The following is a 72,089-nucleotide window of genomic DNA, read 5'->3' on the forward strand; positions in this document are numbered from 1 at the left end:
AGGTTTTCCATGAAAGTGATCGGGACGGTGTCAGTTGCGATGTTTCCTGGTAGATAGTTCCAGTCGCTGATTGTTCTCGGTTACATGCTGAATTCGTATTCGGAGGTGTTGCATTGTGGCTGCATGATGCTGAATGTGTGGCTATGATGTGTATTCCTATTGTCGACGAAGAAGTATTTGAGGATTTCGATGGATACTTGGTGGTACAGTTTTGTCTTAGATAATATCAGGCAATTTGCTAATTGTAAAATTTCTATTCCAAGTTGAACAACGTGCAGCGTGACCTCCATCTACTATATTATTTAGTTGTTTACACCCATTTTATTTAGTTTGTGATATAAATTTGTCCATTGGCCAGCATACCACATAATCTTTTTTTTATATAGATATTGGAAATTAACACCGTATTTTGATGGTCATGCAAAACGATCGTTATACCGCAAATCATATGCACATTGTCTTATCTCAATAGAGGGCAAAAGGGGTTCCATTAACAGTAAATCTAGAAATAAAAAAAAATCAGTTAACAAGGGTATTTTTTTCTTCACAATAACAGTTCACAACAGTGTCAATTTATAGAAAACCGATAACAGCTAAAACGTCAGTTACAGTTAACAGCTAATATACCTGAAAAACAGTTAACAAAATTTATAAACAACTAAAACACCTCACAAAAAAGATCTTGCACCCCTTTCAAAATTCGAATTAAAACAAAATAGACTCAAATTTTCTCATATACAATATCCCCTTAGTGTATGTAATGTATATTTTCTATCAATAACTCAAAATGTTCAGCATCAATGATCTTGAATATTGGCCACTTTCAACTAAAAATAAAGGCACAGAACCAGGATCGTTTTACTTAATCCTCAGTACATCGTCAGGACAATTTCGTTTGGCGAATTTGCACGACTTTACAATTAAAATTGTTTGTAATATTCTCCACATAATACTTAGGATGTATCAGAGAATAATTAAGTAACAGAATGGTTGTTTTATTGTCGTTCTGATACAATGTACACAAACCCACCTGCACAGAATCAGAACCTATCAGCGCCAGTTAGGACCGAATCACCAGTACAGAACGTTCTTTCGCAGGACAACCTTACCCATCTTGATTATTTCATGTAATAAGGTTCATCTAAACACTTTAGCGGATTTTACACAAATTGAAAACAACACAAATTGAAAACAACTTGCATATATCTATGAGTTGTCAGGATTTAATACCATCAAAATTACTGTTTTGTCTGCATTCAGAGAAAATTTCATGGTGTAAACACAGCCATTTTTTTATGAAGTGTATAGATGAACCTCGAGTCAGGTCCAGTCCTTCCTCCCTAATTTCAATTCTTTTTATACACTTCTAAAATTCTTATATGAAAAACGGATTAACTGTACAAATACATGTTCTAAATAAAGGCAACAAAGGTATACCGCTGTTCGAAATACATATTAAATCGATTCTCTTGCAAATTTGTTAATGTTTCAAATAAGATCTTTTTTTTATTCTTTAATATTCTTTTAATATTTTTAGCGTGTCTATAATCTGTTGTATAATAAAATGTTCCCCTAGTACTTCATTAATTTTTGTCTCTCGATGTACATTTCACTCCTACTGAGTAAAATTTTATGACTTTTTTTTCTGTATGGCATATACTACATTTCAGTTTTTATTTTTTATATATTTCACATTGGCATGTTTAGCGGAGGTAACTCTAAAATGGTGTATTTTCTGAAGGAATCTACAAGGAATTTTCATATATTGTATTTTAACTGGAAAAAATACACGGTGATTCTATCTTTTCTTTTGATATTCTCAAAGCATGTTCTAACAGCTATCTTTTCTTAGTACATTTTACAACTCTATGATTAAGTTTAAAATATAATCACATTATAATGGTATTTCCTGTATAAAAGATACACCACTTGTCATTTTGTCACAACCTGTAGCTTGAAAAAACGCAAGGTAGGTGACCTATCATTTCTATTATATTTTTGAACATTTATTAATATATACTACGTTTTGACAAAGTATGAGCGAGACTTATAATTTTCCGCGTTTCGAAGTATAGAGGAAAATTATTGTACTAGCGGTTCTTTCAATATATGTATGGACACGTGATATTAATTGTAGTATCACGTGAATGGTCATTTCTCGTGGGTTAATTTCCCTATCAGACCATTCTTTCGCCAACTTCGAACTGGTCAAGTTCAGATTTAATGTTGGTTCATTATTGTTGGGCTTTTTCTTGTTTTTGTACTACAGTATATTGGTATTTTTGTTTTCTATTACACATTTTGATGATATTTTGTTTATGTAAACGTAAGCTAACTTTCAGTATTGTCCAAGTACACCTCTCGAGACGATCTTCCGAGCATTAGGATTTGGACACAGGTTTCCATATCGACTAACTTAAAGGTAACTTGGTTGTTGGTTTTTCCTGGCCAGCAGGTTCGTTTATGACGGAGTCAATGTTTTCGTTTCGTATTGAAAGCATTGTTTATATGTATATATATATATATATATATATTGTAACATGAATCTTCTTTTTTCCTTTGATCTTTTTATGGAATAACACAGAGACGACAAGCATGTACCAAAATGTATGCTCTAAATTGAAGCAACCAAATAATATTGCATGAAAGGTCACATGGGCCTATATAACTCAATGGGAAAACTGCCATGAAATAACCAACAACACTTTAACCAATATTGCATGAGTAAGCTCCGCCTCCTTATGAAAAGATTACGCCTACAAAAAAAGCACACACACAAATGTCAATTTTATTTGAATTCTTATAATAAAATACAAATCTTTAAATATGTGTAGGTTTTCTCCGCCAGACAGACCACCAAAAAAATGTAACGTCTACGCATCAATTTCAAGATAGAACCGAAAAAAAATACAAATTTTCCTTGTACTTTTGAACATAAAAACCCCAAAATTGAACATAACATATTGAAATGAAATTTGTTCAAATGCAGAGCTTAAAGTAAATCTCCTAGGTCAAATGTTTCCAAGTGGTAATAATCCACAGCTTGAGAAACACTCATGTTATAAAATGATTCCATATTTGGATGAATTTGCGACAGTCTAATATTCTCCTCTATTGTTGACGACGCGTTGGCTAACGACATGTCTTCCTCGACTTCTTGAAGAACCTGCAAAACAGTAAAAAATCGTTTTAAGAGAATAAAATAAATATATTTCCAAAAATAAAGGTCCAATATAATGGGGCATATAAATGACATCACATCACAGTAAAAATTTAGATTCCCGATTAAAAGCACATGCATTTTGAACATGGACCCCCCTTTTTGAAGCCCAACTTGAGGTAAAAACAAATATTTTCGCTTGGGGATCGTGTAGATAGTAGAAAAGGTATTGTTATCGACTGGTTATGATTTTTTAAGACTTGGCATAAGTTTAATATTGTAGTAAATTGTACATATGGAAAAATTAAAACATTTCTTTTTAACATTTTGGCAAAAAAGAGGGGTCCGTGCCTCAACAATTACATGACAATAAGCGTAAATCATTCTATTTCAATTTAAAAAAAATAATACACACCTGAGAGAGAACCAAAATTGTGAAATCATCGCTATGTTCATGTTCAAGCCAATCTGGTAGAGACTCTATGGGTAGAGAGAATGCGCCTGCCATCATCGTTTCCTTCAGAATCATGCGGTTTGTCAAATTTTCTCGCCAAACGGGATTTTTTTTTCTGCACGGACTGTCATGGGCGTGTCATTCATGTCACAAATCATTTATAGCAACGCCTTCCTCGTTAGCCAAATAAACTTCTCACGCTACGCGTTCGAAAGTTTATTTGTCTAACTCGGAATACTATGCTATAAATATAACTTATTGCATAAAATATTATGTTTGTTATGATAGATTATAATAAAATCCGGTGTCCTTCTAGTCTTGTGGGCGATCGGCAATTATAAATTGTGTTTGATATATTTATTGTTATAGATAAGTATAGTGTGTACTTTAAGATTCCCATACCTACTTATTTATTTATTTTCGTTTAAGTTTGTGCAATATTGGTATTCATAAATCTACCTTTACATGACACATGTTGTTTAAACAGTATTCGTTAATATTGCGGACAACGAATACATTTTAAATCAATCTATACGATATTATCAATTCTAAATGAAGACTTTTATAGATAAAAAATTCGATATGACATTTATTTAAAAAGGACTGTGTGGATTCTGTATTGGGGCACTCACATACATGCATCATGTGGCGGGGTTAAACATTTGAGTGGGATCACAGAGCTCCACCTAGCCTGGAACAGTGGTGTAATTGTACAACAAAAGACCGAACAATAAAAAATCAGTTTAAAAATGCTTAAGTCATATGTATCAGATGGAAACAAAGAAATACATCTTACAAAAATACAGTGTGGACGTATAAATCTATCATCCCCCAACCACAAACCTCGAAGATCCAACATGACTGAAAATTCATGAAAGTTCATTGTCCCTACAAGCTTTATTTAATGAAATATATCCAATTTATCTTTCAAAAAATGCATCACAAGATACAGTTAAATGTGCTTTTCATTTTGACGTACATGTTAAAACAACGACGTCAGGCTGAAAACTACTAGTAATAAAAAATAAAAGATTTCAGTTTTATTTTTTGGATTCTTTTGAACAAAAATAATGAAAATTGATAGCAGTTCTTTTTACCGACAAACTATTAGATAGATAACAATCTTGATTAAGTCCTACGTTTTACCTGATCGTTTGAAGAAAATTCAAGTAGCATCTGTCTCAACGAGTAGTGTTGTATCATAGTTACTATCTATTTATTTACCTATATCAAATTTCATATGACTACACCTTGAAATTAGAACAGGATGTTTTAGAATGACGAATATTTAGTACGATTATATGTGCTAAATACTGCTGGAGTTGTATGATTTTTCAGCGTTCTACACGCTACAATCCAAAAAGTAAGTAAAACAAATAGAATTAATATTGCATTACAGTTTGTTCCTATTGAAATGTTATGAAATCCTCTCAACTGTATACAAAATATTTTATAAAGAAATGTAAAAATAGTTTATGTGACTATGGCTGTACAAAGCTATTACCAAAATCATAATGAAACTAGATCCTTAAAGGTAAGACATCGAACGAAACATATTAATTCGATCTATATTTAATTTGTTTGTTTTTGATATGTAAACTGTCGATTCAATTGGTAAAAAACGTGTGTTTGCCTGCCTTCTGATACAGGCGAGTCCTGGTGTTATCAGGAAATAAATAAAGCTAATTTTTTTTGTATAATCTACGTAAAAATCATCATCAAGCACGTTTGTTTTTTTATGCCGCATGCACATCTTGATGCTTATAGACCATAACATACTGAGTACAGTTAATTAACTATAATGGAGATTTTGCAGTACATATCTGTAGTTGCCGTCACCTTGAATTAGCACCATGATTTTTCATGTTTTGTAATTTTTTTTAAAATATCAGCCGCGATCACTCGAGATGATGTTTTTCAATTAGCGGAAGAAACATCCTGTCAAAATATCCATTACTGTCCTACTGTTATTGTGTTTGCACTGTATAATCCTGACCTTCACATTTTTCAAGATTATTTACATTGTAAAACCGCCATCTTGGTTTCTATGAGAGTCTCTTATTTACATAACATTTGTTACTCTCCGGTAATATACTTGTCATTAATGATAAAATTTCCCGCGATTTTTGCGTAAAGATGATGAAAAGCTCCGAGAGACACGAGAAAAAAAAGCACGTGGAACTCCACGGCAACACTTTCGGTAATAACAATGTCGGACTTCCACCATACAAAATAATCTTGGGTTATGTGAAGGTCAGGATTATACAGTGCAAACACAATAAAAGGTAGGACAGTAGTCTATTTTTGGAGTGATATTTGATTCATAATTGAAAAACATCATTTTGAATGAATGCGGTTGTTGTTTAAAAAATTTTCAACCAAAAGCATGGTACCAATTTTACGTGACGGTGACTATACCAATTTTGAAATATTTCTTGATAAATGAATAATTGCAATATTTGAGATGGAAAGAAAAGAAATAAAAAAAATCGCTTTTTTCATTTTACAACATACAAATTGAAAAAAAAGATTAAAGACAGGTCAAAAACATAGTTCAGTATTAAAAAGTAAGTCAAAAACTTTAACGGGATGGTAGGACGACTAGATCGTCACTTCTCAAGTTTTATAAAAAAAAGTTTTGTTTGTTAAACATTATTCTAATGACAAATCTTTTTACCTGAATCTAGATCTATAAGATGTGAAATGTATTTTGTATTGTACTTATGTTTGTGTGTTAACAACAAAGGAATTTGGAATGTTATCAATTTCGAATGTGAACATTGATTACAAAACTTTATAGAAATTAGATAATCGATGAAATGAATTTATAAAAATTAGGACATTAAGGATACGAGATTAAATGTCACAAAGTTAAGAGGATGTTTGCTGCATTTTTTTAAGGAATTAAGTTTTTTGTATTTTTGAAACAGATTTGTTATTTTTGTTAACTAAAAAAAATGCTTTCCTGTAGCACTTGCATATTTTGATGTGTATGCAATTAGATTGGAATTAAACTAAAACTTACAGTTGAAAGTTAATTTTCTAAATATTTTATACAAAATCAATTGTAAAGAGACTGAGTTATTATGGTTAGTCTCTGGTGGTTTTGTTCATGACCAGTAATATACTTTGCTTAATCATTCAAAGAATAATTTAAGAAATCATTGAGAAAACTCGTTTAGTCAATTGTTGAATTTTAGTAAGTTTTGTTTTCTTGCCAGATCTATCAATGTCTTACAGTTTATTTATCAGGAATAAGCATCCAAATCCAAATGTGTGGATTGTAGCGAGTAAGACTCCGAAAATGGATTAGCTATATTTTTTTAAAAAGCGTTTTGTGAATCTAAAGGTTCAAACTTCCAAACAAAAGTTCGCTAGAAGGAAAATATTTATTTTTATGTCCAATTTGGATGTAAAAAATCATTATGTATTGAGATATTATTGAGTTTTGTTTGCAATAAATTTGGTTGTAACTGGTACAGGTTAATTAAAGGAAAAACAAACACACTCAATTCATTAAAAATAATTGTCAACATAAATGTTTATTTTCTATTTTCATTTCTACTTTCTTTCATATGGTCTTTTCAAAAAGTGAATTTTCATTTTTATGCAATTATCTATTAAACATTTTTAAAATTTGGCAGAGCTTTTTTGTGTTTGTTCCAGGTAAATATTTTATTCATTGAAAGAACCGTTATGACATAACTAATTTTTACGTATAGTCTGCTTGCGCTTATTAAAACCGGTTTTCTTATTATCACCCGTTAAAAGAAACCAACAATTTGTTATCCAAATTTCTTGTTAAAAACTCCAAACAGTAACATATATTGACCGAACTGTCCAAAGACTCCATTTCAAAGCTACTACCCTATAATTATTTTTTTTATGTATATCTTAATTGTAAGACATAAGTGAACGAGATTCCGTGTCTTTTATTTGAAAAAAAAACCACCACAAATAAAGTCAAGTTCAAAGGATAATGTTATATTTGTAACCTTTACTTTATCTAATGATCACCACTCAACAGAAAATATGTATAGATTTGATAAAAATTTTTAATAAATAAATTGTTTGCTTTCAAATGTCACTAGTCAGGAGTCTCTGGCCTTTGTTAGTCTGGTTTGACTTTTAATTTTAGTTCATGTATAGATTTTTGAGTTTAATATGACGTCAATTATCACACCAATACATATTTTTGTTTAGTGGCACGCTGAAGCATGCCCCTGGGAGCGGGACTTTTTCGCTGTGTTGAATGTCCATTGATGGCTTTCGGCTGTTTGGTAGCTCCCTGGTCGGTCTATTGTCTCTTTGACATATTTCCCATATCTATTCTCATTTTTTTTTTCAAAATTAATTGGTTTTATGAAAAAGATAATTCAACGTCTAAAGGGCTTTACCCTTTCATTTTTAAAAAATGAACTTAATAGTAGAAGCCAGCAACCATCTACATATTTTCAAATCTAAATATCTTTCATTTCAGTCTAAACGTTTATTCGAACAGAAAAAAGTAAAAAAAATGGACTATTTTATCTCATCCGATTTTGAGACATGCACGAAAAACTGTAGCTGTTATACAAGACTGGATCGTTAACCGGAAACAGCCTTACATTTTGAACTACTTTCCCATAGAAAAACCTAAAACTATATATTTTTAAAATCCGTATCAAGAAACGTATCATATGTGACTAGAAATTGTATAAATTGAAAGAATCAACTAAAGTCTTTGGATGGTGTTAACTTCCCACTAACAACATAAACAATTACCTTGATTACACTATTCTCCATAAAGAATTACACTATTCTCCATACACAATAACACTATTATACATACACAATTACACAAACCCTGTGCCATTACACCATACACGTTACACCTTTGCACTATACACCTTACACATGTACATTACATCACACACCATTACCTATTATGTCTACATCATCCGCAATAACCCTTAATGCAATTAATTTCAAAGAAAGCTTGCGACTACAAAAGTATTTATTTATTTAAAAAAAAGAATTTTATCACCATATTGTAAACTTATGTATAAAGTTAAAAATCAGTTTTTATCAATATTTTGCGTAGTTTAAACTTTGATTAATTCATTCAAACCATTCCCGATCGTACGTAACACCTTCACGTTATTCCTTATACACAATTACATCATTCCCTTTACACAATACACCATAGCACCATACACCTTCTACCATTACACCTTATGCCATACACTTTTTTTGTGGGAAGTTACCACCATTTAAGGGATGAATAAATCCTCTTCTGTTTAGCCTAAGTATAAAAACATATACATATTGGAATAAGCTAAAAATTTAAATACCGAAAGTACGAAACTGCAATGGAAATTCAAGTCGGAAGGTCCATTATCAAATGGCGCAACAAATCAGCCAAACACTTCATACAATGTTAAACGAAAGGAACCCATTTGTCATATTCCTTGGTATAGGCATTTCCTTATGTAAAAAATGGTGGATTAAACCTGGTTTTGTAGCTAGCTAAACCTCTCACTCGTGTCATAGTCGCATCTAAGTCCAATATAATGACAACTATGAGTGAACAAAACAAACAGACATATCAAGTAAAAATGTCAAACACAGGGGTATTTCAGTTATGAAATCGGATTTCATAATTATGATGTGAGCCAGTCCATGCGAAAAGGTACAAAAACGAAAATTTTACGAAATTCTAAAAAGTGTGCATAATTATTGGTAGTAGACTTGTGATTTATAAAACACATTTACTTTTCCTTATATCCTTAAGCTGTGAGCTACACGCACCTGCAAGTGTTGAGACCCCCCCCCCCCCTTCCCCGCCTTTTAGTTTTATCATGATTTTTAATGAATTATTTCATATATTTCAATTATTTTCATAATACAGTTTAAATGGCTAGATTTGCCAATTGATAATGTTAACCCCGGTAGCAGTGGGGATAAGGCTCTCGCTTACGATGCGGATATCAATGCAATCAGACCAGGCAACGGTTCGAATCCCAAAAATTCAGATATTTCTACGTCTTTTGCTGTTTTAATTGACCAATTTGGGATAGAATTGACAATCTTATGAATGTTTACATTAATGTATTTTTTTTCGGATAAAATCGTTTTTCAAAAATATTATAACAAACTTTGATAGTTTGTCCTGTAAAGTTTACCAAAAGGCTTTTTGTACCTTTTCGCATGGACTGGCTCATATGTTTCATTTCATTGGATTCAGTTTACGATAATATCTTTTGACACGTACCTTTTATTTTATATCCTAGCTCATTCTTTAAGTGAATTTTATTTGAGTTTTTCTTTCCTTGTACACGTTAGTTTTTCTTTTTCAAGATGTAGAAATTCTTTATATGATGTCGAATAACAATTGCGCCTTTTATTTTACTTCATCTAACACTTTTCTTCGTAAGAGTGATCTCTCCGAGCGCTGTTTGTATGATGATAACTATTCCAACGCAATCGTACAGAAAATTCACAAATTTATTTCCCAAATTGCTAATTATATCCTCAGATTTTTCAATTCAAGTTCATCAAAGAAATTCATATGAGAGCGATTTTCATTTGTGTATATGACATAAGTCATAAATTCAACCGATTAAGACCTCTAAAGGAAATTTGAGGTCAAGGACTTATAATTTATTTTTAATTTTGATTGAATTTTGCATTCTCTTACGAATGTTTATACAAATAATAATAAAACGATATAATGCATGCATCATTGTGTTTACTGAAAAGTAATGGTTCGAAGGGTATGTTTTAATAGATATTTTTGCATTTGATGTTTTCTAAATGAGTTGTTTGGAAATATTATTACTCATTTACTAAACATGGTAGATACCTAGATATTTTGTTTACATATTATTTCGTAATGCTCTTGAAACTGATGTTAAAGTCAAATGCGAATTGACGTTCTATGTTTTGTCTTTGCTCGAATTTATTGAATTTCATTCTGATCCGTGGTAAAGACAAAGTTCATAAGTGTGCCGGAGAAGAGGCGTACGCTAGCAATAGGATATTCAAACTAGTTTGTAGAAAATAAACTGACAATGCTATGGTACACAATTGAAAAAAATTATTTCAACCTAAAACTTATTTTAACAGTTTATACCTTGTATTACATTTATGTTACATGCATTACTTATTTCTGTGAAATTGTTAACGTAATTAAAATGATTCCATATTCATGTGTTATTCACGTGAATAACTTCAGGTTAAACTAATTGAAATAACCTTAATCAAAGTTCACGTGAACAATTTAAGTTTAATTTAAACTTAGGATTTAGGAGAGAAATTTTCAATAATTGAGTTAAATTTTTAAACATGCAATACAAATACCTTGAATTTGACACATGTAAAATATATTATATTTACTTTTTAATATAAGAAATCATTTGAAAGCAATCATTTGTTGTGTCTTGAGATTTCTACTTGGGAAATATAATCATCAAATGATTAATATTAATCTTTGTGATAAACATGAATGATCACTCTTGATACACTTGTAGTGGATTAAATGAAACAACAACATAATGTTGAATTTTATATTATATATTATTTATATTCATATCTGGTAGAGTCATCAGGATGGAATTTGGATATGTATCTTTTGTTTAAAATACCTAGATTGCTAAGTAATATTGTTCGACTAAATGATTCATTAGTAATATTCCTATGATTATTATAAAATTCAAAACGGAAAATTCGGAGTTAAATTGGAAAACCAAAAGTTCAAACACAACAAACGAATTGATAACAACTGTTCTATTAATATTCGTGACTTGGAACTTTCATTTTCGTATGTAGGAAGTGCTGGATTAAACCTGGTTTCATACCTAGCTTACCCTCTCGCTGACGTGAGAGTCGCATAAAATTTCATTATATTGACAACGTTGTCTGAACAAAAAGGTATATAGACAAAGAACAGGAGAGAAAATGAAAGACAAGAATACAAAAACCCCAATACAGTACAACAACAGAATGACGGGATGTAAAAATACAAAGATTAACAAAAAGGCATATGGACAAAACGCATTGAAAAAAAATCAAAAGACCAGAATACAAAAGTTTCACCGATAACACAATAACACTATGCGGGATGTATAAGTACAGAGCCACGTCAAATAGTAGCATATTAATCTATTGTAATAAAAATTCATAATATCTAATAAAATTTGTAGATTTAGCTAACAAGGTCCTTATATTTGTATAAAGTAACATTTGTTTATAGTGGACAGTTGTTTTAACGTTAAATAAGCTACAATTAAAAATTACTTGCTAGTCCCTCTCTGTGATTACCTTTAGATAACTCTGGATCATTTCTCAATCAATCTATCATGAAGGGAAGATAAATATTACGAATTTCAATCATAGTCTTTTTCAAAAATGATGAACGGTTCTTTATATTGGTATGTAATTATTTTAAACGTTTCAAATTTACGAAATTATATTCGTACATCAATGTGTTTGATACACCAATAACAAAAACTGAAATATATTGAATTGATACATTTTGTTACTATTCAAAATTATATCAGAAACCTAAATTTAATTATAAGATAATGAACATGTTAAAGGGCGACAATACTCGCATAACTTTTTCGAATTGGCACATAATACAACGGAATGTCACTCTTGCATACAAATGTCACATCAATATAATTAATTAACTGTGAAATCGCGCTCCACCTTCAATGATGATTCTAAATTATAAATATAACCAAAAGTTGTTAATCTATAGATAGTAAAGACTAATGAAATCTAACCCACTGTTAAAATATTTCTTTGCATTTTTTTTAAAACTTCCTCAGTAAAATGCTTGAGCCACTTGACTTTCATAGCTCATAATTAACGTTTTTACACAATACTTAAATAAAATAGCTAAAGATTATTCGCTTCTTAAAGTGTAAGACGCAATAAAAATCGTATGCTTGCACCATCTTACCCAAAAACAGATTTGATTAAGTTCTGAACATTTCGACATTTCTTCGTTAAAACCGGTTTTAAACAAATCACAAGTACGTGTTAAGATCCGACTAAATACCTATATCCCGATATCGTCAGGTAAATTTGCTACAAATAGATATCACAAAAAAAACAGACTTAAAAGTAAAGGAATATTCATAATGACATATAAAATATACAATTATAACACGTACTGTAAACCAACTTATTTTCACGGATACATTATTTCGCGTTTTAACCATTCTAGTCCTTTTCGCGGCTATTTGATTTCGCGATTTTCCAATTAACTTGATTTTTTTATAAGGAAATATCCAAGTTCTACATATTCGTGACGATTTCAATTCGCGTTATTTTTCTTCTCGCGAAATTCGCGAAAATAAATCGCTCGGGAAAATAAGATGGTTTACAGTAATTAACACGATAAACAACGTCAGTGCCCTGAGTCTGTATCATCATGTAATATTATGAAGTTGATACCGAAAGTTTATCAACAAGGTCTTCGTACCTTTCGATGAACTTCTTTGAGAAACAAGACAAGACGTTCTTTGATATACTCTTGGTTCATCAACTACCTTTCAGACCCTGGTGACGCTTTACAAAGTCTGAGTAGCAAATATGATGGATATATACATATACGATATGCAGGTGTAGCAGTAAATTGCTAATAAGGAGGGGATAAGTTGATAATTTCAAAATTTAAATCGTCTCGTTTTTCATAGATTCTGGACCTAAGATGACTGTTTATTTCAAATTCGATGTATAAATTTAAAAATGAGGCGGCGGAAGCCATGTCTGTTGTTACTACAGTTTCTAGTTCTGATATATTAATGGAATCCAATCAGAAAGTTTTTAATAACAAGAACATCATCAATATATCTGAATGTGAAATTAAATGCTCTGGCTTCTTTGATCTTCTTGTTTTTGACAAGTGTCTGAAAGAACCCCGACTCATATTAAAAGAAGAAGACTTTTAACGTCTATAGGTCTAGGTGTTTTCTTCGACAAGAAAAAACTTAACATATGCATTATCTGACTTATATACTGTCAAACAATATTATTTTTTATAAAGATTTGCAAAATTTAGTATCCTCTAAAGTGGGGGTATTCCATTTTAATGCGGTCAGGTTTTTATACGCCCTATGGCTTATTTAGAATGTGAAATAAAACTCACTTATTAATCTAGATAAAAACCTTTTTAAATGTATTACCCCAACACAATAAAAATATTACTGCAACCACGTGAAGAAGCTCATCCGATAACAGTGTATGACAATTACAAGACACATTGTGAGTTAATTGTTGTACCAACTTAGTTTATGGAAAAGAGGGGTGGGGGATTTCTTTTCTATTTTTAATGACATTTCTATCGCGAAAAAGTTGTTATTTTTTCAACAATCTTAATTGAATGGAATGAAATATTCAGAACGATTCTCTTTGAATAGCATTACATTATTCTAACATATAATAAGAATATAATTATGAACCCTCCCCACCCGACCCTATTGTGAGTTACGTGAATGCTATTCAACAGAATATAAATTTATCTTATTATTTTACTCTCCTTTATTAAAAAAAGCCAGTCCGCATTGGAAAAGATGAAAAAGAGAAAAGATCTTTCCTTAATCTTTCCTTTGCCAACGAAGGTCTCGATGGCGTCAACTAAGGCAATATCCTTCATCATAAATTATTTCAATCGAAAACACCTCCTTATTTCAAAAACCAGTATGTACCAATCATTTCTTATACCTATACCAAAGCTATTACAACTAAATTTTCAATTACAAACACGTTTTGCAGGATCTCAGTATTGACAACTTCAAGTCTAAACCTCCTGATTGCACTTATGCTAGTTCCCAATTCACATATAATCCGGCTGGCCACGTTTGTACCGGTGACCTCATAATTGTTAATAACACTTCCCTACGAAATGTGTTATCGAAAGGTCCAAGATATCGTGAGCCGAAATCCATCAATTTTGATGGATTTAGTCGAGGATTATGCCAGGCAATGGACTAAACGTGAGAAGGAAGACGTAGATACCCTTTCCGAATGGACTAAGGCAGTGAGGTCGTTGATTCAAATCAGAATTAAGAAACTGAATGGGTCTATCAATGCTCATGCTACGTCAATCTTTAAAGACCCTAATGCTGCAAAACACTTATCCTACCTTCATGATTAAAATGTTGTTGTCCCCGCAGATAAAGCCCCAAACAACATCGTTTTTGTGTGTAAAACTCATTTCATTAACTGCTTGATACACGAATTAGGTATTGACAATTCACTTGGAAACCCAACATATACCCTCACGACACTTACCAAAGAAGAAATCCTGGATAATCATAGGTCTGTTCTATGTTCCTTTGTAATTTCAACCAAAGATGATGAACTGGATCTTCCATCACTGTATTGGATACTTAAACTGCATAAGTGTCCATACAAACAACGGTATATTGCTAGGTCTTCCAAGTGCTCCACGAAACCTCTATCTAAATTATTATCAACATCTATTTTATCAACAATCAAAGACGGGCTTCAAAGTTATTGTGAAACTGCCTATTCTAGAGGTGGCGTGAATCGGATGTGGTTACTTAAAAATTCCAAAGATCTTTTAGAGTGCATACAATCTAACTCTCTTTCATTTTGTAATAGTATTAAAACTTTTAACTTTCTACACTTTATACAAGTATTCCACATTCCAAACTAAAAGACTAATTGAAAGAGTTGGTGTTGCTTTGATTCATAGAAAATAATGGCCAACGAAGATACAAGTATCTTGTCCAAGGAAGGAATAAATCCTACTTTGTAAAGGATCACTCTGATTCAAACAAATTATTCTCTGAAACTGACATTATCAAGATGCTTGATTTTTTATTGACAACATATTTGTTACGTTTGGAGGACGTGTTTTTCAACAGACTATCGGCATTCCAATGGGAACGAATTGTGCCTCTCTTCTTGCCGACTTGTTTCTTTATTATTATGAGGCTGACTTCATACAGGATGAAAGATAAGAAGTTAGCAATATCTTTTAACTCTACTTTCCGCTATATAGAAAGTTATATATATATATGTAGCGATAAATTAACAAAACTTCACGTTATATTTGTTTTTAGGATTAAAATGCGGGCAATGACTATTTCTTTTACACCTATCATCGATTGAACTTTAAAAGATAAATTCCAAAATCGGCAACAAAAAACTATCAACGAATATAATTTTAAGTAAATTATAGATTGCATTTTTATCAAGGAAAATAATGACCTGACACACAGGTAATTATTTTATGCCTTGGAGCAGATTTCTTTGAAACATGGTATCGTCCGGGTTGATTCTGAGACAGAATGACCTGTAGTTCTGAAAGAAAAAAACTCCATATAGGTATATAAGAACACATGTTTACCTTCAAATTATTTTGAACTTCTTTTTAACGTAAAGATTGCCGTGACATTTTCAAAAAGGTTCTTAGATACCTTAATGACCTGTGATTAGAAATAGCCTACATGGCCATCCGTATTGTCACTATCGTATCTATTTATAGTTACACACGTTCAGGTGTATATTGACAAGTAGGCTAGCATATTTTAATGCACTCCTTTTAAATTTCTTATACAGGAATAAGAAATGTTTTTCATTCACAAAATTTGTGATAACAAGTCTCAAATACATTTTCTATTTTGATGTAAATTGTACGTAACTACTTGGCAAGAATATACTTGTACACCTTCATACATCATTACCATCAACATCAAAAAAGATATTCTTCTCATATATACTTCTTTATAGAGATTCATTCTATATATTAAAAACACGTTCTGTCCACTATTGATACCCTACAATAGAAAAGAGGACAACGATAAAATACGTAGTATTAAACCAACTTGTTTGTAAACACCTTGAACGTGAACAGGGTTATCAGTTTTACAAATTAAATCTAAACATTCTGGACAGATTTAAACGAGATAGACACCTGGCTTATAGGGAAATAATACCGGTATGATATACCTGCACAGTTGCAATGTCAACTTTAAGCAATGTCAACATATAAGTAAACATAGTATAAGTCTACACAATAAAAAACAGGCCAAGTTAAATAATTATAATAACTGCAATATCATAACAGTTGTGAATCCAGGAGTAAAAACAAACACATATATAGGATGAAAAAATTACATTATGTTCTCGTAAAACTAATATATCAATTGAAGATACAATATATATTTCCAATAAAGCAAACTTCACTGCATGTGGTAACAACAGCAGACCGAGTTGTCTGATACTTTGTGAAGGTGTATTTGATTTTTGGACAATATACATTGTCAATGCCAGAACAAAATGTATGTTAAATATCAGAATAACTACATATATATTGTGCAAAAAAGAAACGCTTTATGAATATATTTGATGAACATTGAACCTTACTGTCCCAAGTTAACGAGATAACTAGAACATTTATGAAATTCCCATTTTCGTACACTCAATGTAAGTTCAACTAATCATCTTTTGAAGGTTTGTGTCGTTTGATTGCTGTGTCGTGTATACTTGTTTTATCTATACACACTATTTGGGTTTGTGGAACATATATTTCAAATACACCTTTCTTAGAACAACTAAATAAAGGGAACAGTAGTTTACCGCTTTAAAAAGTCATAAATCGATTGAGAGAAAAAAATCCGGGTTATAAACTTAAACTGAGGTAAACAAATCAACCATAAGAGGAAAACAACGAAACAACAGAAACACTGAAATGCAGCAAAAAAGAAAAACGACAATGCAACACACACAGAAAATAAATAAATTATTATTCTGAGCATGTCATTAATGTTTTACATTCTTTATATTGCTGTATATCATATTTGTTTTTCTTTCAATGTTGTGTACATAAATCAGGCCGTTAGTTTTTTTCCATTTGAGTTGGGTTAACTTATTTTCGAAGGCCAGACCTGGGGTCAATTACATGCCAAAGTGATTAATTACAATGCAATTACATTGATTTTTAAATGTAATTAATTACATCACAACTACATCAAATTTCCACTGTAAATAATTACATTTCAATTACTTTTGTCCATAGAAATGTGTAGAGCTTCATTATTTTGTTAAAATAGCAACAGTCTAGACAGTTAAACTATTTGTGGATGATTATTTCTACTTTTAAAAAATAATTGAGCTGTTTTAAAAAGGTTGTCTTTTGTACCTTACGTGAAAATTGAATTAAATTTGAAGCTTCTATCTACAATAGAAGATGTCATGGTAGCATTTTTCCAGACTTGTCTTTTGGCAAGACAAAATAGTTGAAGTATATTGGACTCCATTAATTGTAATTTTGAAGAACGTATTCAAATAGTATCCATCTGAACATATTTTGACATAAATATTTGAACACCTAATGATAATTACATTTTTATATGTCCCTAGGTCTGTTGAAGGACATACGCTAACTTAAAGTTTTAAATGTCTGTGTCATTTGATCTGTTGTGGAGTCTTATTTTATTGCAGTCATTTCGATATTTATATAAATGTTATCTCATACGAAGAAAAAGTAGGACAAAATTTGTTTTTACAATATGTGAAAGATATGTCTTGTACAAATAATATGTTAGTACAAATATCTTTGTCTCGGAAACTTCTAAACACATAGTAGTTCATCATGCGTTCCAAATAATTAATTTGATTATTTATGACCTTTGACCAAAGCAAACACATTGCGTATTATGTAAAAATACAAGTGTATTGAAAAGAACATTTATTAAGCATACCTGGATATGGAAGTGCATCCGATCGGTGTAAGGTCATGCATGATCACTCTCAAATTTGCAGTTGATATTGTACTATATGTCCGCTTTATTGCCATTTTTTTCTCATGAAAATAAAATATGCGTTTTCAGTCACGTATCACCTTCACTGGTGATCCAATGGATGGATCTGTCTTAGAGTTGTCCATTGTTTAGACGTACTCATGTATATAATATACAAATGTATATAATGTATAATAAATTCATGGTAAGCGTTATTGTTCATTATTAATGTATTTAAAAAACAAAAGGATGTAGTACTCAGAGTACCAGAGTCAAAATGACGTGGACGGTTAGCAACTATAGATCATAGTAAAGCTTTTAAAATTAAGCAAAGCAGATACCAGCTATGAATGATCTAAAATGATACACATAAAACCTTTTAAACGAGAAAACGAAAAGCCTGATTTCTCTAAGACAATAAACAAAATCAAATATCATAACCTGCAATAAACGACAAGGAATGAATCACATATATATATTTAAAAGAACGATATATTTTAATATAATTCTTCACAGTATGAGAGTTTTCCTATGACAAAAATATATACAAGAATGAAGAACAGTTAGTATCAATTTATCTAATTTTGAAAGAAAGAAATTTATGTTATACATTATATCAATGAATGTATCCCTTTGCATGGATAATCTCCCTAATAACAGGCTATTAACCTTCCGGAGCAACTGAGATCACCCCCAGATTTTGGTGGGGTTCGTGTTGCTCAGTCTTCAGTTTTATATGTTGTTTTTTGTTTACTATTATTTGTCTCTCTGTCTTTTTAATTTTTAGCCATGACGTTGTCAGTTTATTCTAAATTTATGAGTTAAACTGTTCCTCTGCTATCTTTTGTACCTATTTGGTCATCTGATTAGTTAATATAAAAACAAGAAGGTTGTTGACATTTTTTTGTTCTCATAAACATCATAATTAATTTACATTTTAGTGACTAAACGGGATACATGTATCTATTTCTAAACAAAATATTAAATGCCTTGGTTCATTGTAAAAACGTTTTGTATTATTTCCTAATGGTATTGTCATACCATAATGACGAATTAACAGTTTATCTATTCTAAGCTAAAGTTCTAAATATTATTGAAATTAAGCTTTAAAGAATTTTATAACAAATTTTAAAGTATTCTACTTTAATGTAGTACAGAACTTAACGTAGGACTACATGTACATTTATGTATTTTCCTATTTGAATCTATTTTCTTATTGTTAGCATTATTTCAAATTATTGACAAGCATTGGACCACATTAATTTCAAAAGCTGGAAATATAGTAAAATTTGTTAGCCTAGGAGATCTGGTTTATCATAATAACAACAGATCTAAATAAGGTATTTGATATTTTATCAGTACTTGAATACATGAATACATGCAGTTGTCTTTTTTATCATTTAAACTAGGTTTTAATTCAAACTAGATTACTGAAGTAATCGAAATGTAATCGGAAAGTAATCGATGATTACATTATAATTGTTGTTGCATTCGATTGATTACATTATAATTGTTGCTGCATTCGATTGATTACATTGTAATTGTTGCTGCATTCGATTGAATAACGATTACGTGTAATCGAAAATGTTGTCGAGTTCAGATTACTGTCGATTACTTGAAAAAATGTAATCAATTGCAATCGATTAAGATGACCCCATCCCTGGTTCGGGTAAAATTGTTGTGCCTGTTTACTGTATATACTAAAAAGTTTAGTTTTATAATCAGGATATTTGATATGAGTCATTTAACATTGAGATTTTACTGATGAAGGATTTCTGTTATATAGAATAGTTATAGTTACATTTGTTCATTTTTTTTTTTTTTATGTGATGTTGAACCCCTTTAGACTTTTTATATATTATATTTTGTAGTGTACTGTATCATATTTGTATGATCCATTGCCCTGTAAGATTTATTGTTGGCTATTATTCAGTCATTGATTATTATATATATACTCATATATCATATTTATATGTATATATCAATTTGTCCATCATACAAATGAGAGATTATACAAACATGACAAAGTTATCATCAACTTCTCTAAGATATGCTCAAATACTAACTGAAAAGTTCGTTTAAATGAGACTAAATTCACAATAATGTCATGTGAATTTCATGTGAAAGCACAATTGATGATATTATCACGTGAATCAACATTTCATGTGATATTCAAGCTAATGTTCAACTAATGGACTCAATTAACGTAAAACTTACAGGATTTTTCCACGTGCAATTCTCTTGAACCAAATAAGCCATTTATAAATAACGAACAAAACACATTACATAAAATAGAAAACTATGCAGATCCTGATCCACATTTGTAACTGATGCATATAACACCCGTCATGTTGTTCGTGCTTTTGGTGCTCCTTTCATTTATGATCACGGTTACAAATGTTCTACCCTCTACACTACACTTTCACACAATCTTATGAAGTAATAGTTTTCATATTTTATTGAATGGTCTGTTGAAAAATGTTTTCGCTGTAACTCGTTTAAAGACTTATCTGTAAAAAAAAGGGAAAGTCTGCTTGAAACACTTACTGGAAATGTGAAGATATAATTGAAGCTTTAAATTTTCTCCTGGACATCATATATGTACATTCCGGCGATAAAGTGGGTCGATAAGTATTAGGTATTCCTTTGGGCACTTACTGCGCCTCATTTAGTAGCAGATTAATTCCTGTATTGCTATGAATCTCAGCTTATGACCAAACTCAGTAAAGACACGTCATTGTTACATTTGCCCGTGTGTATTGGTGTCATAGATTTTAACGAAAGTAATCAATACAAATTGAAATCAAATTGAAAATAAAGCAGCTTCTTTTGATATCGTAGGCGTCGATCCGTTTTAGAATTAAAAACTGATTTCGGACAAACGTTTAGAATAATAGCGGCACGTCATACACGAAGATTTTCTTTCCCTAACCACTTGATCTAAAACGAATAAATATATTATTCGTTAGCTAGAATTTGATTGAAGAGACAGTTTGGTTATTTGAAGAAAACTAAATCAAATAATATCCTTTGACACAATAACCAACAATTCGGCGAGTGATTGTCTCAAATATATATATATATATATGTTCTCTAACGACATTTTACTTTGTGTTGCTTTAAATCGGAAGATAACATACATGTGGCCTATACTGTAAAATAATTGTAGTGTATACTGTTGTTCTATGGTACCATTTTGGATAGGCATGGCGGGTAATACAAGCATATCGAGAGTCAATATCTCTTTAGAATGACTCTGTGCGATTCCTAACTGCTTTCGTACCTCAAACAATGGGGTACATCCTGTGAAATCTGTCAAATTTCTACCTTTTTTAGATCTTGTAATTTTAATGAGATTAACATTAAAAAATATATTTTTAGAAAGACAATTTCTACAAATTATGACAGTCGCCCAGCAGAGGTTATACATGAAGTTACAGGTCAGGAATTGTCAATAATGAAATAAAAGTTGGTGCAGGCATATTAGCTTAATAATTAGCTATGTAAGTTGGTTTGATTGATATCCTATTCTTGTTTTTCAGAGATTGCGAAATAAAATCTGCCTACTAGACGTACAAAAACAAGTCAGCCAGATGGGGAACACAGTAAGTATTTGGTGAAATAACAAGTCCACTTATAAACATTATTTTTGTCTTTTCCATTTTATTATTAAAACTCCACAAATCCTTCTATTTGCCAAAATTGGCATTGTAATGAGATGTACGTCATTTTAGGTAAGGTATTTATATACACGATATATTTGGTTTGCAGTTTGATCAGAAGAAACACCCACAAAGCTAGATAATACAATTAACTATCTAATTACTACTACAATTAAATATTGATTAGTATTATAATGTTCACTGTTATTAATATAAGTTAGATATGTCATACTAATCTTATCTTGAATTTCATCCAAATTCTTTCTAAATTTTCGGAATCCATTTTAGAAATTTAAAAGTGACGTCACTTTGGGCGTTGCATTGACTATGGCTAACAGGGCTGTGATTTTGTAATGTATTCGTTTTTATTCTATAGCTAGTCACCACTTCAGTTTAATCATGTTTATCTATTAGATAGACATTTTATAAAAATTACTGTTTGCTAAACTTTGTATCATTCTTGATGATGTTTTTGTCCCAGGCGGATAACCCAGGCCCCACAACTTTTTGAACTTTTGGTCCTCGGCGATCTTCAACTTTGTAGTTGTTATGGCTTTCAAACTTTTTACATATGTTACACTCCCAAACGTGTCTATTCTCCCGAAACGTGTCCATTATATCCAATATTCCCCAAATGTGTCTGATTTTATAACCCCTAAACGTGTCCGATAATTGTTATTCGCCAAAACGTGACCACTATTTAACGCCAGGACGTTTCACGTCTTTTAGCGCTAATACATGAATAAAATCAATAACGTTTACGGCAATTCTATAATGGGAGACACAGTTGATGAAGTGGTAACTTATTAGTATTAGTTGGTTCAATGCCGGTTGTTATTGCAAATTTAATCTGTAACATATAAATCAACTTTTGACAGAAATTGCTTATAGTCCAGTTGCAAGTATTATGCTCGTTTAAAGCGCACACATATGTACAAACAATTCTAATTCAGTTGAATTAATCGTTTACTATGTAAATATTTTGTACAAATAAACTCCGATGATGCCTTTTATATTACAGCTAATTTCCTAATGCATGTAGAACAAAACTTTAGTAAGCTTGCTTGCTTGGTTTTTATATTGTACAATCCATAGGATAACACCCAATTAAATTCAAATAAAATATATTCAGGTTTAATTATGCCTATATATATAAACAATAATAGTGCATTGACTTGACATATCAACGATATAAGGATGAGGCTTAGAAACGGGGAAATGCGGGGCTGTGCCGAGCATTTTCCCCGTTTCGGGCCGAATCCTTATATCGTTGATATGTCAAGTCAATGCACTATTATTGTCTTTATACTGCAATCTAAAAAAACATTTTCAATTGTTGTTTATTGTGTTAATGTTATTTATTTGATTTAAATATTGGAAAAAATCCCCCTTTAAAAAGGCCTCATATCACACAGACGATGAAATATAAAACACGATGAAATGTACATCATTACCGCAAATCAATGATGAACGAATTCGTTGCAGACTAAAATATCAACAATAAACATAAAACATAATGATTTATAGGTTGCAAACAAAAAAATATTAATAAGTGAAATATGTTTTCCCAAAAATTGCAAAAGAAACAAGTTTGAGTCGTGAAACGCATCGTTGTTTACATTGGAAACAAGAACAGGTTGAAGAGGTCGTATGAATGATTAAATATAATTTCGACAATTTCTATTTAAATATTCATGAGGAAAAGTGATATCAGGTCAGTGACCGTATATGGCATAGAAATATACACATTTTGACTGCTCAAATAGAACGAGTGCAGTATAAATTGTTTAAAGATGTCAATCTTATTTATAAAGCTTGTATTAACAATTACACAAACAGAGCAAGCAAGCCAAACAAAGTTTTACTTTGCAAGCATTTGGAAATCAACCGTAATCCGCGAATACTACACGGCAGGCTTTTAAAAGAATTGACTTCCTTTTTTTTCAACAGTTCTGATATTTTAAATGATATTCAAATCATAAACTGGTTATCGGGTATTTTAATAAATTTTAGGTTTCCAGCATCACTACTAAAGTGAAGACATACAAACAAGAGTCATAAGTCCAGTGCCAAATATTTCATGCATTATTTGAAAGATATCATATTAACAATAAATACTATACATAAGTTTTTTTATCATACCGGGGATTTATGATTGGGCCTAAATTTGTTTACGATTATTCGGGATTAACGTTAGTTAAACTTAAAAATCTAAAGAGCTAGTAGAGACCGATTTTTTTATAACTTCACCAAGAAACTATTTGATTCTCTCAAAAAATTGAAAAAAAACTCTTAAAATTATAAACTGGTAGTAAGGTTTTTTATTATGAACTTTTGGTTTCGAACATCACTTAAATACACGCAAACAAGAGACATTACGTCAAGTGGTAAATATTTCATGCATGGACAGGACGACCACATACTTTGGATAAGTTGTTTAATGAGATGCGGAAGATTATTTGCCAGAACTCTTGGATTGTACCTTAATGTGTACAGTTATTAGGAATTTACACTTTACGGTTATTAAGAATATACACTTATCGTAACTCGGAACTAAATGATATTTTTTTGCGCGGAAAAGGAAAGTTTTATTTTTACGGAATATCAGTGTAACAATCTTGTATTTCCCTTTATATCATAGGACAAGTTTGGAGGATGGGGCACGTTTGGGTGTTTATTAAAAAATGGACACGTTTAGGCGTTTGGATAATACAAATGACGCGCTTTGACGTCCTTTTTAGCTCACATGGCCCACAGGGCCAAGTGAGCTTTTCTCATCACTTGGCGTCCAGCGTCCGTCGTCCGTCGTCGTCCGTCGTCCGTCGTCGTTAACTTTTACAAAATTCTTTTCCTCTGACACTACTAGGCCAAATTTAACCATACTTGGCCACAATCATCATTGGGGTATCTTGTTTAAAAATTGTGTCCGGTGACCCGCCAAACCAACCAAGATGGCCGCTATGGCTAAACATAGAACATAGGTAACATGTATATTTTGGCTTGTAACTCTGAAACCAAAGTATTTAGAGCACGTCTGACGGGGTTGAATTGTTTACTATGTCAAGATCTATCTGCCCTGAAATTTTAAGATGAATCGGACAATGGGTTGTTGGGTTGCTGCCCCTGAATTGGCAATTTTAAGGAAATTTTGTCCGTTTTCGGTTATTATCTTGAAAATTATTATAGAAAGAGATAAACTGTAAACAGCAATCATGTTCAACAAAGTAAGATCTACAAATAAGACGACATGATCAAAATGGTCAGTTGACCCCTTAAGGAGTTATTGCCCTTAATAGTCATTTTTTACCAATTTTTCGTAAATTTTGGTAATCTTTTACAAAAATCTTCTCCTCTGAAACAACTGGACCAAATTTAACCAAACTTAGCCACAATCATTATTAGGGTAACTAGTTTAAAAAATGTGTGCGGTGACCAGGCCAACCAACCAAGATGGCCGCCATAGCTAGAAATAAAACATAGGGGTAAAATGTAACTTTGGCTTATAACTCTGAAACCAAAGCATTTAAAGCAAATCTTTCAGGATTAACTTGTTTATCTAGTAAATATCTATTTGCCCTGAAATTTTCAGATGAATTGGACAACTGGTTGTTGAGTTGAAGCCCCCGAATTGGTAATTTTTATAGAAATTTAGCCGTTTTTGGTTATTATCTTGAATACTATTATAGATAGAGATAAACTGTCAACAGCAATAATGTTCAGCAAATTAAGATCTACAAATAAGTCAACATGACCAAAATGGTCAGTTGATCCCTTAAGGAGTTATTGCCCTTTATAGTCAATTTTTAACTATTTCCATTAATTTGGTAAATTTTGGTAAGATTTTACAAAATATTTTCCCCTGTACCTAAAGGGCCAAGTTCATTACAGATAAAACATTTGTTAGTAGCAAGAATGATCAGTAAAGTATGATCTACAAACACATCACCATCACCAAAACACAATTTTGTCATGAATCCATCTGTTTCCTTTGTTTAATATGCACATAGACCAAGGTGACCGACACAGGCACTTAAGAGCCTCTAGTAACAACTAGACATGTTTTGCAATTCATTGACGTCGATGTGGACACGTTTGGGAGTATCGGACACGTTTGGGGGGAAGGACACGTTTCTGAGTGTTACACATATGAGCATAGTTCTGTGCGGACATAGCGTGCGTCAAGCGTATAAAAATATTTCTTAACCTGTTACCTTTGACGGCTATTATTCGTTTGTTTCTCTGTCCTATATTTTCTCCCATTTATATGTTTATTTATTGTAACCCTGTCGTGTAATGTTGTCATTTTAATATTATAATTAACACTGCCAATAAAGGGGGAGGTTTGGCGTGTGGACCCACATTTTTTTCATAAATTCCCTGTACTAAGTCAGGAAAATGGCCATTGTTACAATAAAGTTCGTTTCTGTGTGTGTTACATTTCGGTGTTGTGTCTCTGTTGTGTCGTAGTTCTCTTATATTTGATACGTTTCCCTCAATTTTAGTTTGTCACCCGGATTTGTTTTTTTTCTCTGTTGGTTTATGAATTTTGAACAGCAGTATACTACTGTTGCCTTTATTTATACATCCCAACAACAAAACATTTCTTTCCATTTGAAACTCATCAAATTTAGTTTGATTTAAGATTCCTTATTGGCGCTGAATGAACCAATTTGAAAAAAAGGGCAAAAAAAAAAAGAGAAACAAACAACCAGAAACTAAACTTTCTTGCAATCTTTGAATTTTTCTTGCTGAAACAGTATTAGACACATGTGATAAAAATTAACTAACACTTCCAAACTAAAAGACAAATGAAAGAGTTGGTGTTGCTTTTTTTCATAAAAAAGAATGGCCAACGAAGATACAAGTATCTTGTCTTAGGAAGGGAGAAATCCTACTTTGTAAAGGATCACTCTGATTCAAACAAAAAATTCTCTGAAACTGGTATTATCAAGACGCTTGATTTCTTGATTGACAACACATTTGATACGTTCGGGGGACGTATTTTTCAATCGACTATCGGCATTCCAATGGAAACGAGTTGTCCCCCTATTCTTGCCGACTTGTTTCTTTATTATTATAAGGCTGACTTCATACAGAAACTATTTAGGTAGAAAGATAAGAAGTTAGCAATATCCTTTAACTCTACTTTCCGCTATAAAGATGATGTTCTTTCACTAAATAATTCAAAATTTGGTGACTATGTCGAATGCATCTATCCCACTGAACTAGAGATTAAGGATAAAACAGATACAGTTAAGTCGGCCTCATATCTTGACTTACATATAGAAATTGACAATGAGGGTCGATTGAAAACAAAACTTTACGACAAAAAAATGATTTCAGCTTTCCAATTTTGAACTTTCCACTTCTAAGTAGCAAAATTCCAGCAGCACCTGCATTCGGTGTATATATCTCCCAATTGATACGATATTCCCGTGCTTGCATTTTCTATCATAACTTTCTTGATAGAGGATTGTTGCTCACAAGGAAGCTATCAAATCAAGAGTTCCAAATGGTGAAGTTGAAATCATCTCTTGGTAAATTTTATGGACGCCATCACGAGTTGGTTGACCGTTATGGAATAACCTTTTCCAAAATGATATCGGATATGTTTCTTACGTCGTAACTACAATATCCTTCCCTTTCATGAATGTGACCTACCGAATAAGACTATTCACCGGAGTTGTTATCTCATAAACAACACGACGGGTGTCACAATAGGACAGGATCTGCTTACCCTTCCGGAGCACCTAAGATCACCCTAGTTTTTGGTGGGTTTCGTGTTATTTATTCTTTAGTTTTCTATGTTGTGTCATTTGTACTATTGTTTGTCTGTTTGTCCTTTTTTATATTTAGCCATGGCGTTTTCAGTTTATTTTCGATGTATGAGTTTGACTGTCCTTCTTGTATCTTTCGTCCCTCTTTTTTAATATCGATCAAGTCATAATCACATTAGATATAAAAACTGATTTTGTTAAGTAAATGTTGCTTCTAACGATTCTATCTTCTTGTCCATTTATTCTCTTCGTGCAGGAGTAAAGAAACGTACAGAGCATTTTTCTATATTTAATTAGTATCTTAAATCTGTCGCAGGACACTCGTGATACAGTCGCACGATTGTTTCACGAATATCAAATTTCGTACGATGATAGCACAACTTTGATTGTCTGACGTACGACAGAGGTTCGTATTTTCGTCTTACAGGATATTTACGTTTTGTTTAGAAAAATACAATTCGTCAGGAATGAATGTTTGGAAAAACATACCGTCTACCGTTTAAAGAGGATGGCTATTCCACAAGAACGATTATGTTCGGCCCTGTTGAATAGGCGCCTTGCCAGACTCCAACAATAGCAAAATATAGTTCTGTTAGCGTTGATTCGAACCCGTGAACAGTATAGGAACGCCCGACGTTGGTTGGTTAAGCCATGGATCGAACGGCGACTGATGTTTGGGCAGTATAGTACACTGATGCAAGAGTTTGAACGAGAATTTACTGGTGATTTCGCGGGATTCATGCGGATTGAGCCTGGCATGTTTCAAGAGCTTTTGCTGATAGTTATCAAAGGTACCAGGATTATAATTCAATACGCCAGACGCGCGTTTCGTCTACATAAGACTCATCAGTGACGCTCAGATCAAAACAGTTAAAATGCCAAACAAATACAAAGTTGAAGAGCATTGAGGACCCAAATATTCCTAAAAGTTGTGCCAAATACGGCTAAGGTAATCTACTCCTGGAAGTCGCCACTCTCATCGCAGTTGCACCACAGCCGTACGGCAGTGGCACGACAGTAAAACGATAGTCAAACGCATATCCCAATACATAAAAACCTGAAAAAAGCCCCAAACAACTCACGATTGTCATACGATTGTCGCACAACCGACTTGCGACAAGCACACGACAGTACAATAACATATTTTTTTATCTGTCTTGTTCCCAGCGCGGAACCATCGTGGACATGTCGTAGCTGATGTGACCACTTGAAATATTAATTTGACATTTTGCACGACAGTGCCACGACAACTATTTTATAGATCTTCTACTACTAAAAATCGTACGATCTGTTGTGACCGGGGCTGTAAATATTTGGTTCATGATATGGAACAGTTAATGCGATTTTAAGACCTTCCCTGCTCAAACGAATAATTTTCTTTGTAAGAGTTATCTCCGCGAACACTGTTTTTCTTGTATCTGTTCCTTCTTCGCAACCGTAAAAGATTACGACAAATTTATTTTGCCAAGTTTCTCGCTATATCTTTAAGATGTTTAATTCGGTTTTCACCGAAGCGGTCTGTAGACTCCAAATGAGAGTTATTTGCCCTTATGCATTTGATATAAGTGATAAGTGATATAAGAAAATTAGGTCAAGGTCAAAGGTCAAGGTCATATACTTAAATTTGATTTTGTCTTATTTTCTCTTTCTTTTCTCAAAAATTGTATTAGAAATCGACAATTTTTTTTCTAAATAGTTAGTTACGACATGTGATGCAGTGCTTTTTGTCCGCAATTCGATTTTTGTCCGCTTTTGCTTTTTGACCGATAATTTTGCTTTTTGTCCATTGCTTTTTGTCGTTTTGCTTTTTGTCCGATTATTTTGCTTTTTGTCCAACAATTTTGCTTGTTGGCCAGTGAAACTAATGGCGAATGGTCACTATGTCTAATGGCAAATGGTCCGTAAATCTGATGGCAAATGGTCACCACGTCTAATGGCGAATTGCCAGTGAATCTAATGGCAAATAGTCACTATGTCTAATGGCAATTGGTCACCAAGTCTTGTGGCAAATGGTCAGTGGACCTAATGGCAAATAATCAGTGGATCTAATGGCGAATGGTCACTATGTCTAATGGCAAATGGTCACTATGTCTAATGGCAAATGGCCCGTGAATCTGACGGCAAATAGTCACCATGTCTAATGGCGAATTGCCAGTGACTCTTATGGCAAATTGTCACTATGTCTAATGCCAATTGGTCACAAAGTCTTGTGACAAATGGTCAGTGGACCTAATGACAAATGGTCATTGGATCTAATGGCGAATGGTCACTATGTCAAATGGCAAATGGTCACTATGTCCAATGGCAAATGTCCCGTGAATCTGATGGCAAATGGTCACCATGTCTAATGGCGAATTGCCAGTGAATCTAATGGCAAATGGTCACTATGTCTAATGGCAAATGGCCAGTGAATCTAATTGCAAATGGTCACCATGGCAAATGGTCAGTGAATCTAATGGCAAATGGTCACCATGTCTAATGGCAATTGGTCAGTTAATCTAATGGCAAATGATCACTATGTCGGATGGAAAATTGTCAGTGAATCTAATGGCAAATGGCCACTATGTCTAATGGCAAATGGTCAGTGGACCTAATGGCAAATGGTCACTATGTCTTATGGCAATTGGTCACGAAGTCTTGTGGCAAATGGTCAGTGGATCTAATGGCAAATGGTCAGTGGATCTAATGGCGAATGGTCACTATGTCTAATGGCAAATGGTCACTATGTCAAATGGCAAATGGCCGTGAATCTGATGGCAAATGGTCACCATGTCTAATGGCGAATTGCCAGTGAATCTAATGACAAATGGTTACCGTGTCTACCTAGATTTACTGGTCATTTGCAATTAGACTTTGTAACCATATGCCATTAGATCTACTGACCATTTTCCATTAGACAAAGTGGCCACTTGCCACAAGACTTCGTGACCAATTGCCATTACACTTCGTCAAGTCTGTAGGGCGGAAAAAAGTAGAAGTTATTGTTATTTGTTTTCTTCACTGAAATACAATACTTTTAATACTAATCCGTAAATGGGATAAAATGTTCGGTATATTTTTTATTAATAGAGTATGCATGTACCATCAAAGAAAGATGAATGTATCCCGGGTTACTACTCCTGAAAAAGAAAAAGGAATAAAATCAAATCTTGAACTACAGGTCTCGGTTATCCAGACAGTAGAATTTTACATATGAATATGTGATACAAGTAGAAAATATTAATGAATTAACATTTTTTATGATCATAATCAATCATAACTGTGTGAATAAATGTGTATTTACAATAAGTAATATTTTAGTAACACAATTTACCTATCTTGTTTTAAGTAAGCAAGTATGAGAAATTGTTTAAACGATCGAGTTAGTTAAGTCATTAAAACAAGTAAGCTAAGTCTTTATAACAAGTAAGCTTAAGGTCTTTATAACTCCAAAACTGCTAATATTTCTTAAAGTTACCAATTCAGGGGCAGCAACCCGAAAACACGTTGAATGTGTCTGATATTTCGGGCAGAGAGATTTTGATTACCTGATGAACATTTTAACCCTTGTTAGATTGGCTCTAAAAGCTTTAGTTTCAGAGATATAAGCCCAAATCTACATTTAACATCCATATGTTCAATTTTTAGACATGGCGGTCATCTTCATTATTGGGCGAGTCAAGGGGTACTATTTTTTTTAACACAAGGATGGTTTGGCCCATATCTGATTTAATTTTGCCAGTAGTTTAATTTTTTTCAAAGTGATGAGAAGAGTGAGCTAAAAAAGCAAAACTGACAAAAGTGTCGGACACAAAACAAAATTATCGGACAAAAAGCAAAACGGACAAAAAGCAACGGACAAAAAGCAAAAGTGTCGGACAAAAAGCAACATAATCGGACAAAAAGCAAAACGGACAAAAAGCAACAGACAAAAAGCAAAACTGTCGGACAAAAAGCAAAATTATCGGACAAAAAACAGTAGCGGACAAAAAGCGAATTGCGGACAAAAAGCACCGTATCAACATGTCATAGCACATACGTTGTGATTGAAAGGGTGCACCATCAACAAGTTGGAATTTTCTCCCCTGTCCTTACATTTAACATTATCTGTGTGGTGATATAACTCATTAATCATAATATTAAAAGACGTAGGGTCTTTTGATTTGAGTTCCTTGGTTCATAACATTGCAATAGAGCTCATGGTAGATAGTTTATTCTCATAAAACCATGCAAGTACAAAGGTTACAGAGGAGTTAAAAAAATAATATACATAATAACAAACATAAAAATGCATTGACCTTTGCTTTCTCCTCATAAATATACATGATAACGTCATTAAACTTTTTTGCATTATCATTTGACGTTGGAAATCCAATCGAAAGTGACCTTGTGTAAACTGGAAGTAGCTATTTTTCTAAATATTCAATGTTAAAGTTCATTGAACTATATATTTTTGAAATCATTGTCAAGTGAACTATCAAATTGTATCGGAAGTCTAGTTTTCAAACCGGAAGTAACAAATTATCTTCCTTATTTTTGGTTGTGTATAGAAACAATATATTTTTGGAATAAGGGTGCAATAAGCCATCATTTGATGCTTGAAATTATACTTTAAACCGAATTTTAATATTTAAATATTTTTATTTCAAAATAGATCTTAACTGTTGGAAAGACCTTTAATTGTTCTCTAAACAATTCCTTTTTAATTATTATTATTTCTGTGAAAAGACCTATTGGTTTTCTTCTGATTTTTTTAAATTTTTTCTTCTTTCGCCAAATACGGTGCTTTGTTGTTAAAAAAAGATGTCGCATAATTTTTTGCATATAATATCGAAAAGTTCATGCTCTTTTAAAACTTACCCTGTTTCACCGAACACTTTTTATTGTAAGAGTTATCTCCCTAAACACTGTTTTTTCTTATGTATACATCTCCTGTGTGACCGTTAAACATTACGACAAAATTATTTCACCAATTTGCTGATTATATTTTTAGGATCTTAAAAATGATTTTGAGCAAACCGGTCCAGAAACTCAATATTAGATTTGAGTTCCTTGGTTCATGACCTTGCAATTGAGCTCATGGTCAGTGGTAAATTTGATGTTCTAGATTTTGACCTTTGCCTTCACTTCATAGATATACATGATAACTTCATTAAACTTTTTTGCATTATCATTTGACGTTGGAAAGTTCATCGAAAGTAACCTTGTGTAAACTGGAAGTAGCTATTTTTCTAAATATTCAATGTTAAAGTTCATTGAACTATATATGTTTGCAATCAGTGTCAAGTGAACTATCAAACTGTATCGGAAGTATAGTTTTCAAACCGGAAGTATCAAATTATCTTTACCCAAGGGTATTAACAGCCCAGTAGTCACCACTTTTGTGCTGACCTGAATTATCGTTGAAATGGTTATATTCATAGATTTACTGTTCACAACATTTTGAATTTTTGAAAAACTAAGCCTTTTCTACCTCAGGCATAGATTACCTTAGCTGTATTTGGCAAAACTTTTACTAATTTTGGTCCGTAATGCTCTTGAACTTCGTACTTTATTTGGCCTTTTTAATTTTTTTGGATTCGAGCGTCACTGATGAGTCTTTTGTAGACGAAACGCGCGTCTGGCGTACATACAAAATTTAATCCTGGTATCTATGATGAGTTTATTTCCTTATTTTTGTGTGTGCATAGAAACAATATATTTTTGGAATAAGGGTACAATAAGCCATCATATGATGCTTGCAATTACATTTTAAACCGAATTTTAATATTTGAATATTTTTATTTCAAAAGTAGATCTTAACTGTTGGAAAGACCTTTAATTGTTCTCTTAACAATTGCATTTTAATTATTATTATTTCTGTGGAAAGACCTACTGGTTTTCTTCTGATTGTTTTTTTTTCTTCTTTCGCCAAATACGGTGCTTTGTTGTTAAAAAAAGATGTCGGTTAATTTTTTGTATATAATATCGAACAGTTTATGCTCTTTTCAAACTGACCCTGTTTAACCGAACACTTTTTATTGTATACATGATAAAGCCATGGGACTTTTCGAATTTTTGACCTTTTGAATTCAAGCCATTTAACCTTAGAAAAGCCAACTGGAAGTGACATTGTGTTAACCAGAAGTATAAAAAACGAGACATTTTTGGTATTAGTGTCAATTAAACGTTTGAATAATACAGGAATTTACATTATTCAAACCGGATGTAACAAAATATCTCCCTTATTAAAAAAAATATTGTATAGAAATCATATATTTTCTGGAATCAGCATACAATAAGCTATCAATTGACGCTGAAAATGACATTTTAAATCAAATTTTACCATTTTCAAATTAAATACAAGTTTTTTTCTATCTTGTGGAAACACCTTCAATTATTCTCTGAACAATTGGTTTTCAATTATTTTTTTTTCCGCCATTGCTTTTGTTACGGTGTTTTTTTGGTTTTGCAAAAAGTCCTTTTTTCATTTCTTTTTCATTTTAAGTCATGTTGTTATCAGTTTATTTTCGATTTATAATTTTACTGTCTCTCTGGTATCTTTTATCCCCGTTTAGAGTAATTGCAATTTTAAAACTGAACCTGTTTAGCCGAACCCTTTTTATTCTAAGATTATCTTCCCTAACACTGTTTTTCTTGCGTACGCATCTCCTTTGCAACCTTTAAAACAAAACTTTACGACAAAAGAGATGATTTCAGCTTTCAAATTCTGAACTTTCCATTTCTAAGTAGCAACATTCCAGCAGCACCTGCATACGGGGTATATATCTCTCAATTGATACGATATTCCCGTGCTTGCATTTCCTATCATGATTTTCTTGATAGAGCTTTGCTGCTCACAAGGAAGCTATTAAACCAAGAGTTCCAAATAGTGATGTTGAAATCATCCCTTCGTAAATTTTACGGACGCCATCACGAGTTCGTTGACCGTTATGGAATAACCGTTTCACAAATGATATCGGATATGTTCCTTACGTCGTAACTACAATCCCCTTCCCTTTCATGAATATGACCTACCGAATTAGACTATTTACTGGATTTGTAATCACATAAGCAACACGACGGGTGCCACATTTGGAGCAGGATCTACTTACCCTTCCGGAGCACCTGAGATCACCCTTAGTTTTTGGTTGGGTTCGTGTTGTTTATTCTTTAGTTTTCTATGTTGTGTCGTGTGTAATGTTGTTTTTCTGTTTGTCTTTTTCATTTTTAGCCATGGCGTTGTCAGTTTGTTTTAGATTTATGAGTTTGACTGTCCCTTTGGTATCTTTCGTCCCTCTTTTAAAGATTACGACAAAATTGTTTATCTCATTTGCTCCTTATATCCTCAGGATCTTAAACATTATTTAACCGAAGCGGTCCATAGACTCTATATTTGAGTTATTTACCCCTCTTTTTTATTTTAAGTAAAATGTAATTGTAACTTGTGAACCAAAGTGATAAAGACCGAGGGTCTTTTGAATTGAGGTCCTTAGTCCAAAAAAAAAAATAATAAGGTCAAGATCAAATGTCAAGGTCATGTTCTAAAATAAGATTTTTGTTTATTTTCAGTTCTTCAGTTCAGAAAAGATATTAGATATCAACAAATAATTTTAACTAAATTGTTAGTTGCGACATGTCGTCATACATACCTGTTGGTTGAAAGGGATCGTAAACATTAAATGTGTTTAGTTTTAGTCCCTTCAATATTGGGAATTATGCGTAAAGTAATATAACTCGTTAATAATATATAAAAACGATTTGGGGTCTTTCGATTTGATGTCCTTTGTGTATGACCTTGAAATTTAAGTCAAGGTCAAAAATTAATTTGACTTTCTAGATTTTTTACCTTTGCTTTCGTCTTTGTGCATTAATTTGCAAGCCATATGACCTAGACAATTGAACCGGAAGTGAGCCTGTGTAAACTGGAAGTTGCTTTTTTTAGTATTTTTTAATTTTTAGTATAAAGAACCATATATCTTTGGCATCAAGTAACAAATAATCTTCCTTTTTGGAAAAAGAAATGTAAAGAAAATATTTCTTTTTGGAATAAGTTCACAGTTCTATGTTATCCGACTCTTGAAATCACATTTAATACTCAATTTTAATATTTCATATAACGAAACAAGGATTTTTGGTGAAAAGACCTTCAATTGTTCAGAGAAAAATAGATTTTTAATTAGGTCTTTCCACTCCTGTGGAAAAACCTATTGGATTTCTTTTTGATATAACTTTTTGTTCCTTCCGCCACTTTTATCTGCCGAGTATAAATTTTGTTTCGCAAGATATCGCTTAGAATTTGGTGTATGATATCGAACAGTGTTTATACCTTTGAAATTAAACCTGCGTATCCAAATACTTATCTTTGTATGAGTTATCTCCCCGAACACTGTTTTCCTCCGTAACCATGAAAGAAAGCGATAAATCTATTTCACCAAATGCTTATTATATCCTCAGGATGATTTGTCCAATTTTGACCACAGCGATACGAAATTCCATACCCCTTCTGTATAGAAAATAAGGAATATATAAATGTATAGCATGAATGAAAAGTGACAGAGACTTTAGATATATTGAGTTGAGGTCTTTCATCCATTTACATAAATTGAGGCCAAGGTCAAAGGTAAAGGTCATATTCTAATTTTTGTCTTTCTTTGTTATCTGATTTCCTCTGTCACTTAAAGATATAGAAAAAAGTGCAAAATGTTTCTCTTGTTGTGATTAAGATATGATTCATTTTGTATCAAACAATCATATGACATCTTATAAGAGCTATTGTCCTTCAAATGGTTAAATTTAAGGTTAATGGATAATTACTCCTATTTGATACATGATAAAGCAACAGGGTCTTTTGCAAAATGTTGGGTGACATGCCACCTCCAAAAAAATCAACATGAAAAGACCTTAAGTGAATCGAAAGTAGTAATGTCTGCACTTATTTCATAAAAAAATACTTTTAAACCTTTCTTTTTTAAATATGCATACAAAAACCTATCATATACGATAGGAAGTGATCTTCACTAAACCGGAAGAAGCCAATATCTTTCTTATTACAGGCAAAAGTAAAAAAAACAGTTATTCAGAGAACAATTGTTTTTAAGCTCACCTAGCCCATAGGGCCGAGTGAGTTTTTCTAATCACTCGTCGTCCATCGTGCGTCGTCTGTCGTCCGTCGGTGTCAACTTTTACAAAAATCTTCTCTGAAACTGGTTGGGCAATTTCGACCAAGCTTGACCACAATTACATTGGGGTATCTAGTTTCAAAAATTTGTCCGGCGGCCCAGCCAATCAATCTAAATGACCGCCATGGCTACAAACAGAAAATAGGGTTAAAATGTAGATGTTAGCTTATATCTCTGAAACCAAAGCATTTAGAGCAAATCTGACAGTGGTAAAATTGTTTATCAAAAACGAATAAACAAGAACTGTCATATTCCTGACTTGGTACTGACATTTTCAAATGTAGAAAATGGTGGATTAAACCTGGTTTTATAGCGCTAAACCTTTCACTTTGATGACAGTCTCGTCAAATTCCGTTATATTAACAATGATGCGTGAATTGAACAGACATAATAAATAAAAAAAGTCAAAATATGGGTACAGCAGTGATCATCGTGTCACAATTTTAAAAGGAACAATTTAACAGAACACAAAAACATCTATCTACAAACATATTCATTGATATTATTTTAGATAGAAATAAACTGTAAACGGAAACAATGTTAAGCAAAGTAAGATCTACAAATACGTCAACATTACCAAAATGGTCAATTGACACCTTAAATAGTTTTTACCCTTTATAGTAATTTTTTGATAATTTTTCGTAAATTGTTGTAAGCTTTTACAAAAATCTTTTCTAAAGCTACTACGACAAATTAAACCAAACGTGTCCACAATCACTATTATGGTATTTAGTTTGAAGGTGTGTCCCCTTCAGCGAACCAAGATGGCTGACATGACTTTAAAAGAGGGACGAAAGAAACCAGAGGGAGAGTCAAACTCACAAATAAAAAAATAACTGACAACATCATGGTTTAAAATAAAAAGACAAACATACAAATAATATTATAGAAGACAAAACATAGAAAACTAAAGACTAAGCAACATGAACCGCACCAAAATCTTTGGGTGATTTCAGGTGTTCCGGATAAGTGAGCAGATCCTGCTCCACATGTGGTACCCGTTGTGTTGCTTATGTTATTACAAATCCGGTAAATAGTCTAGTTTGGTAGGTCACATTCATGAAAAGGCAAAGGGTATTGTAGTTACGACATAAGGAACCTATCCAATATCATCTGTGAAACGGTTATTCCATAACGGTCAGCCAACTCGTGATGGCGTCCTTAAAATTTACGAAAGGATGATTTCAACTTCAACATTTGGAACTCTTAGTTTAATAGCTTCATTTTGAGTAGCAATCCTCTATCAAGGAAATCATGATAGGAAATATCGTATCAATTGGGAGATACTCTGTATGCAGGCGCTGATGGAATGTTGTTACATATAGAAATTGAAAGTTCACAATTGGAAACCTGAAATTATCTCTTTTGTCAAAGAGTTTTGTTTTCAACCAACCCTATTTGTCAATTTAGTGTAAGGCAAGATATGAGGCAGACTTAGCTGTATCTGTAGTATTCTTTATCTCCAGTTCGATGGGATAGATTCGTTCAACATAGTCACCAAAATTTGTATTATTTAGTAAGAGAACATCATCTATACAGCGGAACGTAAAGTTAAAGGATATTGCTTATTCCTAAGAAGTTCCTGTATGAAGTCAGCCTCATAATAATTAAGAAACAAGTCGACAGGAAGATGAGCAAAATTGGTTCCCATTGAATTTCCGACATTCTGTTGACAAACACGTCCTGAAAACGTAACAAATATGTTGTCAAACGAATCAAGCATCTTAATAATATCAGTTTCAGAGAATTTTTAGTTTGAATCAGAGTGATTATTTACAAAGTAGGATTTATCCCTCCCCAAGACAAGATACTTGTATCTACGTTCGCCATTCTTTTTGATGAAACAAAGTAATACCAACTCTTTCAATTTGTCTTTTAGTTTGGAATAGCTTAAAATAGTACATAAGGTAAAATGCAGTTTTGGGCTCAAATCTCTGAAACCTAAGCATTTAGAGCAAATCTGACGATGATACTATTGTATCTGCCCTGAAATGTTAAGTCTATTCAGACAACCCGTTGATGGGTTGATGGGTTGCTGCCTCTGAATTGGTAATTTTTGGAAAGATTTGCAGCTTTTGGTTATGATCTTGAATATTATTATAAATAGAGATAAACTATAAACAACAATAATGTACAACAAAGTTAGACCTACAAATGAGTTAACATTGTCAACAGTCAAAACATTTTCCACTGTTACAACTAGGCCAAGTTCATTATAGCTAGGAATAATTGTAAGCAGGAAGAATGTTTAATAAAGTAAGTTCTACAAACATTTCACCATCCCCAAAACACAAAACACAATTCTGTCATGAATCCATCTGTGTCCTTTGTTTAATATGCTCATAGATCACAGGCTCTTTAAGCCTCTAGTTAATTATTATTAGGTCTTTCCACTTTTCTGTGGAAAGGCCTATCAGATTTCTTCTGAAAATTAGGTCTTTCCACTGTTCTGTGGAAAGACCTATAATTGTATTTGTTCTGATTACGATTTTTTTTCCGCCAAATTTTGTTTTTGCGTAATTTTTTTGTTTAGCAATATGTCGCTAAGATATTTCTTATATAGTATTATACATTTCATGCGCTTTTTTATTATCACCCAATCTAAGCCAAACAGCTTTCATTGTAAGAGTTATCTCCCTATTCACAGTTAGTCAAGTGTCTGCATCTCCTAATTCGTAATATATATATATGTATATATATCGACAAAATTCTTTTTCTAAATCGTTCGGTACATCTTCGTGAATTTTTGGCTACTTTGGATCGAAGCCATTCGATGAAATTTTATATGAGTTACCTACCTCCCCAGAATACATTTGTCGGTATCTTTTTTAACCCATAAACCGTTAACCGTATAGCCTTGGGATGCTTGTTTTTGAGGCCCCTAGGTCTTTACTCAGAAAATGAGGTCAAGTTCAAAGGTCAAAGTCAAGTTATCAATTGTGACTTTTCCTTGTTTTTGCATGTTCTCCATCACTTTTAAAGATATATATAAAAGAATAAGTGCAAACTATTTGTTTTATTCAAATGAAGATATGTTACATCTGTTCTGAAACAATTTAACGGTATCTTGTAGGAGTTAGTGCCCCTGAAATGTCTATAATAAGGCAAATCTGGAACTATTATACTGTTAATATAATAGTCCAGGGGGAAATTGATTATTTTAATTTAGGGTTTTCTCTCCATTTTTATTTAAAAATATGCATATAGTGATACACCTCATTGCAAAATATAATTAAGACCTGGAGCCTTCATTTAAGGTCTTTGGTGAATGACCTTGAAATTGAGCTCTAAGTCATAGATTAATGTGACGTTCTAGATTTTGACCTTTGCTTTTACCTCATATTTATAAATGATAAAGCCATGGGACTTTTTGCATTAAGTTGCAAACCATATGACCTTGAAAAAAGAACCGAAAGTGACCCTGTGTAAACCGAAAATAGCAATTTTTTTTTATACTTTTTGAATCCAAAATTATATAGAACCATATAGTTTTCGAATCAGTGTCATTCAAACCGTAAAATAATACTGGAAGTAACATTTTTTAAACCGGAAATAACAGTAATCTCCCTTATTTAAATAATATTGTATAGAAACCAGATATTATTGGAATCAACGTACTATAAGCTATCATTTGACGCTGTTAATGACATTTTACTATTTTCTTATTAAAAAACATGTTTTTTGTGTGGAAAGACCTTCAATTGGTCTCTGAACAATTGGTTTTTAATATTTGTTTTTCTTCTTCCGCCACATACGATATTTTTTTGTTTCGCAAGATATCGCTTTGATTTTTGGCATATGATATCGAACAGATATTGCAATAATGAAACTGACCCTGTTAGGCCGAATACTTTTTATTGTAAGAGTTATCTCCCCAAACACTGTTTTTCTAGTGTACGAATCTCCTTCGCAACCGTTTAAGATTACGACAAATTTATTTCACCAATTTTCTGATAACATCTTTAAGAACTAAAACATAATTTTGACCGACGCTATCCGGAAACTCGATATGAGAGTTATTTCCCCTTCTGTATGTAAAATTAGTAAAATGTAATTGTAATTGGTAAACCATAAGTGATAGAGATCTATGTTGTTTTGATTAGAGATCCTTGGTTCAAAATAAAGAAATTTTGGTCAAGGTCAAGATTTTGGTTTATTTTCAACTTTTTTCAAACACCATACAAGACATCGACATGTTTTAACTTTATTGTTAATTGATTATTAAAGACATAATTTGTTCACATGCAACACACTGCTCCTTTGAGGATTCACTGTCTTTACTAGGATTTAAATCTGTTAATTTGATACGACCGAAATCAAAGCGAACAAACAAAAGATCAGGAGGGTTATCTATTTTAGTTAAACATGAAATTAAATCAGGGGTAAAATTTCTTGAGCATTCAAATAACGATTACATATGGTTAAAGTTGAGTAGCTCTCTTTGTAATCTCACAAGATATATATTTGTGTTTCATTTATGACTCCCCTGAAAATTCATCTCACACCTATTCTTTAAATGATGATATATTTGACCTTCTAGAAAAAGATATAACAAGGAACTCAACATTAATGTTTTCGCAGGAGACTTGAATGCCAGAACTGGGACTGGGGAACTAAATCTATAGATAATGATTCTCAAGATAATCTTATCCTATTATATGATAATTCTAACCCTGATTATGATATATCAGTCCGTCATAGTAAAGATGTACATTTATCTACCCGTGGAAAATTATTAAATGATATATGTGTACAGGCGGGGCTTCTATTCTTAATGGAAGAACTAGAGGGGATTTGACAATTAACTTATCATAATCATCGAGGGAGCAGTGTAGTTGACTACTTCATAGTATCAGAGGAACTATTAGATATTTTTTAACTTTTTCAAGTTCATGACTTTTTAGCTGATCTTTCAGATCACAGTCAGGTCTCTGTTATGTTAAATATAGATATTAAAGTTCATGTACTAGATACTCAGAGTGAACATTCTCAAACCCCCCCCCCCCAAATATATTTGGAATGATTCTGCATTAAAATGTCAAACAGCTCTGACCTCTAATGATATGAACAAAAAATATCAAACTTTTTGTCTGACGACTCTGATTCTCAAAATATGACTTTAAAACTAAATGATATAATCTGTGACGCAGCTGCTAAATCTTTAAAACAAATATTACCTAAAATTCCAAACTCCTTAAATTCAAATACTAAAACTAAAAAGAAACAACCAAAGTGGTTTGATTTTTTCTTTAATTAAAATACGTAAACAATTAGATGACAAGGGAAAACTATTTAAAAAATATAATAATGACCCAATAGTTAAATGGAATTTCTTCAATTTTTTAAAACTTTATAGAAAAACTAGGGAAAATAAATATAAACAGTTCCGTAAAGATCTTATTGTACAACAATACAACATGAGAACTTAAACTTGAAATAGAAAAGGGAAGATATAAAGGAATACCCGCAGACAAAAGATTGTGTAAACTATGTAATAATGACATTGTTGAGGATGAAAATTCATTTTCTTCTTCAATGTTCATCACTTAAAACTGAAAGGTCCAGTTTCATTTAAGATTTATCCTCTGAATTAACTAATTTTAAAACTTTAAATGACCAATCAAAATTTGTATAGTTGATGTCAAATGAAGATCCATTTGTTAATAACATAACGAGTAAGTTAATAGACAATTTAATAAAGACTAGAAGAGTAAAATTAAGTAATAAAACATGAGAAGCCCCCAGCCCTTCTTTTCACTATACAATGGTACTGATTGTGTTCACTCACTCATTATCTTTGTGAAAATATACTGTATTTGTTGTCTCCCTTCTCGTATATAGTTTTAGTACTATTGTCATGTATTGTAATTTCAAATAGTTCAATGAAAAAAATCACCACAACTATTGATACACTTTAATTTAAACTGTAAACTCGGGGCGTCTTGATTGGCAAATACAAATTGTTGTTGTTGTTAGTTGCAACATGTCATAAAAAGTAAAATCATGAAAATACTTATTCAAAACGGAAAGTCCATAATCGAATGACAAAATCAAATGATAAAACACATCAAACGAATTGATCAGTACTGCCATATTCCTGACTTGGTACATGCATTTTTAAATGTAGAAAATGGTGGATTGAACCTGTTTTGTTTTTAATTTTTATGTATGTTATTTTTTAACATCTCTGTAACCTTGTTACTTGCATGATTTCATGAGAATAAACTATCAATCGCACCTAATTCCGTTATATTTAAAACGCCTAACATATACATATTGGTTTAAAAGGTTCGTTAACATTAAATTAGAGTTTTCTCCCTTCATTTAGTCCAAAAAAAATGTATGGTGATACTACTCGTTGACCAGTTAAGATCTATTTCGATATTAAAATATTAAAAATCAGTCTAAACTGTCAGTTCCTATGGCTTTATGGTGTTTAAATATGAACTTAAAGCAAAGGTCAAAATCTAGAACGTCCCATTAACCTTTGACCTTGACTTCAATTTCAAGGTCACGAACCAAGGACACCTAATAAAAAAGACCAAAGGTCTTAAATATGTTTAGTTAATGAGTTATATCACTTAACGCATAATTCTAAATATAAGATGGGCGACAACTCCCATTTATTGTCTACGCAACCTTTCAACCAAAATTTTGTAGTTATGACATGTCGCAATTAACAATTAAGTACAAATAATTTGTCAATATGTTATACGGTTTTTTAAAATAAGTAAAAATAGGCCAAAATCAAAATTTAGAATTTGACCTTGACCTTGACCTTTGACCTGAGGTAATTTTCATGTTTTTGCATGGACCAAGGACCTCAAATCCAAAGACCCTAGGCCAATATCTCTTATGGTTTAACAGTTAGAAATGCATATCACTGGAATTAAGTGAAAAAAGGGTGAATAACTCTCATATGGAGTCTCCGACAGCTTCGATCCAAATAGCCAACCTAATCCTGAAGATGTAACGAGCAATTTGCTAAAATAAATTTGTCGTAATCTTTTACGGTTTCAAAGGAGTAGTGGCCACAAGAAAAACAGTGTTTTTGGAGATACAGTTGGGTGCAGACCAAGCATTACATAAAGTAAACGCAAGTTAACGCCGCGTGCACGTATTTAGTTAGTTAACTTCAAATCTCCCGTTTACTAGTAAACGCACGTTTACTATAATTACGTTAACGTGGTCTAAATGGAAATTTCTAATGTCTACCCTAGTAAACAGGCGTTTACTATGTGTCCGTTTAGTCAGTAGTAAACGGGCGTTTACTTCAGAATTCTTCAAATTTATTTTTACGTGCACTTAAAAGTAAACGGGTGTTTACTACAGATTTTACAAGTGTATTTTTACGTGCACTTGAAAGTAAACGCACGTTTACTTTTCGCGTTAACTGATTGGGTAAATTTAGAAATAAACTTCAAGTTCATTTGCACATTTTTATTTTTTATAAAAACGACCCTTAGTCTTAATATTTTACGTATATAATAAAGTATGTGTTTCAAACCAGAACAATTCAAAAACTCTTTTAATTCAAAATATTAAATTACACAAAATCACTTTCATTAAGTCCATTAACTTTACTGATTTGCAGATTTTCTATATTTTCTTTTCAAAAGTTACAGGTGCAAATATCGATACGGAAAGAAAGGTTATCTGAGACATAGGGAGAATATTTTTACATGATGGGATGTAAACATCATGGTTTACGTTGTTTCGTTCGCCATTTATAATTTGTCTCTTCGAATTCCTAACTATAACTCGGTGCATTTAATACATTATTTTTAATCGAAATTCACCTTGTTTGCCTTGGATTAACATGATAAGATTCTGTTATGACAAATGATAAAAAAACGTAAATTGTACAGTGTATTAAAAGGGATATCAATAAAGTGTAATATAAGTATGTACATTTGTACCATCTAGTCAATTTAAATGTTCAAATATTGCTATCTTTACATGGATATATAACTAATTTACTATACAGCTATATATAGTGCTAATATGGTCTGTTTTGGTTATAATTCGATTAGTCTGAGGTTAGAAAACTACTGAAATTTGTTTCAATATTCAATATTTTGAATAAAAAAAGGACGTGCTGGCACTCTTAATTGATGCGAACAAAATTTTTTAGTCATACTATTCAAATATTGCTACCTTTTTCATTATACAATCAATCCTTACATGAAAATATAACCCATTTACTATGCGGCTGTATAGATTTACATGATAAAATGCTGATATGGTCAGTTTTTGTTGTTGCGGACAAATAATTTTATTATATGAGTCAGTCTGAGGTATGAAAACAACTGAATTTTGTTTACGATTCAATATTTTGAATAAAAAAAGTACATGCTGGCACTCTAAATTGATGCGAACAAAATTTTTTAGTCATAATATTCAAATATTGCTACCTATTTTATTATACAATCAATCCTTACATGAAAATATAACTCATCTACTATGTGGCTATATAGATTTACATAATACAATGCTTATATGGTCAGTTTTGGTTGTTGGGGACAAATTATTTTATTAAATGAGTCAGTCTGAGATATGAAAACTAATGAATTTTGTTTACGATTCAATATTTTGAATACAAAAAGGACATGCTGGCACTTTTAATTGATGCGAAAAAAAATTTTTAGTCATAATATTTAAATATTGCTACCTTTTTTATTATACAATCAATCCTTACATGAAAATATAACTAATTTACTATGCGGCTATATAGATGAACATAATGAAATGCTTATATGGTCAGTTTTGGTTGTTGAGGACAAATAATTTTATTATATCAGTCAGTCTGAGGTATGAAAACTACTGAATTTTGTTTACGATTCATTATTTTGAATAAAAAAAGGACATGCTGTCACTCTCTAAATTGATGCGAACAAAATTTTTTAGTCATAGTAATCAAATATTGCTATCTATTTTATTATACAATCAATTCTTACATGAAAATATAACTCATTTACTATGCGGCTATATAAATTTACATAATAAAATGCTTATATGGTCAGTTTTGGTTGTTGCGGACAAATAATTTTATTATATGAGTCAGTCAGAGATATGAAAACTAATGAATTTTGTTTACGATTCAATATTTTGAATAAAAAAAGGACTTGCTTGCACTAGCTCTTAATTGATGCGAACAAATTTATTTAGTCATAATATTCAAATATATGGTCAGTTTTGGTTGTTGCTGACAAATAACTTTATTATATCAGTCAGTCCGAGGTAAGAAAACTATTGAAATATGTTTGCGATTCAATATTTTGAATAAAAAAGAACATGCTGGCACTCTAAATTGATGCAAACAAAATTTTTATGTCATAATATTCAAATATTGCTTCCTTTTTTATTAAACAATCAATCTTTATATCAAAATATAGCTCATTTACTATGCGGGCTATATAGATTTACATAATAAATTGCTTATATGGTCAGTTTTGGTTTTTGCGAACAAATAATTATATATTACGAGTTAGTCTGATGTATGAAAACTACTGAATTTTGTTTACTATTCAATATTTTAAATAAAAAGAGGTCATGGCCGTCAGGCTGGTAAAAAAATTTCTGTCAATTGTATTATATGGTCAAATATGGCATAAACATATAACTGAATTACTACTATATAGAATAAGATAGTTGTTAAACAGTTAAAGGGTAAATATTGTCAGTTTTGGTTAATTTTACGAGTCAGTCTGTCAAAGATGAGAAAACTGTTTGATTTTGGTGAGGATTAAATTACATTTATTTGAATAAACATACTTAAACTACTATTTGCGAAGAACAAGAAATTTACTATAATTATTGTTCAATTAAATACAAATGTGTGATAACATTTTTAAATAACTGTAATCGTCAATATGTCAAGCGGAAATGACCAGTTGGTCAATTAATTTTGATGTTCCTTATCATTTCATATTTTATGTCAATGTATCCAGGTTACGATGATAATCTGCGTTAACGGGCGTTTACTACAAACAGTAAACGCGCGTTTACTTATTACGAAAATAGAAGACGCGCATTTTTCCACGTTAACGCGGAGGTAAACGGGAAAGCCCGTTTACTCTTTACAAAATTAGAAGACGCGCCGTTTTTGCGTTAACGCGGAGGTAAACAGGAAAGTAAACGCCCGTTTACTTTTAATGTCTACTGCAATTTCGGAGTAAACGCACAGTTAACGCGGCGTTTACGTGAAGTGCACGCGAGTAAACGCCGCGTTAACTTTTTCGGCCCGTCTGCATGTAATGCTTGGTCTGCACCCAACTGTACCTCTCACAACGTAAAGTATTTGGTTAAGCGGTTGTCAGTTTTTAAAGCGTATAAACTATACGATATCATCTTTAAAAAATCTAAGCGACAACTTATGAAACAACCATACTACGCAAGAAAAATAATTGGCGGAGGAAAAAAAAATATTTAAACAAAGTCAATAGGTCTTTCAACGGAAAGGTGGAAAGACCTAATTAGGGTCTTTCGATTTGGATCAATAGTTTATGACCTTGAAATTGAACTCAAGTTCATAGGTTTATTTGACGTTCTACATTGTAGATTGTGACCTTTGTTTTTACCTGATATGTATACATGTTAAAGCCGTGGGACTTTTCATTTGGCTGCAAGATGTTTAACCTTGGAAAGGCCACTCGGAAATGACATTGTGTATTTTTTTTTAACTTTATTAATATAAAAGTATATTTCACCAGATATTTTTGGTATCAGTGTCAAGTATACATTTAAAAAATACTGGAGGTAACATTGTTCAACCTGAAGTAACAAATGAACTCCCATATTTAAAAAAAATGTAAAGAAACCATGTTTTTTGGGAATCAGCGTACAATTCCTATCATTTGACGCTTTAAATGACATTTAAAAACAAATTTGATATTTTCATGCTTACTGGTGGGAAGACCTTTAATTGTTCTTTGAACAATTGGATTTTAATATTGTCATTACAATTCTTCTCGAAAAAATTGACCAAATTATCGTGCCCGCTACTGTACTAAAGCTACATGTCAACATTGACCCTACACTTTGCAGCCCCCAGGGTATACATGTAGTTCATCTTATTTTCACACCGATGTGCAGCTACCTCTCAGGAATTTCGGTAAAAAAGATATTTTAATGCCGTAAAAATCGCTTGTTAGCTTTTTAAATCTCAGTGAAATCCTTTAATAACATGTCTGCCTCTAGATTAAATACAAATCTGTATTACAAACCGGTGCTGAGAAATGTACATTGTATGAAAGTAATCGATAAACGCGATTTAAATGTACAAAGGATGAATTATTTTCAAAGAATACACTGCTCTCGAACTGTGATAAAAAAACATCAATGAACTACAATAACAAAAAGAAATACATTATGTGCTCTTCCGTGGATAAACATGTTGTCTGTTTAACGTCTCCACCCAAATAGAAAAAGAACGTTCGCTATTATAAAGCAGTGTTACGTGACAGCACTTTCTGGCGCGAGATGAAGACGCACGCGGGACATGAACTAGAATAAAAACCTTCCAAACTAAATATAGAAACTTAACCAACACAATAATGTTGACCCTTGTCTGAAAATGAGAACTTAAGTCCCTCCTTTATTTACATGATTTAGGAGGGAATACTATTACTTCTGTTTCTTTCTATCACTTGTGGGTTTTTGTCTTTCTTTACTCTTCGTGTAATGTGAACAATTAAATGGTAAACATTAGAGCATAAAACTGAGAAAGGAAATGGGGAATGTGTCAAAGCGACAACAACCTGACCAAAGAGCAGACAACAGCCGAAGCCACCAATGGGTCTTCAATGTAGCGAGAAACTCTCGTACCCGTAGGCTTCCTTCAGCTGGCCACTTAAAAAATATGTATACTAGTACAGTGATAATGGACGTCATACTAAACTCCGAATTATTCACAAGAAACTAAAATTATAAATCATAAAAGACTAACAAAGGCAAGAGGCTCCTGACTTGGGGCAGGCGCAAAATTGCGGTGGGGTTAAACATGTTTATGAGATCTCAACCCTCCCCGTATACCTCTATCCAATGTAAAAAAAAGTAAACGCATAACAATACGCACATTAAAATTCAGTCCAAGAGAAGTTCGAGTCCGATGTCAGATGATGAAACAAAAGAAAATAAATTAAATGACAATAATACATAAATAACAACAGACTACTAGCAGTTAACTGACAGGCCAGCTCCAGACCTCAATTAAACTGATTGAAAGATTATGTCTTCATCATATGAATATCAGGCAAAATCCCGCCCGTTATACTACTATCATACTATCATACTATCATAAAATATATGAGAAGAACATAAACCGTCTCATGCCAACAACTGTTTTTTTAAATAAATGTGTTTCGTTCCGATGCAAAGACCCTATAAGTGAATCAATATTAAAGCCAAAATTTGCAATCTGTAATGACCTGACAACAGTATCGTAACGATATCCCTTCTTGATAAGTCTGTTTAAAGGTTTTGTTAGCTTTTGAGGTGAACACTGACATTTTTGTGCTTTGTAAAGAATATTACATGCCTTGAACAAAACAAACAAACAAAACAATCATGTTTTCGAGGGGGAAGAACTTATCAATTGTTCTTTTAAAGGAATTGATTTATGTATTTATGTATTTATATTATTTATTGTTTTGACAAAACCTTCAGACACACTTATTGTGATTAGCAAAACATGCACATGTGCATTTGTACGTTTACTCTTTTTTTTTTATCTAAAGTTACCCCGACTCCAAAGAGCTTTTGTACTTCAATTTTTGCCTGTTTTGATTTTTTAAATGGTGTATTGTTTGTATGAAAGAAAATCCAAACAAAAGAAGAGTAAATTTAATGTCAATTGTTCATGTTCAATTGAAAGGTCTTTCCTTTTTTCTTTTTTATTATAATTACACTTATTCAGATTTGCAGTTATTGACTAAATCCGATAACAAGCTAAGATCAAAATCTAGGTCATGACTTGGACCTTTGAACTTGAGGCATTTTCATGGTCACAGAAAGTTATTATTATTGATAAAGCCTTCTGAGTTAAATACTATATGATTGCTAAAGACTTGTATGTTCTTAACAGGAGGTTGATAAATACAGAAATAGTTAAAAAGATATTACTTCCAGTACTTATAATGTCATATTTTCTATTTAAAGCAATAAAAGTTTAATAAAAAAATAAGTGGTAGCTAAAGACTTCAATATCGTTGCTAAGTACAACTAGAGCCTTTCAAGAGCCTGTATTGCTCACCTGATTCTACTTGGGTTTTTGAAATCATTTAAAAAAAAATATTAAATTTGGCTAAAAGTAACAACACTTGGCCAACATCTCATAAGGAAAGGAACATTCATGCTATGTTTGATTTCATTCAATTCAGTGTTTCTTTAGAAGAAGACTTTTGTTTGCATTTCCCATAGGATCCTATGTTAAACTTAGTCCCCCTGCTGGCAGCCATCTTGAATGTTGCAATGACAACAAAGTAACAACACTTGGTCAGCTCCTCATAAGGAACATTCATGCTATGTTTGGTTTCATTCCATTCAGTGGTTCTCTAAAAGAAGTCAATTGTATGCATTTCCCATAGGGTCCTATGTTAAACTAAGTCCCCCGCTGGTGGCCATCTTGGATGATGGATCGGCTACAAAGTAACAACACTTGGTCAACACCTCATAAGGAACATTCATGCCATGTTTGGTTTCATTCCATTCAGTGCTTCTCTAAAAGAAGTCATTTGTATGCATTTCCCATAGGGTCCTATGTTAAACTAAGTCCCCCGCTGGTGGCCATCTTGGATGATGGATCGGCTACAAAGTAACAAGACTTGGTCAGCACCTCATAAGGAACATTCATGCCATGTTTGGTTTCATTCCATTCAGTGGTTCTCTAGAAGAAGCTCTAAATGTAAAAAGTTAACGACGACGACGACGACGATGGACGACGACGGACGATGGACGACGACGGACGACGGACGCCAAGTGATGAGAAAAGCTCACTTGGCCCTTCGGGCCAGGTGACCTAAAAATGTCATTTCCAGTATTCCAAATTTCATGTTTATACTATCCATAGCCTGCTAAGTAAAACAAATATATGGTTGTTAAGGTTTTTTTGTTGTTGCTAGGGACCTTGACCGAACTTTGTAGATCATGTGAGGCTGGACATTATTGCAATTCAAAGTTTCTTTCTATCTTTAACCTCGTTTAAGTTATTAACAAAACATCTTCATGTCGGACCCCAAAAAAGCATTTTGGTGCTCTTGGTCCATACTAGTTAGGTACTATTATTTATAAGACCCAACATAACAAATGCGGATCTCGATAAGACGCATTTCTTCGTTATATTTTATTAGCCATCTTTTACGGTTATTGAGTAAATACGATAGCAAGCTAAGGGTCAAATTTAAATCATGAACTTCACCTTTGACCTTGAGGTATTTGCTTGTCACATGAATTGATGATCATTGGGAAGATCCAAAAGTAACGAAGAACCAGGGTCTTGTCATGAGCAAATTCCACCCTTCATTCTTATTGGAACTATTACGACTACGGTGTTTGACTGAAAACAAGGTTTTTAGGTTTCGAAGGGATAACTCCGGACAAACAAAATATGACGACTCGAAGGGTAAGTTCCGGATATATATTAATGACACCGATACAAAGTGTGAACATCAAAGCGACACGTCTTACGTCAAAATTGGTTGGAAAAGAATAATAAAGTGTTCATAATTGGAAAAGAAAAGACCACTGGGTCGATACCTCTGCAGGTGGACTATCAGTCCCCGAGGGTATCATCAATTCAGTAGTCAGTACTTCGGTACTGACATGATTTAACAAACTTTTCTAAAATTATCCGTTCATAAAGTTTTGATTATTTAGAAACTAAGGTTATAACTCCCTCAGGCAAATGTGACTTTAGATGAATTTGGATATTTATTTTAGGTATTTTTGTCATACATCTTTTCAACGGTGTCGGTACTTATACATCTTCGGATTTCAAATGTTTGGCCTTGAGCGTTCCTGATGAAGGTTAATCCAGAAAATCGCTTTGGACGCATAGAATTATTAAACGTGTTGTTTTCAATTTTCTATTAAAGCCAATTGTTCAGATAATAATTGAAGGTCTATCCACAACACACAACAGCATGTGTTTGGTATGAAAATAGAAAAATTCGGGTTAAAATGTCAATGATAGCTTATTGTTCGCTGATTCCAAAAATACATTATCATATATACAACAAATTTAAAATAATGGAGATAGTTCGTTACCTCTAGTTTAAAAAATGTTACTTCCAGTATTATCAAAATGATTAATTGACACTGATACCAAAAATATCTGGTTCTATAATATTTATATTATATTAGTAAGCAAAATTCTCCTTCTGGTTTACACAAGGTCACTTCCGGATGGTTTTGCAGAGTTAGATAGTTTGAAACCTAATGCAACAAAAGAAAAGAAATATTTTAAACATTTGTACAAAAATGAACATTTATTTTCATTAGCTTTGATACTGTTTTCCTACTTTTATCAGTGACTATTTCCTACCAAATGTTTAACCAGTTCTTTTTATTTTATTTTCTTGTATATTTACAATCGTTAGCTTTTTTTTTTATCCCTGGTCCATAGACCATACGGTGACCTGTAACTATTAATTTCTGTATCATTTGGTCTCTTGTGGAGAGATTTCTCCTTGACATGCATACTACATCTGCTTTATTATATACAAAACACATGACATGTATAATATAAAAATAAATTATGATGATTTCTGTGACTGAAGAGGAAAGGTAACACTAGGTCACTGAAAGCTGAATTTCTGTTTAGTGTCGGTGGACAAGTGCTCTAGAGCGCTGGATACAGTGCGGGCAGTGTTGTAACGATATGCTAATACAGTCCTTGGATGGTGCAAACTTCCCACTTACACCATACACCATTACACCGTACACCATACACCATTACACCATAACCTTGTATCATTACAGCATACACGTTACACCTTTGCACCATACACCTTACACATTACACCGAGCACCATTCCCCATTCTATCTTCACGATCCGAAATTACCCATAATGCAATTAAATTTCAAATATTGAAGATTATTATCGTTGTTTAAGTTTACAATTTGAAAAAATAAAATAAAAAGAACTTCGTTTTCAACCAATGAAATGTTATACACCATCATTCACACCATTCCCGATCGCACGTTACACAATCACACCATTCCTCAAACACCATTACACCATTCCCCTTACACCATACACCATAGCACCATACACCTTACACCATTACACCATATGACATACACCATTACACCATACACGGTTTTTTGGAAAGTTTACACCATCCAAGGGCTGTAGCATGAGTTCGAAATTGGCAGATTAAACAATGTTGTGCTAATATTAAGCATAATTATTACAAAAAAAAATGCTATAAAAATTTCTTTAATTTACTCAAATTTTCTCCAACCGTTTATATATATATGTTTTTTGTATGTAGATTTCTAGCGCACTTGGCAACTTCACCAGGCCAATTGATGAACAAAATACAGGAAAACCTGAGGTAAGATAATGCTAAATATATCCTGTGTCTTATTGTTTTTAACTTTTGTAACTAGCTTTCAGTACTTGCTCGCACTCTCATTACATGCATTCATGTTAATTTTACATGTTTTTGTTTTATGTATCGTCTCAATATTCTTGATATATACCACTTTTGATAAACATTAATCCTGATGAAAAATGTTCACTCCGAAAAACAAATTTATTAATAACTAAAAAAGATGTACTTCCGAACCTCTAACAACAACATTATCGTATATAAGTTTATGCATGCACCTTGTTTAATAACGCCATTTGACCCAGATAAGAATTGTCTTTTTGATATCGTTTAAAATGTTTAATGACTTCATGCAACAACTATGTAATACAGGCACCTACGTTTTAATATTGTATTTATATTGTGTTATAGATTAACCTTGATTGTTTACTGATTTGTTCGAATGTGTTTTAGGGTGTTCAGCTATTTTAATTGATATTTTATAGTTTGTCTTTTTTATTGTAATGGTACGCTACTGTCTCAGGTTAGGATGAAGGTTGACACTTGATAAAACGTTTGAACCCGCTGCATTTTTATGCATCTATTCTGCTAGTATATAAAGGCAACACTTGTATACTGATGTTGTATGAAAGTCATTTATCGATTTACAGAACACAAATCAGTGTTACAAACTAAACAAAGGAAAACACATCAATTATAAGAAACAACAGAACACTGAAATGCAACAAAAAACAAACGATAATGCATCACACACAGAAAAAAATGAGCCTCGCGCTTTTATGGCAATGTAAAATGTAACTCTACAATTACAACATTACATGACAGGAATACAGGAAAAATAGACGCAAGAACATTCAGGACAGAGGAATACACAAATAAACAATATAATAATATATTTCAACATGCTGACAACAGTTGTTGTCGTTTATCGGTTATGTAGGGACCTTTAAAGCTTGCTGCTCGGAATGATCCAATAATCCGTGTTGAAGGCTATAATTTAATTTCCCGAGGGTATCACCAGCCCAGTAGTCAGCACTTCTGTGCTGACATGAGTTATGATTAATATGATCATATTTATAAATCAACTGTTTACAAAACTTTTTTAAATACTAAGCCTTTTTAACCTCAGGAATAGATAACCATAACTGTATTTGGCAAAACCTTAGGAATTTCTGTCCAAAATCCTCTTCAAACTCAAACTTTATTTGTCCTTTTAAACTTTTTTTGGATTCGAGCGTCACTGATGAGTCTTTTGTAGACTTTCTCTACATTATGACTTGGATTAAGATTTGTTTTGTTTGCAGTCATACCAAATCTTACTATTTATATTCCCCAATTTTTTTCCAGGCAAAAAATTACACTGCTGATAAAACTGTAATATTTACCACTGTCCATATAACTTTTATATTTGCCACTGAACATACATTAACAAAATTGGATTACATTACGTGTTTTTTTTTCTTCTAAAATTTAATATATTCTTAATAATAGAAATGAGACTCACATTCAGAGGCATTGTACAATTTTATACATACCTGCATCAATTTTAATTTCAGTAGAACTATATTTAAATTATAATAACGAATATGTAAATAATATACCAAGTACGGAATTTTATTTTATATGTTACTTGAACTACGTATTTATTTTAACCACACTATTATTGTAAAAACTATCCAAGCTACTCTTCTGTTATAATGTAAATATTAAAACGATTGTTTCTGTACAATTTGTGTGAAAGATTCTTTAAGTTTCTCAGTAGTCAGCACTTGCGTGTTGACTTGAGTTATGATTGATATATTCATAATTATAAATTAACTGTTCACAAAACTTTCAATCTTTGAAAAACTAAGGCTTTTTATCTACGGAATAGATTACCGTAGCTGTATTTGGCAAAACTTTAAGGAATTTTTGGTCCTCAATGCTCTTCAATTTCGTACTCTATTTGGCCTTTTAAACATTTTTTTTTATTCGAGCGTCACTGATGAGGCTTTTGTAGACGAAACGCGCGTCTGGTGTTAATATAAAATTTTAATCCTTATATCTTTGATGAGTTTATTTTCTAGTAGAAGGATATTTTAGATGTTAAATCATAAGCAAATCTTTTAGTGAAATATATGTTTTTTTATGTTTTTCTCTTATTATCGTATTAAATAATGTTAATATGATCATATAAAAAAGAAATTCAACTGTGCTACATAAAGTTAATATTATGTGGATTTCTACGATATTCCCGTGGTTGTATTTCCTATCACGGTTTTCTTGAAAGAGGCTTACTGCTCACAAGGTAGCTATTAAACCAAGAGTTCCAAATGGTAAAGTTGAAATCATCCCTTCGTAAATTTTACGGATGCCATCACGATTTGGTTAACTGTCATGGAATAACCGTTTCACAGATGATATAGGATAAGTTCCTTACGTCGTAAATACAATCCCCTTCCCTTTCATGAATGTGACCTACCGAATAAGACTATTTACCGGATTTGTTATAACATGTATGGTTTTTTTAATTATTAATTGCTTAATATGACTTTTAACTAGCTGTTAGTGACTGCAAGTACACTCAAATCGTACGTTTGTATTGATTGGGCCCTTTGAAAAACATTTCCTCCTTTCATCAACTAAGAACTACAAAATTTGTTTCCAAAAATATTTTCGTGCATCAAAATTATTATATTTTGAGTAACCCGTGTACGTTATTTGATTCAACAACTTTTTGTCCCACGATATAGTTGTTTTATTTTTCATTGTTTTACACTTGTATTCATTATGTCAAAGATTTAATGTGTATTCGTTCAGTGTATGTTTACTTGTTTTGTTAATATTTCTTTTTGTTGGAGTTAAGTCATTTCATTTGCTATTTTATAGTGTGTATTCCTATATTGTAATGCTATATTATTGTTTCAGGTTCGGATGAATCTTCGCGCGTGTAAAAACGTTTAAACCCGGTGACTTGGCTCCAATATTCTCTAAGTCAGGAACCTATTATTCATTGGTTGTCGTGAAATGATGTGGTGGTTAATTAGTATCTCTTGTTTCTTTTATATAGATTTAATCGTTGGTTTTCCTTATTTTACACTTGTCACATTTGGGACCCACTATAGCCGACTGTTCGGTGTGATCGTAAGTTCCGTTTTGAAGGCCTTTATTTGACTAATAATGGTTTACTCTTTTACGAATTGTGACGGAGAGTATCTTAATGGCCCTCATACCACATCTTCTTTTATGAAAGTAGTATTTAATACTTATCCTATATTCAAAAATTGAATAATGTACGGCAATCTTTTGAGGTAAAGAACACGGAATTGTAAGGAACGTCGCTTGTCATGGTTTGGAATGTTTGTCAGATTTTCGGAATCCTCTAATTTTATCCACTTGAATGTCTAAACAAAATTGCCGATTGACCCCCATTTTTTCTTTATCAATCTTTAACATGTATAATTATAAGCCATTTGTGAAAGTCTAATAAAATCGTTGTTATTGTTTAATACTTTTAAAGAACTTGTCAATGAAAAAGTTATGCAAAAACAAGAGAGAACATGTTCCCGCCATAACGTCAGTGGCAAATATTTCGAAATCAAGCGCATTGACCTATATACTTTTTTGCTCTTTTGGTTCCGTCATCAATCGCCTTTTGATATATACTAGTCTAATAAAAAGCTTGTCATTTTGAAACCTCCCAAATAACTGTAATATCCTATTCATTTAATAAAAGAGTGTTCACATCACTGTTGCTCAAACTTTATTCTTACATAACACGAAGTGTGCCGTATACGGTACAGGAAATACTTACCTTTTCGGACCACCTTATTTCACTCCCGGTTTTTAGTGGAGTTCGTGTTGTTTCATATTTATTATTTATAACTGTTGATGTAAATGTCCTTTGGTTTTCTGGGTCTTTGTTTACTCCTTGGTTTTGATTGTTATTGTCTTATGTCTGATTTAGTGCTGTACATTTATAAAATACAATATAACAAAATCTAATATTATAAATTAAATTCAATACAGGTTTCATCCACTGATAGCAGTCGAAGATTGAACAGCTATGACCAGAATCCCATAGGCAAATTATTATTAACCATTTAGAATAGTTTCGTTATAACATAAATAAATTGAGACGATATGAATGGAAATTTACGGCCAATAATCAATCTAAAAATCATGTAAAACTATATGAAATATAAAATCACAAAAATACTGAACTCGGAGGAAAATTCAAAATTGAAAGTTCTTTACCAACTGGCAGAATAAACAGATAAAATGAATAGTCAACGACTGTCATATTCCTGACTTGGTACAGGGTTTATCTTATGTAGAACATGGTGGATTTAACCTAGCATTATAGCTTGCTTAATCCCTAACAGTCGCATAAAATTCCATTATATTGACAAGGATTTGTGAACAAAACTAACAGACATAAAAGGTAAAAATGTTTAAAAATAGGTGTACAACATTTAAAATTGTGTCATTATATTATTACAATATCAACAACAAATATGTAAACAAACATTTACCAAAGCAAAATAACTCAATGACGAGATGTATAAGTACAGAGCCAGTTCATATACAACAAAGAAACACGAAAAGTCATAAAGACAAAACATATTGTCAAAAATGAGAGAAAAGAATACAAAAATGATCATAAAACAATATGTATAAGTACAGATGTATCTCATGTAAAATTATTGTTGGGTCTTTTTAAACTTAATTGGCATGGACACTGATTTTAATCGATGACCGAAGAAAATAAGACACATTCAATGTTCCTTAAAGTAAAAAGAGGGCTTTAAAACGTTTATATTCCGTCTTTGTGTACTTTTATTTTAAATTGTCCATACACCTCTACAATTGAATTCGGCTACACTATAAAGATCCTCTGAAAATTTTGAAGGAATTAATTAAAGATTTACTACAAAGATAACAAAAAAAAAAGAGCACAGACAAAAATATCATGCCATAACAAATTAAGAAACGTGTGCACACATATGAATTTTTAACGATACACGTATGTTTATCTTTAGTATGATTCTATTTATTGAAGCTTTGATTTCAGATATTGATACTTAATTAGTTTAGCAATCCTATGTGCTTTTAGGTCATCAAATCTCAGATGTAACTCGGCCAAGAGAGAACAGGACAAATAACAAATCAGTAAGTTTACGTTTTTACATGTTTTATAAGTGCAACAAAATATTTACAACCAAACTCTATCACAAGCGGTGACCAATATCAGCATTCAAAAGCAGTCGGAAAATACAATTAGAGCAAGACACGTAAGTATTGGCAAAAGTCCTTTCTTCCAAGTTTTAGTACAATTTTGAAAGTGGTAGTTTTGAGTTTGAGATATACCATAGATAAAAAGAATAGTTCAGATATTGGGCTCTACATATCAAGCCTACTACAAGCAGAATGTAAACTAATATTTGTATGCGATGATACTTACAGAGTTTACTCGTAAATAGGAAACTCAATGTGAACTTATTCATCATTTGACGTTATCGATTGAACATGTTGAATGCTTTAATTGTGTATCAATTTTTTGAATTTCTTAATGGAACAGAGTCATTACGTCTTTATTTTAAGTAATGTCTGCATCAGAATGGTCAGTAATTCTACTGACTATACATTGATACATAAAAACATAACACTAGTATAAAAACATAGATTGCCTTTTAAACTATACATGTGAGACCAAATGGCAAATATATAATTAACAAAATGTCAAGTTTTCCTCTAAAACATGTCGATATAAAAAAAATCTGCTAAAGATCTAAAGAACTATGCCAGATTGTATGTGCCTTATATTTGAAAGCTAAAGATGTAAATTGAAAGAAACAGTTGCAGAACTATTTGACTAAAGACATGCAAGTAATGTCCAAATAGATCTTAGGTCAAATTTGACCGAGGGAGTTTAGTTGTTGATCATTTCGTAATTTACAAATTTATGAAACCTTTGTATTGATTCATGTTATTATTGAAGGCTACTGAGCTGAAAATATCCGTCGATGACCGAAATTTCAACATTATATCGAAGAAGTGCTCCAGACGTTAATAGCTATTGGTCGCCTTAAGCTCAAATCACAACTTAAAGTAAATGTTAAGAGGTCGGACATAACAAAGTGTTTAACGATGCAAAACGACAAAAGAAACGGCATGATAAAAATTATTGTGATAACTCAGGCAAAGTTGCATTTAGATGAATTTGGCTTTTTATTTTAGGTATTTTTGACATAAAGCTCTTCAACGGTTTCGGTACTTATACATCTTCGGATTAGAAATGTTTAGCTTTGAGCGTTCCTGATGTAGATAAATCCAGAAAAGCGCTTTGGACGCAAGAAATTATAAACGTGTTGTTTTCAATTTTTTACATCACGGGTTCGATACCTCTGCTGGTGGACTATCAGTCCCCGAGGGTATCATTAGCTCAGTAGTCAGTACTTTGGTACTGACATATTTAACAAATTAACTAAATTGTTCGTTTATAAATTTTGAAAATATTTAGAAAATAAGGTTTCAACTCTCTCAGGCAAAGTTGCATTTAGATGAATTTGGCTTTTCATTTTAGGTATTTTTGACATAAAGCTCTTCAACGGTTTCGGTACTTATACATCTTCGGATTAGAAATGTTTAGCTTTGAGCGTTCCTGATGTAGATAAATCCAGAAAAGCGCTTTGGACGGACGCAAGAAATTATAAACGTGTTGTTTTCAATTTTTTACATCACGGGTTCGATACCTCTGCTGGTGGACTATCAGTCCCCGAGGGTATCATTAGCTCAGTAGTCAGTACTTTGGTACTGACAGATTTAACAAATTAACTAAATTGTCCGTTTATAAATTTTGAAAATATTTAGAAACTAAGGTTTCAACTCTCTCAGGCAAAGTTGCATTTAGATGAATTTGGCTTTTTATTTTAGGTATTTTTGACATAAAGCTCTTCAACGGTTTCGATACTTACAGTTGTATACATCTTCGGATTAGAAATGTTTAGCTTTGAGCGTTCCTGATGTAGATAAATCCAGAAAAGCGCTTTGGACGCAAGAAATTATAAACGTGTTGTTTTCAATTTTTTACATCACGGGTTCGATACCTCTGTTGGTGGACTATCAGTCCCCGATGGTATCATTAGCTCAGTAGTCAGTACTTTGGTACTGACAGATTTAACAAATTAACTAAATTGTCCGTTTATAAATTTTGAAATTATTTAGAAACTAAGGTTTCAACTTTCTCAGGTAAAGTTGGTTTTAGATGAATTTGGCTTTTTATTTTAGATATTTTTGACATAAAGCTCTTCAATGGTGTCGGTACTTAAACATCTTTGGATTACAAATGTTTAGCTTTGATCGTTCCTGATGAAGGTAAATCCAGAAAAGCGCTTCGGACGGAAGAAATTATAACCGTATTGTTTTCAATTTTTTATTATCTTTCTTTAACTACTTATTTGTTAAAAAATTCACCCGAGGTCACCCATGTTTTGTTCAGTAGGCAGTTCTAAATGTAGCATAATAGCAACATTTTCAATGAAAAATAAGTTATGATTGTTGTTAAAATGAAGAAAAAAGTGAACTCTTAATGAACTCACACAAACGTTTTATTACTTAGCTCCCCTGGTCCAAAGGGCTAGTGAACCTTTCTCATCACTTGTCTATGGAACGCCCAAACTGTCTTGATATGGCCATTTTCATTATATTATTTGCATTTACCTTTATATGATGTGCACTTATTATTATATGATGTGAACTTGTCATTAAGTCATGTGCACTTGTCATTATGTGAATTGCACTTTTCATCATGGTATACAGCCCTTTGCTTTCTATGTTAAATTCTCCAATTTCTAGCAGTAATGACTACTTTACTTTTTTGGTGGGGTTCGTGTTGTTGATTCTTTAGTTTTCTATGTGTCATGTGTGCTGTTGTTTGTTTGTCTTTTTCATTTTGAACCCTGGCGTTGTCAGTTTGTTTTCGATTTATGAGTTTGACTGTCCCTTTGGTATCTTTCGTCCCTGTTTTATCTTAAGTTCAAATAAAGTGGCAGTTATTTCATGTCAAAACTGTATCTTATCCTGACTTTTGCTGAAAAAATCAACATACCTTTAATTGCATATCAGAGCGTACTGGTTCATTGAAGTTTGACAGTACAAAAACAGGAATTTCAGATCCAAATAACAGGCCAAATGTACCCTCCTATCATAATTTCATTAACTTCTTTATTATTGAAATACATTTTTCAGAAGGTTTCTACAGTGATCCCTAGTCCCAAGGCTTTCATTGGATACAAAAACTACCCAAATATATCCTCTATTGACAAAGATACAGCCATGCGTAGGAACTATTTTGTTTAATATATGTACTACTTTCTTGTATGTTCTTTCCGACCGGGCCTGAATTAGTGGTTATATTCCTATAACAGCACCACACTTGATATACTGACTTCTGCTTGACTCAATTTCCTTCTTTAATCTTTTTCTAGCATACAAAAACACATTAAGGTTTTGTCAAAACACCATATCACTGAATTCAAGCTAAATTGGACTGGTAGTAACATACGCGTTAAACAAAGAAAAGGACATATAGATACTAATAGTGACAGATATGACACTTTTTAATTTTTTTCCAGGTCTGGATTGTTCATATCTACTCAAATAAAAGTGTCCTTACCTATCAATCTTATTTTTATCAGAGATTCTTACTTGAATATAAATCCAGAAGTCCAAACATAAAATATAATTGATAATTTTGACCCCCTCTTTTTTTCCTTCATGTTTAAAACGGAGAGTGATTTGGTAAAAACCAAACTTTTGTACATAAACATTGATCAACATGGGCAATTTATATATCTCTAAACTAAAATGGTTATTAAATGTATTTATAGTGAGATTTTTTAATTTCTATATAGGTAAACACCAATTTTCCTTGAAATTAATAATTCACTAAGAAGCCCATTAAAACATGATCACTCACCAGATAATTGGAACAAACGAAATATGCATACGTTAAAGTAGTCATAATATACATAAAGGCAACAGTAGTATACCGCTGTTCAAAACTCATAAATCCATGGACAAATAACAAAATCGGGGTAACAAACTAAAACCGAGGGAAAAGCATTAAATATAAGAGGAGAACAACGACATAACACTAAAATGTAACACACATAGACAAAATCCCACGAGAATAACAAATATAACATATATATATATAACATCAAAACCAAATACAAGAATTTGGGATAGACAAGTACCGTGACACGTCTTATCGCAATGTGAATTTACACTAAAAAATTAGAGAAAACAAACGACACAACGTTATAATGTAATACACACAGAAACGAACTATAATATAACAATGGCCATATTCCTGACTTGGTACAGGGCATTTTTAAAGGAAAAATGGTGGGTTGAACCTGGTTTTGTGGCATGCCAAACCTCGCACTTTTATGGCCATGTGAAATATAACATCAAAATGACAACACAGGACTTCAATATAAATAAATTGGAGAACACAATTGACAAAGAATCACACGAACAACAGCCAACAAAAGGCAACAAGTTCAAAATTTTAATACGCCAGAAGTGTATTTTGTCCACACAAGACCTACGTGTGACGCCCAGATACAAAAGTTTGAAAGCCGAAACGAGTACAAAGTTGAACAGCATCGAGGACCAAAAGATCAAAAAGGTTGTGCCAAAAAACGGCAAGGGTTTTCTGTTAGTTACCAGAAAATCCCTATAATTTAGAATAATTTATACTTTTGCAAACAGTAAATTTTATAAAATGAATATTCAAAAGATGTACATGATAAAACTGAAGTATTAACTAATTACAGGAAACAACTGAAATACATTTACATAACCAGACATTTGAAACACAAAAGTAGACACATCCGAATAAGTTTAAACCTCTACGCCAAGTGACGTCCTATTTGAAACTGAAAAATTACGAAAAAATGACGTCATTTGAATTTGTAAAACAGATCATCAAAAAATGAAAAATGACGTCACATAAGAATGAATAAGATAGAATTAGGATTGATTTAAGATTATATATTTGAACTAAATACTGATATTGCATTTAATAACAAAGCACATTTTAATACTTATTAATATCAAACTAAAGTAGCAATTAACTATATTATAAAAGTATGTCCGGTTTGTTTTGAATCTAACTTCAAACGTAAAATATAGTACTGATTACGTTGAACGAAATCAAATCTGATAAATGAAGGCGGTGATTAATTTTCTTTACCATAACACATAAATATAATAGAAAAGATTGAGAATTACAAATATAATACAAGTTTTATTGGTTTCAGTGTCAGATAATTCAAAAATTAAAATTTCATGTAAAATCTTAACTGTGTGCATGCAAAATGACCATAAAAGGCTAAATTCCCTCCTTGTAGTAATTTGAGGGCTGTATTTTGACACTAACATAAGTGTTACATACAACACGTAATGTTACATAATTTCCGTTTACAAATGTGACCAATGTTCACTGTAACGGGTATTATTTCTAAAATGAGAATCCCCCACCTAAGTAGCAATATACCAATCTCACCTGCATATGGGATATGTATAGATTATAACATGCCCTTTTCCACATTGGCCCTGGTATCATCCCGAGACTCCCATATCGCCCTCGGTATGGGTCGAGGGATGATACCGGGGCCAATATGGAAAAGGCATGTTATAATCTATGTATCACATATTTAAGATCTGCAGAATTGAGAGCAAAACAAAAGTAATTATAACAATTTAATGACACATAACTGGTAAAATCTTAAATTTCTTATCACAAATGTGTTAAAAATTGTCGTTAAGTACGCAATGACGTCACATAATTTGGAATCAAGGCACAATAACCAATAACCTCTTTTTTTGCCCCGGGCAATTTTGAGGTTATTGCATATACAAAACCAAACGTATTCGTAACAAATATGTGATAAACACTTCTTATAGTATGTGCAAGTATCTTTATATAGTGTCCAAACAGCTTTATATGATCTGCAAATATACTTTAAGGATGTGCATACATACTTTTATGATGTGCAATATATGCGTATATGATGAGCAAATGTACTTATATGATGTGCAAATATCCTTATATGATATGCAAATATTCTTTTATGATGTGCAGATATATTTATATGATGTGCAAATGTACTTATATGTTGTACAGATGTACGTATAGGATATGCAAAGATTCTTATATGACGTACAAATTTACTTACATGTATATGATGTGAAAATATACTTATAGGATGTGAAAATATACTTATATGATGTGCACATATCCCTATATAATATGCATTGCCCTTATAGTATGTGCAAACATCTTTATACGATGTGCTTTTGTCAAAATACTAATGTAATCGTATATCATATATGGTTGGTGAACTTCATTCTATGATGTCGAAACGTTATTATATGATGTGCTTTCGTCGTCGTTATGGTCATTGAACATGATGACGTTAAGAATGATTACTGTCTACGTCATAACTTATTCCCGTCTGCATCTGCGAAGTTAATATCCACCGGTGAAATCTGTAGCTACTGTTTGAAAAATGGTTGGGATTTTAAAAGGGGAAAACCTTGACATGTTGGTTCCTCCATTTAGGATGAACACAAATCACACCAGATATCCTTTGAAATTATCAAATGATTAATTTCTATGTTTAGTTTCAATCGATGGGTTAACAATAATTAGCATATATTTGTACGGTAAAAGTTATTTTAAAAATTAAAGAAATAATTTTTTGTATGTCATGCTCTATGCTCATCTTAACAGGGGTAGACTTATATTCGACAATATCTTTTTAATCAAGCGTTAGCGGTTTTTTTCTGAAAGATATTAATTCTAGTACATGAGTTTCCAGTATGTTCATTATCTGTAAATTTTGCCTTGCTCAGTATTTTATCGGACATTAATATTTGCAACCCCAAAAAGAGGTGATAGGACAAAGCTAAGGGAGCCTTTTATCTTTAAATATATTATTTTAACAGAAATGTGGTATTATAATATTATGGCGATGTGTTTGTAGTCCATAAAGACTTAATTGTCAGACAATAACTTTTAAGAATAAGGGTCAAAACAGGACAAAACATTCAATTCTTATGGTTATTTGATATGCTGAATCTAACAATATATTAAGATTTCGGATATTGGACAATTTAATAGGTTTCAACCTTTTCTACATCAAAGACTACATTCATTATGTGACACAAATATTCAATAATATTTAAATTCAGACCTGAATCAAGTTTGAATAGTTTTGACTCGAAAGACATAGATTATAACGACTCGCTCCGCTCGCCTTAAAAGACCTAAATTTTAATTTTCATCATTTTTTCTAGCAGATTACTTTTTTACATCTGAAACTAGTAATAATATTTTAAGGTGGGGAAAATATCAGTGAGACCATAACGCGCATATCCAAATTAAGTTCCTTGAAGTCTCAAAATATTGAAAATCCACTACTCATGCAATTTTTTATACCTTTAATGCAATACAAAATTAATGCGCTTATTTTTGTGTTAGGTATTATGAAAATAAGTACAGATGGGTGCGGTCCTAACCTTGACAAAAGTTAACTTAGAGTTAACTTGTTGACTGCTTTTTAAGTTAACTTGAGAATTTTTAAGCAGACCAGCAAGTTAACTTCGTCTTCGGTGGACCAAACCTACGGTCCGCTTTTTTATGACTACTGCAGACCTATCGACGGGTCTGTTCCAGACCAGACCTATGGACAAGTCTGCTTTTTACCAGTCCTGAGGACAGGTCTGCCCCAGACCAGACCTGTGGACAGGTCTGCTCCTGACCAGACCTGTGGACAGGTCTGCTTCTGACCAGACCTGTGGACAGGTCTGCTTCTGACCAGACCTGTGGACAAGTCTGCTATTGACCAGACCTGGGGACATATGTCTGCTTATGAAATGTTATCGTTTTTGCGACTTTTCATTTCAGACTTGAGCTTTATTAAAATATGTATAAACAATATTTGCATTGTTCTTCACAAGAAGGCCTCTGATAGCAAATTTCTTTACTCGCTAAACTCTAGCTACTATAGACATTATTCATAACAACACAATTCTTTCTTTTTTTATTTTATATATTCTTATAAACAGAGCTATCATATTTTTTTAATTAGAAGGCGGATAGAAATTAGGGTTATCCAACGCATCGGAAAAACATTCGTATATCATGGGATATGAACATCTTTGTCGACGTTACTTCGTTCCCCGTTTTTTACCTGTCCCTTCATAATTTTTACTTTACGCATTTATACATGCAGGGATATTTCATTGTTATTCTAGCTACTTGTGTGGATTGGATTTACTATTCTTGTTCCGCAGAATATTCAAACGAAAATTGTACAGTTGTACAGTGTCCGGATATGTACGATGTGGTAAAACTACTAACAATCTCGTCAAATTCGTCAGATTTGTCGAGAGATTTGTGCACATGAATGAAATAGTTGTCACTTGACGTTTAACTACAAATAAAATCAATCAACCAACATAATAGATTAACAGTATACTATTACCAGAAGAGAACCTCAAATACATTTTTTATTAAAAAGCACAAATGAATTCAGACATGTCAGTGTTGGTACATGTACTTGGATGATGCGGCCTAATAGTTTCGTTTTACACACCCTAGTGACTGTTTAATATTATGAAAACAGAGATGAAACGCTGACATTCTCAATGTATGCGGAAAAACATTGCATTAACTGTTTTCCTTATTGCTTACATTTGCCGTTCTACTAACATGTTCACAGGAGTGCCAGGATAAGACATAATTAGGCGCCATCCAAACAGCGGTCATTTATTTTGTACATTGAATCCAGACATCAAAAATATTGCTGATTTACTATGCGGATATATATATATATAGATTTTTAGATTAAAGCTAGTGCACATATATGTATGCAGGTCAGTTTTTGGTCGATGCAGTCAAATAATTTTGTTGTATAAGTCAGCATGAGGTATTAAATCTACTGAAATTTTGTTACGTATCAAAATTTTGAATAAAAGGAGGACATGCTGACATCCAAAATTAATGCGAACAAAAATTTGTTGTTATTATATATTGCAATATTACTGTCCATTGTATTATACATTGAATCCTGACATAAAAAATATGGCTGAATTACTATGCGGGTATATATGGTATATAGGTTTACAAATTAAAGTGCACATATGGTCAGTTTTGGTCAATGCGGTCAATCATTTTGTTGTACAAGTCAGCATGAGGTATCAAAACTACTGAAATTTTGTTACGTATCAATATTTTGAATAAAAGGAGGACATTCTAGCACCCTAAATGTATGCGAACACAAATTTGTTGTTATTGTATTGCAATATTGCTGTCTATTGTATTGTACATTGAACACAAAAAATATGGCTGATTTACTATACAGGTATATAACTTTACAAATTAAATGTACATCTGGTCAGTTTCAGTTGATGCGGTCAAATAATTTTGTTGTACAAGTCAGCATGGTCAGCATGAGGTATCAAAACTACTGAAATTTTGTTACGTATCAATATTTTTAATTAAAGGAGGACATGCTGGCACCCTAAATTTATGCGAACAAAAATTTGTTGTTATTGTATTGCAATATTGCTGTCCATTGTATTATACATTGAATCCTGACATAAAACATATGGCTGATTTACTATGCCGGTATATAGATTTACAAATTAAAGTGCACATATGGTCTGTTTAAGTTGATGCGGTCAAATAATTTTGTTGGACAAGTCAGCATGAGGTATCAAAACTACTGTAATTTTGTTACATATTAATATTTTGAATAAAAGGATGACATGCTGTCACCCTTAATTTATGCGAAACAAAAATATGTTGTTATTGTATTGCAATATTGCAATCCATTGTATTATACATTGAATCCTGACATAAAAAATATGGCTGAACTAATATGCGGGTATATATGGTATATAGATTTACAAATTTAAGTGCACATATGGTCATTTTTGGTGGAAGCGCTCAAAATATTTTGTTGTACAAGTCAGCATGAGGTATCAAAACACTGTAATTTTGATACGTATCAATATTTTGAATAAAAGGAGGACATTCTAGCACCCTAAATGTATGCGAACAAAAATTTGTTGTTATTGTATTGCAATATTGCTGTCCATTGTATATTGTACATTGAATCCTAACACAAAAAATATGGCTGATTTACTATACAGGTATATAACTTTACAAATTAAAGTGTACATATAGTCAGTTTCAGTTGAAGCGGTCAAATAATTTTGTTGTACAAGTCAGCATGGTCAGCATGAGGTATCAAAACTACTGAAATTTTGTTACGTATCAATATTTTGAATTAAAGGAGGACATGCTGACACCCTAAATTTATGCGAACAAAAAGTTGTTGTTATTGTATTGCAATATTGCTGTCCATTGTATTATACATTGAATCCTGACATAAAACATATGGCTGATTTACTATGCGGGTATATAGATTTACAAATTAAAGTGCACATATGGTCTGTTTAAGTTGATGCGGTCAAATAATTTTCTTGGACAAGTCAGCATGAGGTATCAAAACTACTGTAATTTTGTTACATATTAATATTTTAAATAAAAGGATGACATGCTGTCACCCTTAATTTATGCGAAACAAAAATTTGTTGTTATTGTATTGCAATATTGCAATCCATTGTATTATACATTGAATCCTGACATAAAAAATATGGCTGAACTACTATGCGGGTATATATGGTATATAGATTTACAAATTTAAGTGCACATATGGTCATTTTTGGTGGAAGCGCTCAAAATATTTTGTTGTACAAGTCAGCATGAGGTATCAAAACACTGTAATTTTGATACGTATCAATATTTTGAATAAAAGGCGGACATTCTAGCACCCTAAATGTATGCGAACACAAATTTGTTGTTATTGTAATACAATATTGCTGTCCATTGTATTGTCCATTGTATTATACATTGAATCCTGACATAAAAAATATGACTGAATAACTATGCTGGTATATAGATTTAGAAATTAAGTGCACAAATTGTCAGTTTTAGTTGATGCAGTCAAATAATTTTGTTGTACAAGTCAGCATGAGGTATCAAAACTACTGAAATTTTGTTACGTATCAAAATTTTGAATAAAAGGAGGACATGCTGGTACCCTAAATTTATGCGAACAAAAATTTTAAAAAATATGGCTGCTTTACTATGCAGGTATATAGATTTATAAATAATAGTGCACACATGGTCAGTTTTGGTCAACGCGGTCTTAATTATGTTGTACAAGTCAGCATGAGGTATCAAAACGTAACTAAATTGTTTTACGCATCAATATTTTGAATAAAAGGAGGACATGCTGGCACCCTAAATTTATGCGAACAGAAATTTGTAGTCATGTGTTAAAAGAATCTTAAAATGATGGTTTCCTCTAAAATACGTCCTTTCATAGATATACATATAAATAAAGTGCAAATATGGTTGAATTTGATAGGTATTGGAATATATATTCCGTGTGCGTTATCATTGTAACCAAGATCGTTTTTTAATTTATAGATTGGCAGATCACAGATACATTTGTGTTACAAGTAACGTTTTATGCGTACTTTATTTTCAAATATTTGTATTAAATCCTGTTTATATAACGGAAGTATTAGTTTTACTTTATTTTCGATGTTTATACTACGAAACAAAGATATTAGAAAATATTTTTAAAAATTCGATGTAGAGCGGTCCTGGTTACAAGTTAACTTAGTGTTGAGCAGACCAGTCAAAAGTTAACTTGGGAACAGGTCTGGTTTCGATCGGATTTGTCAAAGCAAAAGTTAACTTATGTTAACTTTGTGGCAGGACTGGTCTCGAAGTTAACTTATGTTAACTTTATGGCAGGACTGGTTTCGAAGTTAACTTATGTTAACTTTACGGCAGGACTGGTTCGAAGTTAACTTATATCAATAGCGGACCTGTGTCGAAGTTAACTTTTTGGCAGACATAAAAACAGTCCTAGGACCAAGTCCGCTTTTCAAGTTAACTAGATTTTGGTCCTAGGACTGGTCAGAGCAGCCCTAAATCCGGTCACAGGTTAACTTTGACCAGTCCAAATGACTGGTTATCAAGTTAACTTGCTGTACAGGTTAGGACTACACCCATCTGTAGTTACAAATTTCTGTGTAATTGTTCGCTGGCGGTTTTTTTTTTTTTTTTTTTTTGGGAGGGGGGTATGAAATACTTATGTCTTTTGAAAGGGAGTATAGATTTTCTTTTTTCCTATTTAAAATTTGAAGGTTTAGACTTGTAAAATATAGATATATTCTCCATTACCTCCTATTATCCACCACCAATGAAAGAAAATGACCATAATCATAGGTTTGTTCTAAAATCTTCTTTTATATATATATTGTAGTTTTCAAGATAAACACAAATTATTAAAAGTCACATCCGTAAATCTTCATCAAGAACTTTTGTTTTTAGCATAACTCTTTATGTAAACAATACAAAAAAATGCAGTACTATTACGTTAATTTACACAACAATATAATCAAATTACAGATAGTGTGTGTTCAGGCTATGCTTCCGCGCGTCTAGAAACGCTATTTTTTCCGTTGATTTGGGACTATCTGGTTTTGTCAGGTTAATTTACACCTTCAAAAATGGGAAGACTATATTTTATTAGATGATGTGATAATTACCAGAAAAAAAATAAAACGAAGTGTTGTTATTCTTTTCTTTCTTCAAAGGTCTTTTTTTTAAATTTCATTATCGTTTTATTTCCCCCCTCATTTTAAATGGAAACAAAAACATGCCTCCCTCTCCCCCCTCATCCACACCTCAATTTACCAAACATATCATTGCTCAATAGGTTAGCCCTGTTGAATAGAGATTGGAGTTGTATTATTAAGCGGTTTTCAACGAAAACTTTTGTATAAAGGGTTACTGTCAAGTGTGCTTTCTTGGTTGAATTTTTGCTTCGAGTGCGAGAGGTCATGGGTTCGATCCCCAGCCTGTTAAAAGAAAAAAGACTTTTTGAAATAGTTTTAATTTGTTCCTTCCCTGCTAGCACGCGTAATTAAGGAAAAAAGCAAATACTGGTCGGTTCGGAATCACAATAATGTGTCCTGGTAAGGTGAAATGTCTTCATGTTAACTAGCATGTACAAAATCCGGATCAGGATGTCGTTTTTTAACAAAACAGGGTTATTATTCATTCCACATTAACATGTTCTCGTACAAATATGCTTATCAATCCGTTCATAATCATCTAATTGAAGCTTTGAAAAAAATGTATGAGAAAATAAGTAAAAGTTGCACGCAACAAAAAGCTACAAATAAGAACCCCATAATTTGTTTAATCATATTTTCACTGTATCAGGGAAATTCGTGCTCCTGTATTAACTGATTTTAATCTTCAGAAAATTTGGAACGTTATTTTTGTTTAATTGAACTTTCTCACTTTATTTCTACGATGCACATTTCCCTTCGATAAGTACAGATTTTTACCGGGTTTATCTCCCCAGAAGCAGATCGGAAGCGGTTATTACGTAGACGGTAATCATTCTAATCGTGATCATGTACATTGACC

At 32.2% G+C, this 72,089-nt stretch overlaps 2 long non-coding RNA genes across 2 annotated transcripts; one reads left to right on the top strand and one right to left on the bottom strand.

Annotated features, from left to right (window-relative positions):
• Positions 1-2,776: 2,776 nt before the first annotated feature.
• On the bottom strand, positions 2,777-3,868 carry LOC143043567 (uncharacterized). The gene is made up of 2 exons (XR_012968472.1): positions 3,576-3,868; positions 2,777-3,166 (listed from the first exon to the last, which is right to left on the bottom strand). It is a non-coding gene; the product is annotated as an uncharacterized LOC143043567 (long non-coding RNA).
• A 996-nt stretch (positions 3,869-4,864) lies between these two features.
• Positions 4,865-57,567, top strand: LOC143043568 (uncharacterized). The gene is made up of 4 exons (XR_012968473.1): positions 4,865-4,977; positions 21,919-21,981; positions 53,450-53,512; positions 57,518-57,567. It is a non-coding gene; the product is annotated as an uncharacterized LOC143043568 (long non-coding RNA).
• The last annotated feature ends 14,522 nt before the right edge of the window (positions 57,568-72,089 follow it).

Source organism: Mytilus galloprovincialis, chromosome 8 (genome assembly GCF_965363235.1).
Source record: "Mytilus galloprovincialis chromosome 8, xbMytGall1.hap1.1, whole genome shotgun sequence".
Classification (NCBI taxonomy): domain Eukaryota; kingdom Metazoa; phylum Mollusca; class Bivalvia; order Mytilida; family Mytilidae; genus Mytilus; species Mytilus galloprovincialis.